The sequence below is a fragment of the Taurulus bubalis genome, assembly GCF_910589615.1.
Source record: "Taurulus bubalis genome assembly, chromosome: 8".
In the NCBI taxonomy this organism is placed as follows: domain Eukaryota; kingdom Metazoa; phylum Chordata; class Actinopteri; order Perciformes; family Cottidae; genus Taurulus; species Taurulus bubalis.
The window spans coordinates 11,051,806-11,122,138 of record NC_136596.1 but is presented as its reverse complement, the minus strand read 5'-3'; the positions used below and the strand labels follow the sequence as shown (position 1 = coordinate 11,122,138).

At 40.6% G+C, this 70,333-nt stretch overlaps 8 protein-coding genes across 9 annotated transcripts in view; 3 read left to right on the top strand and 5 right to left on the bottom strand.

Annotated features, from left to right (window-relative positions):
- Positions 1-8,973, top strand: part of tbx5b (T-box transcription factor 5b) — a gene marked incomplete at both ends in the record, with an annotated part of 10,152 nt that extends 1,179 nt beyond the window's left edge. The window contains 5 exons of the mRNA XM_079221651.1: positions 1,322-1,469; positions 3,465-3,617; positions 5,661-5,752; positions 6,814-7,067; positions 8,399-8,973. Coding sequence (XP_079077777.1) covers positions 1,322-1,469; positions 3,465-3,617; positions 5,661-5,752; positions 6,814-7,067; positions 8,399-8,973 — 1,222 coding nt within the window. The remainder of the gene's footprint in view (positions 1-1,321; positions 1,470-3,464; positions 3,618-5,660; positions 5,753-6,813; positions 7,068-8,398) is intronic.
- Positions 8,974-23,140: 14,167 nt separating this feature from the next.
- On the top strand, positions 23,141-25,442 carry cfap73 (cilia and flagella associated protein 73; the record flags this gene model as incomplete). Its single annotated transcript, XM_079222864.1, has 6 exons — positions 23,141-23,248; positions 23,845-23,934; positions 24,060-24,251; positions 24,733-24,954; positions 25,073-25,228; positions 25,314-25,442. 6 exons carry the CDS (start codon positions 23,141-23,143, stop codon positions 25,440-25,442), a joined length of 897 nt encoding a protein of 298 aa, XP_079078990.1.
- An 876-nt stretch (positions 25,443-26,318) lies between these two features.
- drc10 (dynein regulatory complex subunit 10) lies at positions 26,319-28,400 on the bottom strand (the record flags this gene model as incomplete). Its single annotated transcript, XM_079222862.1, has 4 exons — positions 26,319-26,606; positions 27,195-27,266; positions 27,371-27,589; positions 27,774-28,400. 4 exons carry the CDS (start codon positions 28,398-28,400, stop codon positions 26,319-26,321), a joined length of 1,206 nt encoding a protein of 401 aa, XP_079078988.1.
- A 4,145-nt stretch (positions 28,401-32,545) lies between these two features.
- Positions 32,546-39,874, top strand: tpcn1 (two pore segment channel 1). Of its 2 annotated transcripts, none has more exons than XM_079222820.1 (25): positions 32,546-32,593; positions 33,371-33,547; positions 33,629-33,742; positions 33,914-34,044; positions 34,200-34,288; positions 34,445-34,479; positions 34,592-34,650; positions 34,769-34,868; positions 35,000-35,116; positions 35,231-35,355; positions 35,437-35,485; positions 35,595-35,658; positions 35,753-35,797; positions 35,894-35,950; positions 36,038-36,091; positions 36,238-36,310; positions 37,064-37,171; positions 37,254-37,415; positions 37,566-37,681; positions 38,194-38,240; positions 38,348-38,416; positions 38,548-38,644; positions 38,804-38,943; positions 39,034-39,114; positions 39,205-39,874. In XM_079222820.1, the coding sequence occupies exons 1-25, from the start codon at positions 32,561-32,563 to the stop codon at positions 39,346-39,348; spliced, it is 2,286 nt and encodes a 761-aa protein (XP_079078946.1). In that variant the 5' UTR covers positions 32,546-32,560; the 3' UTR covers positions 39,349-39,874. The 2 variants fall into 2 exon arrangements, with proteins under 2 accessions (XP_079078946.1, XP_079078945.1); XM_079222819.1 differs by having other exon boundaries at positions 39,202-39,874.
- Positions 39,875-40,029: 155 nt separating this feature from the next.
- Positions 40,030-46,730, bottom strand: slc8b1 (solute carrier family 8 member B1). Its single transcript, XM_079222821.1, has 15 exons — positions 46,455-46,730; positions 45,018-45,170; positions 44,533-44,585; positions 44,007-44,064; positions 43,718-43,823; positions 43,430-43,597; positions 42,784-42,897; positions 42,620-42,697; positions 42,353-42,483; positions 42,076-42,217; positions 41,850-41,971; positions 41,420-41,573; positions 40,928-41,008; positions 40,759-40,823; positions 40,030-40,619 (listed from the first exon to the last, which is right to left on the bottom strand). Exons 1-15 carry the CDS (start codon positions 46,608-46,610, stop codon positions 40,428-40,430), a joined length of 1,773 nt encoding a protein of 590 aa, XP_079078947.1. The 5' UTR covers positions 46,611-46,730; the 3' UTR covers positions 40,030-40,427.
- An 839-nt stretch (positions 46,731-47,569) lies between these two features.
- Positions 47,570-51,740, bottom strand: LOC306740342 (acyl-CoA dehydrogenase family member 11; the record flags this gene model as incomplete). Its single annotated transcript, XM_079222478.1, has 14 exons — positions 47,570-47,758; positions 47,880-47,946; positions 48,447-48,618; positions 48,695-48,802; positions 48,880-48,972; positions 49,048-49,188; positions 49,278-49,377; positions 49,476-49,570; positions 49,891-50,043; positions 50,141-50,279; positions 50,570-50,691; positions 50,908-51,007; positions 51,128-51,351; positions 51,462-51,740. The coding sequence occupies 14 exons, from the start codon at positions 51,738-51,740 to the stop codon at positions 47,644-47,646; spliced, it is 1,908 nt and encodes a 635-aa protein (XP_079078604.1). The 3' UTR covers positions 47,570-47,643.
- Positions 51,741-56,385: 4,645 nt separating this feature from the next.
- Positions 56,386-66,471, bottom strand: morc2 (MORC family CW-type zinc finger 2). The gene is made up of 28 exons (XM_079222166.1): positions 66,405-66,471; positions 65,640-65,794; positions 65,252-65,305; positions 65,101-65,135; positions 64,939-65,007; positions 64,699-64,789; positions 64,498-64,606; positions 63,578-63,737; positions 63,118-63,229; positions 62,878-63,003; positions 62,715-62,794; positions 62,535-62,617; positions 62,263-62,348; positions 61,918-62,058; positions 61,676-61,830; positions 61,160-61,288; positions 60,972-61,077; positions 60,693-60,825; positions 60,532-60,615; positions 59,813-60,055; positions 59,405-59,710; positions 59,103-59,210; positions 58,720-58,777; positions 58,416-58,554; positions 58,155-58,322; positions 57,951-58,044; positions 57,445-57,633; positions 56,386-57,287 (listed from the first exon to the last, which is right to left on the bottom strand). The coding sequence occupies exons 2-28, from the start codon at positions 65,705-65,707 to the stop codon at positions 57,219-57,221; spliced, it is 3,195 nt and encodes a 1,064-aa protein (XP_079078292.1). The 5' UTR covers positions 65,708-65,794; positions 66,405-66,471; the 3' UTR covers positions 56,386-57,218.
- Positions 66,472-66,714: 243 nt separating this feature from the next.
- LOC306739813 (transmembrane protein 248) lies at positions 66,715-69,165 on the bottom strand (the record flags this gene model as incomplete). Its single annotated transcript, XM_079221874.1, has 6 exons — positions 66,715-67,863; positions 67,949-68,095; positions 68,192-68,333; positions 68,486-68,585; positions 68,668-68,923; positions 69,004-69,165. 6 exons carry the CDS (start codon positions 69,163-69,165, stop codon positions 67,843-67,845), a joined length of 828 nt encoding a protein of 275 aa, XP_079078000.1. The 3' UTR covers positions 66,715-67,842.
- Between the last annotated feature and the right edge of the window lie 1,168 nt (positions 69,166-70,333).

Genomic DNA, 70,333 nt, shown 5'->3' with positions numbered 1-70,333 from the left:
CTTCAAATTCTCCTCCCTACTTTTTTAGTTATGTGGGCCACTATATATCTTACATTAGAAACCTCAGCCTGAAACCTCTGTAAACCGATATCTGCGTAAAGCGTGTTGTTGTGGGTTTACTATTCACTCCACCCTTTGCCTCTAAAGGTCGGGTCCTTTTTGCAGACTATGGTGACCTAATTCCCGTGTTTCCCCCCGTAATTGCCCGCCGGTGAAATCAGAGTAGAGAGAGACTATGACGGGTTCACCGGGCGGACAGACGACGCAGACCGGATTAAAGTCTCTCATTCAGCTGCTTGTTGGGCTGAGGGGGGATATCCGAACACACCACTGAATCTGTGATCCGTCGATGCTCTGCCTCTTCCGAGCATCAGGCACTGCGTTCTTGTAACAGGAAACAGGAGTAGAGAAACGTAGTGCGACACACAGTCCTGCAGCTCAGAGCGAGATGTGTTTGTGAAGATAACTCTGTGCTGCTGGCCTTTAGAACTTTTTAGGAGACCAAGTTGTTCTTTTGCCGATTGCTCACCTCAAATACAACAGGCTTAAAATGTGTTTTAAAAATTATGTTATTTTTCTTTAGTTTCATTTGGCTTTTTTGTGTGTGTGAATTCATTTAAATGTTGCCATGCAGGTCACGTCATTGAGCGTCGAGACTCAAAACACATAGGCCAGCCTTCATGCAGCGCTTTTTATTCAGTGACATAGATGGTAACTCGTTTTTCGAGCTCTTTATTCTTGAGCTTCAGTTGATAATTAGATCACATGTCCCACTAATTATTTTCAGCCCTATTTTTTGTTTGTGACGTGTACAACGTCAGACGTCGGCCTTAACGTGCTAAGAAATTCGCCCTCACCCGTTTGACACGTGGATTCAAAATGAATGAATGAAAACCATCTCTCAAACTTTCGTAGGGCCTGCTTCTAAACTTCTTTGACAAACTGAATGACTGCACCGGTCTTGGATGTCTTTGGTTCTTGTTGTTTGAGTTTGGAGGGGATTCAACGTTGTTCACGGTTTCAGGCTTCTCGCTCGGCGCCTCAACATCTCTGTGGCACAAAATAACCGAGGAGGATACAGCCATTTAGAAAAGGACCGAGTTAATTTTGACTAAGCTGTGGTCCAGATGTGGATATTTGTGTAAAACTCAAGAAGGTGCATTTTGTATTAGTCTAATTAAAGCACCAGATAGGCCTTCTGCAGACGGCGGCTGCGCGGGCCTCCGCATGCGCTGTGTCATGGCGGTCAGAAACACCACTGTGACCCACTGTGTGTCAATGTCTGCCCGTTTCTCATCTGCTGCACTTTTCTCCTCTAAAGGTCGATAACGGGAAAGGCCGAGCCCGCGATGCCCGGGAGGCTCTATGTCCATCCGGACTCTCCCGCCACCGGAGCTCACTGGAGCCGCCAGCTCGTCTCTTTCCAGAAGCTCAAACTCACCAACAACCACCTGGACCCCTTTGGACATGTGAGCCCGTCTTCTTAAGAGTGTTGAGCTAATGTGATGTATGCATATTTATTCAGAACAAGACAAATCTTCTTGCTCTGTTATATATTTGTATTTGTTTTAGCTCGTTGTGGGTCTGTAATGTTTAGGCTTGGTTATGTCATAAACACGTTATTTAAAAGACACGGAAGAACACAAATCATAACATTCCCAGTGAAAATGCATGGTCTATTGGCCTGAACTTAGCAAATAGCCATAATATGCATTTTAAATAATCAACCTTAAGTGATTTTTGAATGATGACACATACAGTAGGCAGGTATAACCACACGTAGCTCACTCTCGTGAACATGTATCAGCAGACGTCACGTGCAGAGTAGATACACGACAGATCCACAGAGAGACTCATTTCCGCCATGTCCAGCTCTGATTGCTCCACTTACCCAGCAGTAACTCTCAGTTCATACACTTTATTTCGCGAGAGCAAGTATCCTTTTTTTCCCGCGTGCGTCTTGGTGCGTGTATTCGCAGGCAAAAACTAACTTTTGTTCAAGCTTGTTAGAGGTAATGATTTCAACGACTCTAAAGCCCATTAGCTAATGCATGTCACCGGCGGACACGTCACTGCGATTAAACGGTGCCCCCTTGGATAAACAAACGTGCTTGCGCCCATGCATGCGCATACACATCGGACCGTGAACCATTAAAACAAAACAAAAAGCACTTGTAGAGTTGCCGGTGTCATGTTAGTTACGAATGCACTGAGTTGTTATAGATTCACTTCCCTGGTAATTGCAAGTCAAATTCAACGATATACCTTTTTAATAAATAATAAAAGTTGTAGGTCCCCAAGCGCACACACTTTATACAACCTTCAACAACACTGAGAAGAGTAGTGGCTCTAAATGTAGCATAGTTAAATATGTGATGTTAACAATTTAAAAAAAAGTTTGTATCTAGTTTGAAGTTAATCTGCATTTGTTCAAAACAGAACAGAAATGTTTCCTTAACAAGATATATGTATGTAATCCAAGCCAATCTTCAGGACAAACAATGATCTTGTCATATCTACTCTGTTCCAATATAATAGCGAGATGGGAGGAGTCATGGCAAGTAAGCCATGAGTAACACCATGAATGTTGTGTGCATTGGACCACATAATCACTGGCTCCTTCTAAAACAAGTGTTTGCTTTAAGGTCGGTTTGAGTATCGGAGATAAGGGAAAAAATCTGCATCTGCATACAGAGTGAGAAGTGGAGAAGTGGTGGAATAGTAACAATGATACAAACATTGTGATAGAAGTAGAATGTTTGATAGGTACTTTGAAACCATTATCTTCTCACGCAATATGAAAACATGGCTTGAAATCATGGTGGAACTATAGTTTGGCTTGATCTTCATAATAAAATGAAGTTGACTTTACTTGCAAATGTATCTTTTACTTAAAACAAGAAAGTAAAGACCTCCTTGATCTATAATAATATGATACAAAAAGTTGCATTAATTTCTTAAAGTAGATCAAGTGGATATTTTTTTATCAGTATGAGTCTATATTTCACTGAAAATAAATTAAGCTCGTCTGCCAGGTGACTCATGATTACATCAAATGTATTTTGGAATTTAGGCCTTATTTCCAATAAGTCCGATCATGTCGAGTCTAGGTCTTGTTATAATCACTTATTATTTAGTTTTGAAAAGGAAATGGTGATAAATTAAATGAACTGCTTCACTAATCACTTTGCTGGCAGCATGGTTTTTGGTAACATTGACATGAATATATTACTTTTAGAAAAAAAGCCTCAACATAAGTCAGTTACCTGGCTATAACTGAATCAGAAAAATACTAGTCTTACATTCGGGACGAACATAATAACAAATATGAATGTCATCCAAGAAATCTGGGTACCTAAACTGGGTTCACCCTCCACCTGGCTCCAGTCAGGTCCCAGCATCTGCTGGTGGGAAACATGACAGCTCTGTCAATCTCACCTCCTCAATCTCTCCCCCCTGTGCAGATAATACTCAACTCCATGCACAAATACCAGCCTCGCCTTCACATTGTCAAGGCTGACGAGAACAACGGCTTTGGCTCCAAAAACACGGCTTTCTGCACCCACGTCTTCTCTGAGACTGCCTTCATCGGTGTGACGTCCTACCAGAACCACAAGGTACGCTTTACACAAGACACAGTGCGCCAACAACACTGTTACGATGTAGGAAGTACAAAAGTGATTGCCGGTTTAAAAAAATACAATACAATACAAAAAGAGCCTTTTTTTAGATGATCCTTTTGGCTTTATTGGTCAGATGAGGAGTGTGGTGGCAGACTGAATATGGGAGAGAGGCTATATGAAGTGCAACAAAGGTCCCACAGTTTGTAATGAACGAGGGGCAGTAACCATTCGCATAGGCGCTCCACAAAAAGTGACATTTCAACATCACTTGGTGCTTTTTTTACAGACTGAAGCTAAAGGCTACCTCATAATTATCCTAACAATTATGGAAATTGTTCTCAAATTCTTATGTGTGTAAATCAGATCTATTCTGCTGTCATATTTGTGACCACTTGGATAAGTGAAGATTTGCCTTTGCTTACTGACCACATTAAAAGTTCTGTCTCTCACACACAGAATATATTCACAAACGTTCTCACACACACACACACACACACACACACACACACACACACACACACACTCACACTTTTTCATTGTTTGTATTACTGTCCTTATTTTGTATCCAAAAATTCAATTTGCATCTTCTTTGTTTATGTGGGCTAACTCAGTATTTGTAAATATGTCCAAAAATAAGTTGTGTGTGTGTCTGTGTGTCTGTATGTGTGTGTGTGTGAGCATGTGTGAGAGAGTGTGTGAGTGTTGGTCTATAATGACCTGTTTCTTTCCCTTGATCTTTGCTGATCCAGTTTTCTCAACGTCTATTAGAAAGACAGATTGCTGAAGCTTTAAGCCGCTCTGCTGGTTAAGTTTTCACAAGACGATTTCAATGGGATTACATTTCATAACAAAACTTAAATAACATAAATAGATAAATTTCCACTATAATTTTCGTCTATAGCTTGTTAGCACTTTAATTCAATTACATTATTTTGTATAGCCCAAAATCACAAATCAAAGGCCTTTCAATAATAGAAGCCTAAATTCTGCACACTTGTATCTACAGCTTCAGTACGGTATTCTTTTATTTATTGTGTAATAAAAAGTGTAAAAAAGCAAACAAACGCATACAAGGCTCATACAATATATCTACAACAAGTATTTATGTGCATTAATTAATTTAGAATAGTAGTGACATTTTTTAGTTCTTTAAAAAGTTGTGCCATTTATACATGCCAGTTGTTAGTAGTTTGTAAAAATGTAATGATGATGACTTAAGTTGGAACTGCTATTTTATAAACATGTCATCATGTATTTAAATGCATAATTCTAATGTGAAATTCATATTTTCATTTGTTCTCATTTATATTATTTTTAATAATAACAATAATTAGTGGCAGTAGCAGAAGTTAGTAATTTAATTGAAATTTAAGTTGTTGGCGTTTTAAGTATTCTAAAAAATATTCTCACTTTTACATAATTTTACAAATTACATTTGTGTGATGAAATTTGGTTATTGTGTAAATACACATTATTGCTGTCATACAAGTGATAACAAATACTAATGGTATTACACTGCTAAATCTAACATTCATGTATAAAATTAGAACTATTTAGCCAGTAGTTTGGTGCCGGTATCAGTATTTTCGGCACTTCAAAGTTTATTTAGACCCGACCTGGTGTCAGATCTCATGGCCACTTGCCTGATGTGTGATGGTGGTTTTCCTCCATGACATCACTGAGAAAAGTTTGAAGACTTAAACATCAAAGCTCGCAGCTTTGGACCTCTAAAAGCTTTGGCCTGAAATCCTTAAACCTGGCGACTGTTTGGGTAAACAGTTTATTCTCTGTCAGCTGGCGAGGACACTGTCCGCTCCTAGAAACGTCAGCTGCTGAGGAATGTTGGCCGTGCAGAGCTGCTTTTAACATCTGTAGTGCCTCTCACTCGTAGTACTAAGTCGATGAAAAGAATAGTTAAAAAACTGGATGTGCCCTGGTGTGTCTGTCTGTACTTGCAGGAAAGTGTGTTTGTTTGGGCCTGTGCATGTGGTGTAATGCTAGTGTCTGAGCTAAAGATTTCCTATGTTTGGTGCTCAGATTACACAGCTGAAGATAGAGAATAATCCTTTTGCGAAGGGCTTCAGAGGCAGCGATGACAATGAGCTGCACCGCATGGCCAAGCTACAAAGGTGAGTACAGCTTTGTTCTGTGTGTGTGTGTGTGTGTGTGTGTGTGTGTGTGTGTGTGTGTGTGTGTGTGTGTATTTGCGCATATTAGCATTCAAAGGAAACAAAATCCTTAAACCTGGCGACTGTGTTGTTATGATGTGGTACATATGGTCTAAAACACGTGTGTGTGTGTGTGTGTGTGTGTGTGTGCGTGTGTGCGTGTGTGTGCGCGCACGTGTGTGTGCGTGTGTGTGCGTGTGTGTGCGCGTGTGTGCGTGCTTGTGTGCGCGCGCGTGTGTGTGTGCGTGCGTGCGTGCGCGTGTGCGTGCGTGTGTGTGAGCCATTGTCACCTGAAGGTTGATTTTAGCCGGAAATCTCGACCAGAGCGTGCAGCGCAGACATGACACACCAAGAGTCGGTTCCTGCATTGATAAATAGATAGATGATGATATCACGTTGCTGCTGGTTTCTTCGACTGTCACTGCTGATCAGCTGATGGCCCTCCATGGTGTCTGTTTGGACTAATCTCCATTCAAGCGCTGTTGTGGCAGGCAGTTTAGAGATTTTAATAAGCCAATGGGAGACGTCGTTGCAGAGGGCGGAGGACGAGAGGTTGGCATTGAATGCAGCACCCCTGTGTTACTGTGCTGCTGTGGTTGGTGGGGAGCAGAGCAGAGGAGAGCAGGGCAGAAGAGAGTCTATCTGAAGTGACACACGGATGGATGTTTATTTTTAGAGCAGCGTATTATCTCACAACAGGACTGGCTGTGTGTGTGTGCATGCATAAGTGTGTGTCACTATCTCAGCAAGGGTCATGGAGATGTGGCCCGCTGTCCCCTACATACCACAGAGTTCACCAAGAGGGGAATGTGTACAAAACGAGATCTGAGCTGAAAGGATGTCGTACGACTAAGTAGACTTGAAAGAAGGGGGGAACAAGACCACTAATAATACCCCCAGGTAGAATTAGATACATGTACAGAGTCAGTCGTTTTATGAAGCACATCTGAGGCCATAACAACATCAGATGCAAATTCTAGCTTCTGCTGTAATTTTCAACCTCCTCTCTTTTTCGGTTTCAGTAAGGACTACCCTGTGGTCCCTCGCAGTACTGTTCGTCAGAGAGCCTGTTCCACGGGCAGTCCCTTCAGTGGGGAGGGTCGGGGTCTGCATGGATCTCCCGAAGCTGTCGGATCTCCCTACAGCTGCGAGAACGGCTTGAGCAACGGCAGTCCACAGGAGCTGCTGAGGGCTCCTCCTGCACACTACACCCTTCCTCATCCTCAGCTGCAGCCCGGCCAACAGCCACAGGTCTACCACTGCACCAAGAGGAAAGGTAGGAGGAAGCTGTGTGTCTCCGCCTACAGTTAGTATATATGTGTGAAGACACATCTCAAGCTGTAAAAACACAAAGCAATGCCCAGGGTGCAGACATTACCTATTTATTTTCATTTAATTATTGTAGAGAAAATTGTAATAGTGGCAATAACTGTGCATTTTTCTTACTTTAAATATATATCACCGATATCACAATCCTACAATGTCTCTAACTTGTGGCTCTGTCCAAGAGTATTAATAAGCTATTCCCAAAAAATCTTGTGTAAATGTTATAATAATTTCATGTTTTTACATGTTTTTTCCAAATGTGTACAAATATACATTACTGGCATTGCTGCCAGTCTAAAGTTTAATATTGTTATACAACTGATTAAAGTGTACACATGTTTTAAGATTGATTTCCTTACTTTTCGGCAGCCAGTACAAAGATAGACTAGAGACTTGAAGTTTAACAGAGTTATTTGGTTATCTTTATTTATTTATCAGTGACAGCATATTCTTGGTAATGCAATTGCTGCCGGGACAATTTAGAAAACTCAGAGATGGTTCCCAAAAATCATTGCATTTAAGAGATTTAAAACATATCAAGTTAGTGATGCAAGTTAATGATGATCTGTATATAACATGGAACTAACAAAAATATTTTTTTTTACTGCAAAGGACCTCACATTTTAGGTATTTTCAGGTGGTATTTGTAAAGCCTACTGAAATTAATAGAAACCAATGGCTGCCTGGTCAAAAGCAAATCAACCTAAAGGCCAGGTTTACATTCACATGTGCTGTGACCGGCATTTAGTCTGTGTTTGCAAACTGTTTAATTAGCATCAGATTCACTTGAGGCAGCAGCTGACTGAATGAATATCATACACACACACACACACACACACACACACACACACACACACACACACACACACACACACACACACACACACACATACACTTGCATGGGTTCATTCAGACATATTAATCAAAAGCTAAAAGAAAGTCATTAACAATGACTGAGAGAAAAAAATGCAAAGAAGCTCAAAATATTTTGTACGGCTGCAATTTAACTCAAGCTGAGAAACATCACTTAATTAAGCATGGGAGACAAGTAATGTGTGCTTCAGGCTTGATTTTTCTTTTTTTTTTAATGTCTGAAAAAGGCCTTTTAAATCTGGACTGTGCTACTTGACAGAATGGTCTGCATTGATGATAAGTATAGCCTGTACACGTTGTAGTTAATTGGGCTGGCTATTGTTTTAATTACACTATTGCAGTACTGATATCTGTTTTACCATCAAGAACAAATTAATTCATTTTCAACTCGTCTTTTTATCTTTTTAGTGGAGAACTGCTCTTCAGGAAATCGGCAGCACCCGTACAAGAAACCCTTCACCGGTAGCTCTCCGAGTGAGGGCGAGTCTTACTATCGCCCCTCCTCCTATCCTCCTCATCCACCCGGTCTATCCAACAACCAACTCACTGACTCCCCCTTCAGCTCAGACATGGGACAGCGTCAGGCTTGCATGTTTGCCGGCGCCGAGCCCAGACTGGATGAACTCAACTGTACATCCTGGTCATACACCTGCCCGCTCCCCTCTGCCATGACCCCAATGGAAACCTACCCACCTTACACCCCTCATCCTCCCTACAGCTCCAGTCCTCAGGGCTCCCGACTCAGCGCTTTAGCCCATCAGAGTTCTCCGCCGCTTGGAGAACACATCACCACCAACCCCTATCAGAGCCAGAGCTCTGGACCTTCATCTCAGAGCTCCCAAAACATTCACAGCAGACAGCTGAGCCCTCCTCTCAGAGAGTATCCTCGCTTCACGCCCAACCTGTCTCCTCCTCTCTACCACACACTAGAAACACACACACACATCAGATGTGGCGTCCCCGAATGGAGTGCAGCCTCCTAACTGAACCAGAGGACACGTACGAAAGACTGACAGAGATTCCTCGTCTCAAATTCAGTGACCCTTCGTTTGGCTTCGCTGAAAATGCGGCACCATATACGGACTAAATATGATATGATATTTGTAAAAATATTTGTGAAAAGTGATTTTGTGCTGTGTGAAGAAATGTCACCTTTTCCTCATGTTTCTCTCCTGTGATGGATGGACCAGTGAATTGTTAAAGACTGGATTTGGACATCCATGAAGTGTTAAAAAAAAAAAAAAGAGTCCGAGCAGCACAATCAAAGTTGTACTTTATTGTCTTTCCATAACCCAAAGACTGATGTCATCCACATGTTTGCACTGTGAGCCCTGCTAAGGCCAGACTGTGAGCAGCACTAGGCTGTTTTCCTCTCAATGACTCCCACTCTCCATTGGGAAGGATGTAAATTGTGACCCACTGTCAGAAAGGCAGTAACGTTTACTGACCAAAATAATCTCAGCTCTCACAGCAGAGCCCGAGGGAGACACTGTTTCTCTTTAGTAGAGCAAAGCACAGCTCCATGCTCAGTCTCAGTGAAGGAGAAAAGGCATGGGTTGTCTGTGCGTGCGTGTTTGTATGTAAAGCCTATGTCAGTTCTGCTCAAGGATGCTATGAGTTAATTTCCAATGAGACAGGCAGTAGTAGCTGCAGGCACTGCACCATAGAAATAAACAGTTTGTTTAGACCACGCTACAGGCTGAAGGACCTGTAAACACTGCTTCCATTGCATTCTGGGTAAATGCACAACTCAGCGTCACGCAACTGTCACCGCTGTCCTCTCAGTCACCCCCAGCTGACCAATCAGCTTTCTCCATTGACTGAGAGCCAGCCAATGAACATACGCCTCTCTTTTATCCCCAGCTGACCAGTCAGAGCTGGAGCACAACATGTTTCATGTGTTTCTGTGTGCTCGCCCATTTTAGTTTGTTTCTGAATTATTCATGAGTTCATGAGTGTTGATCCTTGACAAGTGAGGATTGCTCAGCAAACGGAGAATTGCAGTGCTGTAAATGGGCTAATGTTGATGCTCCAACTCTTTAAAATATAATTTTTAGTCCCTTTACGTTGAATCTAAATGCTCCCTGGCACGTATGTCTCCATGAATTGCTGTGACAAGATTGGTTAAATACATTTCCCTGTAAAGAAACATGTGTGTCATCCACTGTGCAATCTGAGATTTCGGTTAATTGTGTAATGAAGCAGTTTTTATGTTTATGTCCAGGTGTTTTACATGCAGTAACATGTGAGAAGGTGCTCTAACATTTTAATCCATCAGTATGCAGATAGCAGATCCTCATCATTCCTTGATGTGTATTTGTGTGTGTGTGTGTGTGTGTGTGTGTGTGTGTGTGTGTGTGTGTGTGTGTGTGTGTGTGTGTGTGTGTGTGTGTGTGTGTGTGTGTGTGTGTGGGTTCGTTACAATGAGATTTTTTTATAGCGTTGCTCCTGCTAATAGTATTTATTACTCTAGATTTGTAAAGATTAGTTTGTTGTTAACTTGTGAAACAAGACGGTATTGTTCAAAGATATTTTTTTTCTCTTTGAAAGGTTGTTTCTGGTTTCACCCTCCATCTCCAAATGGTGATTAATAATTGTGATAAACAAACAAAATTTGCTGTTCAATGGGAATAAAGACAGATTTATATACAGAAATGGAATAAACTTTAGAGAATTTTGCCTAAGTCAAGTGGTTGTAGTGTTCTTCTTTGTGACTGGACAGCAAACGCAGCACAGACACTGTTAACATTCCCAGTGGGTTATTTAAAGTACGTTCAGCACCGTGGGTGTGGAAACTCTTTTAAGTGCGGTGCAGTTTATCAGTTTCAATGCATGTATTAATATGAAGGACCTGATAAAAACAGCAGCCTGCTACTTTTCTCAAATGCTGTGTGTGCAGCAACCTCATAAAGAAATGTAGAGAGTACTGTTTAAAGTGCAACAGTGCATGTGATGTGGTCTTATCACGTAAAAAGGACCCCAGTGTATGTCACTCTTCCACTCAGTAACAAACCCCTCAGAGTGTTGTGGGTGCTGTGCATACCTTGTCCGCCTCCTCTTATCTCTGACAGGTTGTTTGGCATCTGCAGTCTCCACCAGCTGGACCCCCTCACTGATGCCCAGAGAGGGTCGGGTCTGCTGGGATGCAGGACAAAGAAAGGTGGGAAATGAAATGTAAGGTGGGGGTGTGTTGGTGGTCCCTTTTCTTAGACTCCCCTCCCCTCTCTCCTCCTGACATCTCATGTTTCTGTGTCTCTCACAGCAAAGTTAACCTCTTACACCTTACACCTGCTCAGAGTTTACAGCACACTTGTTTTGAAAGAGCAAATGGACGTAACATGCAGAGATTTATTTAGAAAAGGCTGCTAAATCATTAAACGTCTAACCCGGTGTATTTACATTTAATTGCATAGTTATTTGTCAGTTGTCAGACCTCCCTTTCTCTCCTTCTATTTTTTCTCTTTCTTTCTTCCTTTCTCTCTCGCTCTCTCCTACACCATAAGGTCAGAGGTTAAGCAGGCAGCTCTTCAGAGGGTCTGTTCCTCCTTAACCCTTCGTCTCCAGACAAACTCGGGCCAGGATGAGGAAAGTGGGGGGGGGGGGGGGGGGGGGGTCCCATGCATGAGCCTCGGACCCTAAAGATGGATTGCATTGCTTCATGTTTGCGTGTACAGTAACAGAGCTCTGTGATGACTTCTGTGTGGCTGGAAGTTATAGCAGGGAGAACAAAGCTTTGGATAAAGTGGGAAAGGAACATTAAACACAGTGTGTGTTTGTGCGTATGTGAAGGACCTTAATCCGTCTGTGGAGGACTTTCTCAGACACACTGGTTAGACAGTAGATTGATGAACCTTTGTGATCAAAGAGCCTAAGTGGTGCTTATCATTATCTCCCAGACGAACCCCCCAACACACACACGCACACGCACACACACACACACACACGCACACGCACACGCACACACACACACACGCTCACACACACACACACACACACACACACACCACTAACCCCTCCGCCTGCCCTCAACATATTTTACTTTTCTCAGCAATATTCAAATTTACCATGATGGTTTGTAACAGACGAAGAGCACAAACAAACCCATACACATATTTTGTTTTCTCCGTTGTGTGTGAAGAGACACCGCATGTTAAACAGAAAAAGACTGACATTTTTAAATGTCACACATTTGGCCTGCAGACCTCAAATTCTGTATCGCAACTAAACTGGGAGGGTTCCTGAGAAACAGTTTATGCTTCTGCTGTATTGGATGTTATAGCTGCTGCCCGGCTACCAATGGCCATTTATCTAGCAAAGAAAGCCTTTTTAAAAGGCATCAAAGACTTATTTATGCTTATTTCATTACAGTCTAAACTATTGGTTCGAATCTATAAATGTGTATCAGGAGTCTCTTGCAGGACACTGAGAGACATTTGTGTGATGTCTAGCATTAGTGATGCCGTTTTGTGTGGAATAAGTGGTCTGAGATGGAGTGTAATTGCTAAAGTTGATTACGGTTCATCTCTATGGGTCTGATGGTGCTCCGTCTCTGTGGCAGGAAAGGGAAACAGCTCAGTCCTCCCTGACTAGCATGGCACTAGTTCAACAGCTGCTACACTGAGATGCCATAAAAAATAGAGAAAGCTTGAATCGATGGCCAGTGTCAAAAGTTTAATTAGTTTATTAGTTAAATATTAAAATTGTATTTGTATTATTATTCTTTTCCTAATGGCTTTCCAGAAACTTGAGAACAACAATCACACCAAAGATTGTTCAGAGGTTTTGGAAAAGGAATGAAAAGTTAAGAGGGCATTGTTGTAAAATGGGTTGATGGATACATCAAACATATTTCATTCAGCACAAGGTAATACACTGAGCCGTAAGTAAGTGTAATTCAAATCAGTAAGCACTGCATGGCACTAAGAGGCCAGCACAATGGCATTAGAATAATGTAAAACAATGAATGCTTGGCCATTACATGTGATGCAACAAAGTACGATGGTGGAGGTTTATTTAAATTATACTATCCATCCTTGTTGTTATTTAAAAGCCTCAAGAATGGTCTAATGCTGTTAAGCACAGTATGGAAACAAGACTGAGACTCAAAGCTAATTTCCCCCTAAATGAGAGTTTATGGTTGAAACGGCCCTGAAATCACTGAAGTAGATCTTAATATGAGCATAAGGGCTGTCAAGGATAAGAGGCCAAGTAGGAGTGTGCGTGTGGGGGTGTATGCGTGGGTTGTCCTGCGTGTTGCGTCTAAAAGACAAAGAGAGAGGTTAAGGTTCAAACTAACAGCAGACAGGCCAATCCAGGGTCAGAGGGCTCAGGCAAACCTGATCAGTGATGGTTGTTTATCTGGCCATCCTCGAACCATCACCCTGATGGAGCTGCCTGATCCTCTGCTGGACTCTCACTTTTAAACCAGATCAACTACTCAGTGCCACTTTAAAAAAGCTGCTGATCCCCGTGAAATATATAAACATGCAAACATAATAAAAAATTGGATTCAGGATATCTCATCATGTGGCCGCAACATAACTTTGCCTCCCCAATTTTCCTGTCACCCTCCGCAGTGGAAGCAAAGTTTTTTAAAAGGACACTGTGATGTGAGCAAGAATAATTGTTTTAACTCCTAACATACCGCCAAGGTCCAAGACCAGCAGCCAAACACACATGACAGGGTGAAAGGGATAGAGGCGCTCCCGCAGTGGCTAGTAAGGGGGGTTGGGCGACGTCATGGAGCCAATGTCTCGTCTGATTACAGCCAGAGGACTGGAGAGGCACGCTAATCCTCCACACACATATACACACAAATAAAGATACACAAAACACTCTCTTTGAGACAAAGACACACAACCAGCAAGACAGACAGACAGACAGACACACACACACACACACACACACACACACACACACACACACACACACACACACACACACACACACACACACACACACACACACACAAACCCATACAGTCAGTATTAACCCCATACCCCCTGACCTCACTCCGGCCCCCTTGTCCAGACAAGACACACATAATGATATCACTACCAGCAGGACTCCACTTTGCCGCTCCTTTTGTTTGCTCACTGTACAGACCGGTTGTGGCCCCTCACCGTCCCCCAATTTTGATTAAAGGAACGTTGTCAGGTCATTATTGTGCCCGGGACCGTGGCCAGGATTTCAAAAATACTCAACTCATGAGTCCAAGTTCTCGCAATGCAACCCCCCTTCTCAGAAATTCTATGTGACTTTCACAAAGAAAGTCTCAATTTGCTTCAATAATTATTTGGATGTTTCATAAATACATCTTGTCCACTGTGTTCAGAATCAAATCTGGTGGTGTAACACCCACCTGTATCTTTTTTCCTTTCTTTTGCTTTATTGACTCAAAAGCAGCTACAATCAATATTATAACTGTATAACATTGTATAACAGTGTTTCAAAAGACAACAAAAATAAACTAAACATATCTGTAGCACCCCTCGACTTTACAGACCTTTACAGTGAGTTTTTTGGTTCATTGTTTACCAGTCTGGCCCCAACATTACGGTTTTAGTCATATCACTCTCATGGTGAAAAAGCTCCAAAACCCCACAGTACACTAACTGCTCAGCACCAGCGACTTGCTGGTGAAGTTAGTAAAGCACAGCAGCTAACGAGACCCAGTCATGTCAAGTCAAGTCAACTTCATTTTTAGCACAATTAATACATAATAAATAAGTGTAAGTGCAGAAAAAAATCTGTGCAGAATATAGAGATGCCAAAATATACAAAGCACACACACACACACACACACACACACATTCACATACACACACCCTCAACCATGCACACGCTAAAGGAGTAGGGACTTACATCCACCATGTGGCCAACAATTGAAAGAAAACTTGCTCTGTATAAAAGAAAAGGATATGTCAATGCTGTGTTCAAAACTGGTTTCCGCTGCTGGCCAATGAAATCAGTTATTGAAAATGTAAGTAGTCAAACTTTAATGCCGAAGTCCAAAATACTGGATTTAGACTATAAAATACCCAAATAGCCTGAATTCCCATAAAACAAGGATCCATGTCTATAATGAATAGTATATCTTTGCAACTTCAAGGTCCGAGTATAAGTGAAGGTGTAACACAATATAAAAAATAAAAAAAGATCTGCAGAACAAAACTGTACAGTGTTGGAGTGAATATCCTTTTGAATACATCTGAACATCACCTGTGTAACGCAAAGCAGGGCAAAGTTGGAGAGTAAGTTTAAGTAGAGGCATGTTGAGGGGAATCTGCAAATAGCTTTTTGGGTACACCATCTGTGCCTTTGAAATTTGCTGTAGCGTCTGATCCCAAAACAGCAAAGGTAAGACATCATTTATAGTTATTGCTGTAAAAAGTGATTCTTCTTTTTTCTCTTCTCATAATGCTGATTCAATGTGTTTTGTACGTAGAGTGATACGATTTAACTGTTGGAATCTGTGGAATCTCAGCATAAAGTAGTTCAATCACTGTGATATTCTAGCCGAGCGTCTCCTTCCCGTCCTGTGGTTTGCAGGATGAATATGATGTTCCATGTTTAATTTGCTACCAGGTGGCTCGGCTCAAGAAATGCAAACAAACGGCATGATAACATTCTCTTAAAAACCAGCAGGTATATTATTTACTGTGCACTGAATACAAAGCTGAGGCTGATAGCGTTAAACCAAAATGAACAAATAGGCACTTTATCTTGGTGTTAGTGATAGATGGGAAGTCAGAAGGTCACCAAAGTTAGTATCATTCATCATCATTCATAACGTGTGTGTAGGCTACCAAATGTTTATCTGGACCAAAGTGAACCGACCAACAGATGGATTCCCATCCGTAGAGCCACACTGCCATCATGGCTAAAGGCTGAGGTCATGACCTCTGTGTCCTTAATTGTAGTGATGGTCGTACATGTGCCCTATAATGTCTCTGTCCTCCCCATAGTTTGCATGTCAAAGTGTCCTTGAGCAAGACACTGAAACCCCAGTTGCTCCCTGGGCGTTTTACGGCAGTACACTGCTTCTAAAATACTTGGGATGGGTAAAATGCAGAAAATAATTCCCCCACCGTGGGATTAATAAAGGATATAAAATAAAATAAATTAATTATTTATTTATTTCAGTAGTTTCCAACCTCATCACATGCTGTGGCCTGCTATTGTCAATATAAATTGTTAAGCAGTTCAACCAAACAAGAGATTTCCATTATTTAATTATTTAATTTGAAAGATGTTTAGTGGGTTGAAAAGGTGAAAGTATTCGGTATTTCACAAGAAAAATGCAAAACTTGGATGTAATCAGAAAGAATAGACATCATTATTTGTATCAGATGTATCAAGTAAATTGTTCACACACTAATCCAGTTTGTCTTTATTCGGTTAAATTCGGTGAAATTTGAAAATGCTATGCTTTCAGTTGCGTTTTGTAGAGGACCATGCATGGGCCTCAGCATCCCCTCCCAGGCCTCCCTCCCAGCATTTTGTTCGCTCGTGTTTTCCTGCAGATTTGTTGACACTTGTGTACAGGCATGTTTGCAAACAGGCCAGACAAGACCACTGCTGTGAGACAAACACAAAACACAAACATCAATAAACAAACAAATCCATTCACACACCCCACTGTGCACACACAGCCCAATTTCAAAGCTCTCTCTCAGCCTGCTGTCAGTAGCCATTGTTTGCCAGCAGCAGCATTGTTTGATTCACACTCAGTGCATTTCTGCGACCTTGTCTCATTATTAATAGATGGTGTCAGAGAGTCGCTGCCCTCTCTGTCTGACAAGGCATTAGCATAAACACAGACTTCCTCTCAATATCTGTTTGCACCACACTGTTGACCTTTAATTATGGATGTCTAAATGTTTGTTACCTGTCCACTCAAGTGTGCATGTATGTGTGTGTGTGTGTGTGTGTGTGTGTGTGTGTGTGTGTGTGTGTGTGTGTGTGTGTGTGTGTGTGTGTGCAAGCTTCAGCGAAAGTAGAAGCCTTTTAGTATTATGCTTTTTTATTTTATTTTGTATTTTAAGAACTTAAACCGAGGCTTGACAAGCGTAAAATAAAACATAATCTCCTAAAATACAATTTTTCCAAGCAAAAGAAAATTGTATAAAAACAGTCTTCTGACTCTGAGTAAGGTTCAAAAAGGTAATCAAAGAACAGTTAAGCAGAATGTTCAGAGCATAAACCAAACCCAGAAAAACAACTTGACGACACCCTCTGCTACTGAGTGGGAAGCTGCGGGTGGTGAGGTTAGACTCGTCCACCGTCTCCTGGATCACTGACTACCTCACAGGTAGACCACAGTTTGTCAGACTGGCCGTGTGCTGTCTAAAACGGTGGTGAGTGATGTTGGAGCCCCACAGGGAACTGTTCTGTCTCCCTTCCTGTTCACCTTATACACCACTGACTTCCAGTACAACACGGGGTCATGCCATCTGCAGAAGTTCTCTGATGACTCTGCAGTGGTCGGGTGCATAAGGGATGGACGGGAGGAGGAGTACAGGGCAGTGGTGAGCGACTTTGTGGAGTGGGCCGGTGAGAATCACCTGCTTCAGAACGTGGCCAAGACCAGAGAGATGGTGGTCGACTTCAGAAGGAAGACGCCGTCTCCATGACCTCTGAGTGTTCTGGGAGAGGACGTGGACATGTTGGTGGAATACAAGTACCTGGGTGTTTCCATCGACAGCCGACTGAACTGGAAGGCCAACATCAACACTGTCTACAAGATGGGGATGTTCTACCAGTCGGTTGTGGCCAGTGCTCTGTACTTCACCATAGTTTGCTGGGGGAGCAGCATTGGAGCCGGTGACACCTACAGACTTAACAAACTGGTTAAGAAGGCCGGCTCCATCATCGGCTGCAAGCAGGATTATCCGGAACAGGTGGTGGAGAGGAGGACACTGAAGAAATTATTGTCCATATTGGATAACCCTCTCCACCACCTACTGCAGGGACAGCGGAACACTTTCTCCAAAAAGACTCATCCAGCTCCGCTGTCACAAGGACCGTGACAGGAAAACATTACTGTAATGGCAATAAGACTTTACAATGAGTCACCTCTGTTTATATACACTTCATATACACTACACATACTTTGCATGTTTGCACTTTCTCTATTGTTTAAATGTAATTTCCGAAATTAATACTCTCTGCGCTGTATATATCTTTCATCCCTGTTATTTGTATTTTTGTGTCTGTAAGCTGCTACTTCGATAACAAATTTCCCCTTGGGGATAAATAAAGTATATGTCTATCCATCCATTCACAAAAAAAGAGAGCTATGTGAATTTTCAAAGCATCATGGGACAACTGAGAGTTTCAGAAAACAGCCAACACACGAAGCAGCATCAGTCACAAACACTGCAACAGTTAAAATGGTGAGGAGTCCAGAGAAATACACACCAAACATTAGTTCACAAATAGACACATTGCAATGGCCTCTTAAGATCACAGCATTTAATCAACAGTTTCATAGTATGTATGACTCATATCCAATACCTATTATGTTAAACATAACCTGGTGTCGAAAGCACAGACTTAAAGCTCTGGCAAATGATAAATAGTTAAGCACCTTATTGCATAGCAACAAGAACAAAGGATATTACCCAGATGTGTGTGTTACAATATCATGTGATTTAACATTCAACAAAAGAGGAAATGCTTAGGAAATGGCCTGATAAAGAATCAGATATATAAGTATATACTGTGACTCGAAAAATAAGAGACAGACAAGGAGTTCCAACCAAACCTGGATTTAGATATTACCTACCATTGGGCTCCAATTAGCTCAAATATGAACACTAAATCACAGAAAAATGTGGTTACATGCCTAAATAAAAAGAGTATCTCTGCAACTGTATATTTTTACAATAAAGGGAACACTAGTGAGATTTCTTCAGAGGTAAGCATCAGTATACATGTTACTGGGTATATGTAAGTGAAGATGTAACACAACATCAATATGTGTTACAATTTACATCTTTTGTTCTTAATTTGTTGTTTTTTCATGTTTATTGGAGCACTAATGGCATGCATACATTCATCAACACTGGAAAAGAAAGCTAAGTGCAGTGAACTTGAGATGACCAACCAACCAGCCAGACCTGCCAGACCAAACGCTACCGAACTGACCCAGGGAGGAGGCTCTGATGGAAGGCTACTCCACTACAGCCTACTGCTGACTGTCTGACGTCTGGTCGCAGATGGATGAAATAAGACTGTAGGAGAACCCGGTGACGGGTGGCCGGTAACTGTTGTGTCCTCGTCCTAACAGAGACCTGGCTGTGTTGTTTTTCTATTGTTTCAAATGGGCTACAACAGCATTTTGTTGTGCATCCCTGTATTGCATAATGACAATAAATTATTATTGAATCCTTAATACAGACAGATGTTATTATTTACCATTTAATGTGATGGAGCATTGATTTATGAAAGATACTGGATTCAGATTGAATATTTCACTATGTTAGATAGGGTAATTCAGCTTTTCTGACACACTTAAATGTATGTGAAAATGGGAATCATATGTTTTTTTTTTTTTTTTGTTTTTTTTTAAATGAGCAGTGCTACCAGTATTCTTTATTGTCTTGATGGGGCACATGTTTGACATTATAGATTCTGATATTTCTCTTCTTCTCCTCGTCCTCCTCAGGTGCTAAAAGGTCTGCTGGTGTTTACATGGGTGTTATGTCTCCATCTCCTCAGCCTCATACTGTGCCCATCACCTGACACAACATGCTTTTATTATAATAGCATCCTTCCATTAGTATTATTAAAGTAGTGTGCGTGTGTGTGTATGTAGCATGCCACCCATTCATCAAAAATGGATACAGCGGCATCTCTGCCGGCAGCTATCTGTGTTGTTGTTTTTCCTCTTCACTGCCTTTCAGTCATGCCTTTCTCTTTATCTCCCTTTTTGTGTGCGTGCGTATGCGTGTGTATGTGTGACACACGATTGACATCAGATGCATTTTTCTGGTTCTGCTGCTTTTACTGTAATCACATCTACGCCACACCTTGCAATTATTATGCAAAAATAACTGCACACAGCATTTCCATTAAGCGTGCTAATGCCACCTTCCTCTGTCACTACGTGGCAGTGTGCTCAGTATGAACATGTAGTGTCAAATTACCATTAACTCAATCCTTTATATGGGTCCTACTAAGGTGATAACAAGTCTTTGAAGATATTTTAGATGTACATTAAGCCATGAATGTCCTGGTAATATTCATCATTGGATGATGAAAAAGCTTTAGTAGCTGCTCTGGAGCTTTTCTTTGTGATCATTGAGCTGCTTTAGCTGATTTTTTCCAATGTTGGGCACACGCTTTGAACCTCATGATTTAAGATCAGTTCTCAATAACTGTGTCTTTTATTCAGGACTTATATTGACCATTCATCCAGATCATAATGTATATTCATTAATAATCAAATACTGTGGGCATACGATGGGATCTCTGCCACAGAGCACCTGATAAACACATACAGTTATTATCGAGCTTAGTGTGTCGCAAGGAAACACATTGGTTCATTTTAAAGCCTCTGATAACTTACACCTAAGAAGTAGGTGGCACTTAAAAGTTAAAACCCCTCAACATTCAGTTTCCCAATTGTATTTTCTCTCCGCTGGATTTAAGGTTGTTAAAATCCTTTAATTCCAAATGAGTCAATGCTTTATATCTTGCAACTTATTCCAGCCCGTCATTGAAGATGTATTAATACAAAGTGACTCTGAATGGGAATATTGTAGATGGGTTCTGCATCATTTGATACACATTTCTCAAGATGTCTGTCAGACTTATGGAAACTTTAGTCCAGGGTCTGGTGATTTATGAAGCACATGTTTTGCCACATCCCTGGTTCGATTTAAGGATATTTGCCTGTCTCTTCACCCTTCCACATTTCCAGTGTCTCATCAGACTTAAATACATCTTTCCGTAAATTAAGTCTACATCTTTTGATCCAGAGTAAGCTTAACAACTTCACACAACTGATCTTGTTTCTGACATGTTTTCAGTCAAGTGTCATCATGTGTGCCTGTGTCTGTCAGTATAGTGTATGGTGAGGAGATTAGTGTGCAACCACGTGCTTGCTTGAACTGTCCAGCATCATTCAAAACGTCAGCAGCAGAAAGGTGTGATATTAAGTGTGACTTTTTAGCTTAAAGTGAAAAAATCACACATCTCCCTTTGGTAACACCTGTCAATCAAGTGTCTGAAACTCGTGTTTCAGGGGTCACATCACTGAGGTCCATGCTGTGAGCAAATTTTTAGTTGTTTTTTAATATATACTTTTCAAAAGTTTGGAATCACTTGTCATATTGATAGTATTCTTTTTACCTTCAATAATAGCTATTTTCCACCAAATCATTTTTTTACATTTTAAATGATTTGGTTGCCCAAAAGAATAATTATAAAATTATTTTAAATTTCATTTTGTCAGTGTTGAATGGCAGGGGAGAATACTGCATTTCCCCCAAATACCATTTGATTTACCATTTTGATCAATTTTTTCCAGTCCAGAAAAGCATAAGTGATCCTTGATCAAACAATGTTTTGTGGAACCTATTTTTCTTTTTGGGGCACTCTGCAGACTACTCAGTGGTTAGATTGAGTACATTTGAACTGTGATTCGTCAGTCCATAGATGATATTTCCAGATCAAAGTTTATTTTGAAAAAACCTGATGCATATAGGGCATGTATTGGTTGTTGTTTAGTTTTTTGTTGTTGTTGTCGAGCACTGTCACCTCTCAGCCTGAGGGGCCTGGGTTCGAGTCCCGGGCTTGGTGGTCCTTCTGTGTAGTTTGCATGTTCTCCCGTGACAGCGTGGCTTCTCTCCGATTTCTCCGGCTTCCTCCCACAGTCTACGGACACGCAGCTTAAGTTAACGATGACTCTAAATTGCCCGTAGGTGTGAATGTGAGTGTGAATGTCTGTCTGTCTCTCTGTGTCAGCCCTGCAATAGTCTGACAACCTGTCCAGGGTGAACCCTGCATTCGTCCAATGTCAGCTGGCTCCAAACCCATGGGTCAATAACACGTTGCCTGTTTTGCCAGCTCGATAATAATAATAATAATCCATTGGTGATGGTGTATTGATATTAAGGCTCTAGCTAATGATTATTATACATTTGTTTATGTCTTAACACATCTCTGGAGTGGATCTTTTAAAAAAAAAACTAGAACCCTAAAATGTTTGGTGTGTTTGCTTGAAAAATACCTTAAATTATTAATTGGTTGTTAAAATAGTTGGCAATAGTTGATTAATTGATTTATAAACTATTATTATATAGTATCAATACCTCCTATTAGTAGACACCACACAAACATTGTGTCTAAATGTGTAAACCTCAGGGTACAGACCATAGGGTACAAACAATAGCGACACTACTGTATCTACGCCTATATGATGGTATTCTGAGTGTTGATGGAGCTGCTACAATGTTAGCTTGGCCGAGCACCAATCAATCGAATCTCCGTTGAGAAAACAAGTATTTTAAAAGTTCTTTATTTTTCAGGCAGCAAAACATGAATACAGACCTTTTGTATTTATTTCTGCATCTTTTTGATCCGTTTATTGCAATTAAATCAAAGCAAAAAATAGTTTTCTTTGGGTTCATACAGCGGCAGTGTACCAGTCGACTATAGTTACAGTGGATACACCTTGATGAACCCAGACAAGATGGCGTTTAGCTTCCTGTGATACGTGGGACTTCAAGCAGAAGGTGAAATATCTTTCTTCCACGTGCTGGATGGCGGGAACTAAACTCAGTTGATAGGTTTCCATGGAGACAGACAAGCCACATCTCCTCTCTGGCGGGTCAAAACGCGAAAGAACACAAACGATCCCGCGAGTCACGTGAACGCAGCATAACAAAGTTGTGAGTAAAAGCTTTTTCGCGAGAGTGGGGGAGGGGGGGTCTCCTACAAAGTTTGAAAACGTTCAACAAAGACAAGATGGACGGACTTGACGAGTCTGAAAATCTTCCAAGACAAGAACGAGTACCGGGCTCTGGGAGCGTCCGCGAGGAGTCGCGGTGAGTTCACGAGTCGACCTGAGCGGTCAGCGTTAATAACGCCCTGCTACTCTCGTGCGTGTGAACAGGGGATTGCTTGCGGGCGCGCGCCGTCATGGCAGGAGGAGGACCCTGGTGTGACAGCAGCCTGGCCCTCTTGGATGTGCAGAAGAAACGCCAGGAAGAGAAAGAGCTTGAAACAAAGATCAAGGAGCACAGTCAGGTACAGACATCAGCTGATAGTTTGTTCAATAGGTCGCCACGTTACTTATCCGGTAGCTAGTTAGTTAACTACGACTCAACTCATGACGTTATCACAGACGATGCAGTCTGGCCTCATGTGAGAAAGCTCCTCGCTTTTAAAAAGTGCATCTACCCTTAGAGGACTGCCCCCCTTTCTAAAACTGATATATAGTAATCATATTTTCCACTTTCACTGAGTTAATTTTTTTGACCAACTTCAGTCCTGATCACACTAATTGCAAGATTTTAAAGGTTTCAAAAGGATGTGTTTGTCCTTGAGGATCTGAGTGTCTATTTAGCTACTTTATCATATACTTATATGTAGCTGAGGTTGAACTTCTGAAAAAAAATTAAACTCACACCCTTGCAAAAATATATGCATCTACTTAGCTAAAATGAAGAAAAAATGTCCCTAGTGAGGCATATGGGTAAATGTCCAAGCGCTAATGATACTTCTCGAGATGTAACTTTCTGTCTTACAGAACGCTACATTGTGAGAAGTGACTTTAACTGACTCAGCATGCATCATACATATTCCTAAGTAATTTGTTTGCCTGCTGTGTGTGTTTTATGTAGATATTGGAGAGTTTGCAACAGCGCACAGATGAGTTGCAAGTGAAGATAAAGAAACAGAGAAATGAACACTTACGCTATATGTTTCTGAAGGTACAGTAGAAGACCATTTCACACATGACTCCTTCGTAAGACTGTGCGTAATGTTATTGGATTTCAGTTTCGATGTAACTGCACAGAAACGGCTAAACTAAGGCCTTCTATCTCCTTCCCTGCAGGAACAAGACGCTGATCAAGCTGCTGAGAAAGCAGAGAAGGAGAGGAAAGAGGTGCTTCATTGGGATGCAAAGCTAGAGAGTCTAAAGCTGGAGCATGCCAAGGTGATGGAGAGGAAACAGGAGAAGCAGCGTCAGATACAAAGACACAGTGCACATCAGGACTTACTGGAGCGGACGGTCAGGATGACTAAGGTACTGCAGGGACATTTTTTTTACATACAGAGAAACTAAATCTAAATTGGTTTATCATACAGTAATAGTCTATCATCAAAATATCCTTATTACTTAAACAGAGGCTCCCAGAATGTTAACATTGCACCATCATGTGTCAAGCCGTATTTTAAAATGGGACGGTAAATCCTAGACAGATGCAGCTAATTTTTGGAACCTTTTTCATTTAGTTAGAAGTGGTGCAAGAATGTTAAGTCATGGTGAAAATAAAATCTTGATGGGTCTCGTCTCTCGATGATGGCCTGAACAGTCGGCTTAAATACTTATATGTGGCATTGCTATGTGAATAACACCTCTGGTCCTGTCTCTTTACAGGTAAATGTCTTATTTCAGAAAAGTGCATTTCTAAGCTGTTTGCACAAGTGGTCATGGACTTTGTTTGACTAGATAATGATGTTGTATTGTTTTCTTGCTAGACCTTTAATGTTTGTGTGTTTTTCAGTTTAATGATGTGCTGGAGCACACAGTTCATATAGAGAATCTTCTCCACTTTCAAGACCATTTCTATGAGAGAGAAAATAAGGCGCATGAGCAGCTCGAGCAGCTGAAAAAGTCCCTGCTAACACTGAAGGACGATCATCATTTCCAGCGGCTGCAGGACAATAACCAGCTGTCCCAGCTCCAGACCAAGATGGAGAAGACGCGCTCTGAAACTCAATCACTGGTATCAGACATTATGACCCTGATTACAGGTCTGGCCTCAGAGCTGACACCGAATCAAATGTTGCCTAAATGTACAGCTACCACTTGTGTGAAATTCAGCTGTCCCTGTCTTCACACAGGAAGGGAAATGGAACCACATTAAGGAAATGGCAGCAAAAAAAACAATCTTGCTGGGCCAGATTAAGATGGCGACCTTTAACCTATATGAGATGGCAAATGACATAGAAGAAGAAAAACCTGTGGATATAAATGACACAGAGAAACAGCTTGATAAGGTTTGTACCCTGACAGAGCAGAGATGGTTAACCGCAGAGAGACAGAAAACAAACAACTTATGGATTTCTACTGTTTCCTCTTTAGGTCAAGATGTTCATCCAGACCTACGTGGGCATAGTAAAACAACATCCAACTGCCTCACAGAAACACGATGGACAGGAAAAAGACAAGACAAAGCCCATTGCATGCACATTGCAAGATGCTTCAATTTAGGCTTAAACGAATGTTTCCATGCTGCTTTAGGACTGAATTCACTGAACTAGCATTGAATAATTTAGTAGTTGTTCTAATGTGAAACTAAACTGAACGTGAAGACAATTAACTTAAATAAACTTAAGCAATCAACAACTTGTGTTCATTAAGCTCCTCTTTGTTATTAACATGGCTTGATTATAAAATATGAAATATTTCTGATAGTGGTAACTATACATTTGAGGTTGATTTGTTTAAACTTGAAAAATACTGTACATTTAGTAGAAATATCAGATGACTTATTCTTTTGGTGGTTCAATCCCCAGCTTGTTCACATGACAACATATTGTTCACATGACAAATTAATGATATATACTGTAGACAAGTGATCATTCTGAACATAAGGTCCTATACTGCCTTCCTGTGGCCGTTAAAGAACACACCCAATGCATTAGTCCTTGTTGATTCTCACTTTAGCTGATCTGATCTGATTTCAGTTTAAAGTTAAGAGCTATGCTGGAGATTTGCTGATTAAAATCCATCTACTTAAAATAAGTATAAAGGTATTCACTCAAAACAGGTGCAACAAATCCAAATGCCAGAACATGTGTGCGTGTCCAATAGTCTTATCTGCAAGTTTCAAAATGTATGATTAGTTTGATGTTGTCAGCAGCAAATCTGAATCTATATATTAAATGTTGATCACTAAAAATTAAAAAGTTCATAATGTGTTCTTTAAAAAAAAAGAGTAAATACTAGTTTCAAACATTAAGTACTTTATTAAACAGCACAGAAATGACACATACGGAATATGGACTATAATGTGTTTTTTGATAAAGGACTTTAATGTTTGACAGCGAGGGTGCTTATCTGTGTAGCACCAGAGTAAGACACTAGTCAGGTTTTTCTGGTCTTCCCGCCTTTTTTAGCCTTCTTGCTTTTGCTTTTGCCCTTCTTCTTTAAGGATTTGCGAGTACTGTAGCCTCTCCACCAGGCTTGGGCTATAGTAGCAGCTTTGGTCTTCAACTCCAGCACCCTCATCTCCTCCCTTCTCTTCTCATCTGCTAGCCGACGCTTCTCCTGGATCTGGTTGCACTCCACCTTAAGGGCAGAAAAGGATTTTTCCAGCATCCTCAACTCCCCCTCCTCTCTTTTATAATCCACTCCATTCAAGTCCAGGTTGGACTGAGACAGGTGATGGTGAGAGTTATGGTGTAGAGAACCAAAAGGAGAACAAGTCAGACATGGTGGGGGATAGAATGAGTAGTGAATATATATATTTTTTTATAAAAACAGTTAAGCATATAAGCCTACTTGGTCCTCTCATATTGAGCTGGTAAAATTAAATGCTCTAATGCCTTGCTATAATCTGATAGATGGACGGCATCTGTCCTGGATTTGAAAACAGTGGCAGTCTGAAGGCACTGTGTGAAATGACTGATGTAAATAAAACAACTGAGCTAGAAAACATATTTGTTAAATTGATAGTGATCAACAGGAAATCATTTGCCAACTATTGTGATAATACATCAATTGTTACAGTTGTTTAATTAAGTAAACAATTGCAAACATCAGCTTCTCTAACGTGAAGATTGTCTGAGTTTTTATTTATATTTCAGAGCAGGATGATACATAAACTCATATAGTTTTAAGAATCATGTATAGACGGGCCAAACAGACTGTTAAACACCCTGAATATCATCAACAGGCACTGGAAGTGTGCAGAGAATACACACTTCATTCTTTTTTTTACTGTGTGGGTGCTGAGTTTACCTGGGTTTCTTCTATTTCATTGTCAAAGATTTGGAGCAAGTATTCAATTTCTGACTCCAACTTTTCATTTTTCTGCCAAGAAAAAAAAGCAGTAACAGTGACATGAATGTGAATGAAAATTAAACATGATAGTACATTTATTGTGATATATTGATGAAACGATACACTAAACTTACCTCTTGGATTTCGCTCTCTACCTGCCTGTTTGTAAGGATCAAAGTGTTGAGCTGACTGTTCAGCTGCTCGATCTCTTGTTGTATACTGGTCTGCTTTATCTTCGACAACTTTATATGTGACTGGCTCTGCTTGTCGGCAAGAAGTGACATATCCGGTTCTTGTTGGTTCACTGTCGGAGAATGTTTTAATTTTTTTATTTTAGCATCATCCTGAGAAATCTGTGATACAAACAGAAAGAAGAGGGAGGTAAAATAGGGAAAAGGTCAAGAGTAGAAGATATAATGGCTTAAAAAAAAACAAAATCTTTGTTTTTTCTTATAGCTATATTGAAGCAAGTTATATGTGTGGTAGACTAGACTCTTGTAAGTGAGAGTCTTCTTGTTCAACATTGGTATACGTCACCATTGCATCTATTTCCTTTATCGCTATGGCTACTACTTCTTCCTGTGACTCCAGTTTCTCCAGATCGTGGGCGGAGAATGAAGACAGCTGCTTGTGGAGAACATGTAGCTCCTCATCTGGACTGGTCAGCAACTTTCCTACCACATGGCTGTGAAACTTCTCAAGACCTTTAATTAGCATGCATTCACTTTCCCCTACTTGCATACTTAGCTCTGCCCTCCAACCACAAATGACATCTGCATGGGCTCGGGCTACTCTGAGCAGATCCCTGACAGAGTTCTTGATGTCCTTCTCAAGCTGAGCCCTTGCTTTCCCAACTTCTCCCTCTCGTTCCCCATCTGACATCTGCTTGAGACCATCAAGTGTCTCCAGTCTTCCTTCCAATATTTGATGCTCTTTAATTGCCGGACTCAATTCCTTGTTCACAACACTGGACACACTGTTGAACCGGAGGACAGCAGGCAGAGTAGTTACAATCTCAACTTGATGGATGCAGTTTTCCAATATGCTTGAGATGCATTGTGCCTCATGAGAGAGCAGCTTCTTCTGTGACCACTCCTGTCTCTTTGGAGAATATTCTGATCGGTTCTTTGTCTTTGTCAGCACTGTGGCCCCTTTTGCAGACATAATGTCACTGAATGGTAGGAAAACAGTTAAACATAACAAAAGATTAATGTTGTAACATGTTAATAGGTTGTATTTACAGTGTATTTCTATATCGTCTGACAATATTATCCACTTAGCTACTTGGCTACTTTGTAAAGCTAGTTTAGTTCAATATAGATTCTGTTATCTGGGCCAGTGACCTTTTTCACTTGTGCCCATTTAACTAGCTGACGTCAATACATTGAATGACGCCTGAAGAAGTAACTCTCTCCAGTATTTTACATAAATAGCGAAGATAAAGGAAAAGCCTGAACTAACACAAACTCGTCATATAGGGTATTATTATAACCAACGGCTATTTTCAACCGCAGTTCTACACTGATGTGACATATAGCCTACTGTAGCTTCATGACCGTACTTTAGCTTGTGTTCACCTGTAAGTTATATAACGTTAGTAAGCTACGTACTTACCTGTCGAGTCGGAAGTGAACGGCAAGCAGAACATATGTTTACCTTTTTTTCTCCTCTGTTGCTAAGATACCACTACTGCGATTGAGGGTACCACACCACTGGCACATAATTCAGACAGCTTATAATGCATTATATAAATGGATGCGAATATGAGTATATTTATTGAATAATTTAATTAATTAATAAACGAATTCATCAATTAATGTTTTACAACATTATCTTAGAGCCATTGGCATTTATTTTGAAAATCTGTCAAAGTTCACTTAGCCTGCCGTAAACGGCTTCAGTGTCGTGAATGTTTGTTGATCCAGCTTTAACCACAGTAGTTATATGTAGAGCTTTTGTAGTATCTTTAGTAGGTGTCAGTTATTGTGGCGTACGGAACGAAGTACCAAAATATAACATTAGTGTATTTCGTTAAATGTTATCAGAACACGCATGACATAGTTATTCAGCAGAAAGCTTTGTGTGCGGCGATGCCATGATGGACACACACCGGCGGCAGTCTCGGCTCGTTAGCCTGAGCGACACTGAGCCAGTTGATTTGGGGATAAAGGCTGTTTGTGACCGGACTAAGACAAAATCTGCGACCGACAGACCTTGTCTGCTTCACGTAACTTGATAACTGTTAGTTCCTGTTTTGCATGTCTCACCAGAGCATCGTTAGTTAGCTCTCATCTCAGTTAGCACAGCCTCTAAACTATCCGGGTTGATTAAAGTGTTGGCGTTCCCTACACGCGCAGACAATGTGCAGTTATCTTGCACGTATTTAGCTAGTGAGTAGCTTAGATTAACTCTCATTGAACATTGTTAAATCAAGGCTGGTTGCAGCCTGTGTCTCTGCTATTATGGAGTCTGATGACGACGTGCCTCTCATCTTAACCTGGGATGAAGCAAACAGCGGTCTGCTCAACGAGGAGACTGAGAGGGGGGACGAAAGTAAGTCCTTCCTGTCATTCTCAGCTAGATGCACAATTGAAGCAAAAAACCATGTGAGCAAATGCCCTCAGTTGATCACAGCTAAAACTAATGCAGTCTAATATCAACAGCTTTGCAATATATTTAGCCTCATGAAGGTTATAATGTAAATATCTTTGTTTCAACGTTATACTCATTACGGACGATGTAGTTTGTGGTGCTTTTGCTTTGTGTTTTATTAATATATGTTTCTAATTGTTAGTATACAGTCGTTCTCATAGAGGTGGACAACAGCAAAGCAACTACAGTCTCCAAAATGTCACACATTTGAATCAAACCTTTTCTAAAACACTTTCCACCCAAGTTATGTACCAACTAAACATGTGTGTATAGGCTGGTTGGTTCTTCTGCATGAGGGATCCATTCTGTTTCTCTTTATATTACTTTATAGTGTTGTTTATTGATGAGTGTTCAGTATTTTTGTATGTGATATTATATCAATACATTTTGTGAGATGAAGTTAATGCGTGTCTACTTACCAGCACTGAAGATGTTGAATGTTGTTTACTGTAAGCTGCATACATGCTGCACGTCTAGGCCACACTGTATTAATGGAGAGCAGAGATTGTCCACGATCACGTGTGTGTGTGTGTGTGTGTGTGTGTGTGTGTGTGTGTGTGTGTGTGTGTGTGTGTGTGTGTGTGTGTGTGTGCGCGCGTGTGTGCGTGCGTGCGTGTGTTCTACGTATGGGTATCCATGCATCCACTAAACATAGGAATCCTGCTGCCTTTGTATATAAGCTACAAAATGACCCATCTGAGAAAATGCTGCCTCAGCAGACTGGTGCACCCCTGAGCCCCTCCCTGGTGCTCATGTGTGTGTACCGTGTGTGAATGTCTGCAGCCTGTGTGTAAGTGTGTCTGTGTTCGTGAGCGTACTGGATAATTTCCTCTGGCTGTTGAGATGAACTGGAAGAGGAGAGGAGTTTTTTTTCCACTGGATATTTGGGAATGGTGGACAAAGAGGAAGTATCACACTGTTCTTGCTGATTGCTGTTGGAGCGTTCTGGAAAGAGAGGGAGTTTGAATCTGGACCCCGGGAAAGAAGGTTGCATTGTATCACCTTAGTGACAAACTACTCGCCTGGATAGAAGTGTGGAGTTCAGTTTTAGTCAGAGTGGTCAGGACACTTCAGATCACCACAAAACTAGATTTCATTTTTCCTGGGAGAAACGGTCATGACTGCTGAGCCTGTTTGTGTTTCTGTGAGCCTGACCCCACCGTGTTTTTGACCGGGAGCTGCAAACATGTTATTGTTCTCAAACAAATGAGGGGTTGGAGTGGCACATGACAGACAAGGGGTGTACTCTTGTCAGGATAACAGCCAGGCTGCCGCTGGACTGGAATTTGATCTTCACACTTCAGCTTAATCTGCTGCCGTCATGGTGGACAGGAACAATCTGTGACTGACCTCTCCACAACGTTTCATTCCAAGGAGTCGTGCTTGAAGCAGAAACAGTTTGTGGGAAGAGCACCTAGACTCACACAGTACTACATTATGCAGCTGCTTATAGACACATAGTGTGTTTACTTATTCAAGAAATAAACTGTGACTTATATTTGAGAGATCCTGCTTGAATCTGTAATTCAAGGTTATTAGATAATACTGATTTTAATCTGGATTGATTCTTTTCAGTTTAATTTTGGAGCTAATTTTGCAGACAGTTCTTTATTTTTAAACCTACACAATGTGTCATTTAAAACAAAGTCGTTACCTAATTCTGAATTAGGTCTTACAATATCATACTGCTTTCTTAGTGTTCTTAGAGATCTAGATGTCTTCCCTGTAGCACATGATTGATTCCCCCTGTGGTTTATCTCTCTTGTGTCTGTATCCTGTCTGTAGAAGGAAGGGGACGTAATAGACAATGTGATATCAGTGCAAACACTGCATTTTCTTACTGGCCGGCTACATTGGATTCAAAGTTCAAATTCTGGCTAAGGCAGGAGGCTAATGTGCACACGTAACATTTCACTCTCACTGGTGACTATCTCTCTCATCTAGGCGACTTTAAGAGATGTTCTTTTCCAAAAGAAGAAACCAATTGTCAAAGAAGTACTGAGCTTCATAAGCATTGTCAATTGTTTTGAATGTTGTTCTGTCTCCAGTGTCACTTTGGTCTTGCAGCTTGACCTGAATATTTCTGAATCTGTAAGGACTCGCCTATGGACTGAGTTTCTGGAGTTTGCATCAGGCCGGAGTGGAATGTTTGGCCATCTGTATCTCCAGATGTGTGTCGATGTTGGAACAAGACAAGTGCACTGTGGATGACACCAACACACACACACACACACACTTGTGCTGTGGACTTCAGTGACCTTGATTCATTCACACAGCTGTTGCACAGAGACAAATCCAAACTGATCAATGGAGTGTATATGCGGACAGGCAGCTGGTTCACATGAAGATCAGACCCACAACGGGAGTCCAGTAGTGATCTCTTCCTTTGCCTTACAGTTAGAACTAGACTGCATTGGTAGGTGTGTGTGTGTGCGTGTGTGTGTGTGCGTGCGCATGCGCTTCTTTCTCTGTGTGTGTGTGGAAAGTGAAATTAAATGTGTTATTCCTTTCCACATATAAGCTGTATAAAAACATTGAAACTTTCGTGTTGAACGTGTTATCTTCCAGATGGGGGAGGAGGAAATTATGACATAGTGAACAACGCTGTGATCTCCACACCCGGGCCACGAAACCACAGAGCCCAGAATGTGTCCTTACGCCAAAGCTGGGAGATGAACTACCAAGAAGCAGCCATCTACCTGCAGGTATTTACAAGCAGTGGATTTTGGAATTTGTTAGTTACTGAGTGTACAGAGCAGCTTAGCATACATGGTCATAAAATGTTTGTTTTTTACACCCTCCACACTGTATTACCTGTAGATGGTTAAACTTTGTGGTCTTTTGATGTGTCTATACTTATGTCATAAACAGCTGCTAGAAGTAATACACCAATAAGGACACAAAGAACTTCAAAAAACAAAAGAAAGTAGGGAAGCACAAAAATTAAATAGTTTTTAATACAAAAATAAACAGGCCTTTTTATTATATTCTTAAAAGTTCCAAAGTTCATATTTGGAAGTTGTTTGTATTTTTTTTATATTCAGTGTTTTTGGCGTAGCATGAAACAGAAATGTTTATGGTGGCTGCATTTCTACACATGCGTCCTCGGGGACAATGACAACAAAACAGACTCATGTTAATAAAGATTGCTCTCTTGCACTACTGGTCAAAAACGCACATGATACCTAAACGAAAAGGTACAACTTCTTGAATAGATAGCATTTACCTCACTTGGGATTTGCACACATGGACATTGTGAACATGATTATGTGTATTTGGTCATGTGTTTCCCTGTGTGGGTTTTGGCAGCTTCCCACCACACAGCACATGGTGTCATTTTAGTTATGCTAACGCTTTGTGTTTCTCAAACCACACTGCTCCATCGTGGGAGGAGATTACTTAAATCAACATGTTTCGGAATCGATAAATAAACCAAAAAAGGGTTGTCTGATTTAAATTGGTTATTTCAATTTCACATACAGGAGGGAGAGAACAATGATAAGTTCTTCACCCATCCTCGAAACCCGAAGGCGCTGGCAGCATACCTGTTCGCCCACAACCACCTGTTCTACATGATGGAGCTGCTGACAGGCCTGCTGCTGATGATGCTGTCTCTGTGTGAAGCTCCAGCTGTGCCCTCACTGCGCCTGGACGTCTACGTGAGTCCACATATACACACAAACACAAGCTCATACGCACAGTTTGCTGTAAAAGTACCTGTGTATTTGATACCTCTGCAGGTCCACGCCACTCTGGAGCTGCTTGCTTTGGTTATGGTGGCATTTGAGCTATGCATGAAACTCCGCTGGTTAGGCTTCCACACCTTCATACGACACAAGAGGACCATGGTAAAGGTAACTGATACATGATGGGTACTTTCTGAAGGCTTGCCAGATGCTTGCTCTCATAGGGTCTGGTATAATGAGGAAAGGCAGTCCTCTTGCTGTCTGCAGGCTGCACTTCATAGGTTGGGATTCAGCTTTCGTTACTGCATATTGTTCATGTTGTTGCTTCTCCTTGTTCAGACGTGTGTGTTGCTGCTACAGTTCGTGGAGGCCATAGTGGTTCTGATCAGACAGACGTCTCACGTGAGAGTGACCAGAGCTCTCAGACCAATTTTCCTGGTGGATTGTAGATACTGTGGTGCTGTGCGCAGGTACGTACTGACTAGAACAAACACACAGACTCACAATCAGGTCAAAGTTTTGGTTTGGTTTTCCAAGATTTTTATCCCAACCCTTGAACATACAGACACCACTGCTTTTACTGCTAAACACATCATCCCTTATGAGGTTTCTTTCATCCAATCAGAAACTTGCGTCAGATCTTCCAGTCTCTTCCACCTTTTATTGACATCCTCCTACTGCTACTCTTCTTCATGGTTATATTTGCCATATTGGGTAAGAACACTTATTATTTTCAAGTATAATAAATGCTGTTGATTATTTTCTAGGAAAATTATAAAATAGTTCAGAGTCTACTGTCTACTATCTATCTACTGTTTTGAGAAGGAACAGGGTTTCCTGTTACTATGTGTGCTTGTTGTCTCGTCCCAGGTTTCTGCCTCTTCTCTCCAAACACTGCTGACCCGGTACGTTGAATCTTTACTGCCTGGCATTAGTTTGTGTGAGTTTCAAAAGTTTGGGGGATTTTTTTGTCTGGTGCTCAGACGTTGTGACATAAACCGTCTCCTCTCACCACAGTACTTCAGCACCCTGGAGAACAGCCTCGTCAGTCTGTTTGTCCTGGTGACCACAGCAAAGTAAGCACATCAGTAATGTTCAGTGTTCAGTACTTCCTACTTTCAGCTCTCATCATAAATGCATTTTGTACTTTGTATCTCATGACTCGTGTATGTCATGCTTCCCTCTTTCTTGTAGTTTCCCTGATGTGATGATGCCAGCGTACTCCAAGAACCGCTGGTCCTGTGTTTTCTTCATTGTTTACCTCTCCATAGAGCTCTACTTCATCATGAACCTGGTAAAAATAGGGTTAGGGTTTGCCTTGTTTTCACCACTTCTAACATTTCATTCCTATTAAAACTAGACATGGCATCCAGTAAGCCCTTTTATGTGATTACTCATCAGCTTCACTTCTCTGTCCCCTTCCAGCTCTTGGCAGTGGTGTTTGATACGTTTAATGGTGTTGAGAAGATGAAGTTTAAATCTCTTTTACTTCATAAACGCTCCGCTATTGACCATGCCTTTCAGTTGTTAGTTAGCCGTCAGGTAAGACCCCACTGTTCTATGTATCATGATGTATGTTTGGTCCCAATTATCTACTTTATATTAAGCGCTTACGGCCACAGCGTTTTATCTGGATTGCTGCTGTTTTTCTATCAGAGGCCGATGGGTGTGTCGCTGAAACAGTTTGATGGTCTGATGCGATTTTACCGACCACGAATGTCTGCAAGAGACCGCTTCCTCACATATAAAGCTCTCAACACCTCAGGGGCTCATATGCTCAGGTAATCCGCCTGACACACTTTTCTGTGAATATCCTTCTGCATTTAATTGCATTGTTACATTTTCTGTTTGTTCTGTTGCAGTCTACAGGACTTTTACAAGTTCTTTGAGGTCACTGGCCTTAAATGGAAGGTACGTAGCCTTACTGTATATTTGTACTAAGCGGTTATAATTTAGTCTACTGCCTCTTTATTCTAGTCCCTTTTAGTGTACATGTTCTGAATATGTGTGTGTTGTTTAGGCACGACGCAGTGGAGAACATTGGTTTGATGACCTTCCTCACACGACCTTCCTCATTTTTAAAGGCAAGTTCTTTTTTTTATCTTCCTGTGTTCATTAAACTAAACAAATCTGTTTCTTGAATCCATATTCTCAGCGCATTCCTTTCTACTTTAATAGGCATCAACCTGCTTGTGAAGTCAAAGGCCTTCCAATATGCTATGTGTAAGTGTAATCATCTACATTCTCCCTGCTTTACTCAGACATACCAAGCCAAAGTCTCTCATTGTAAACCCTTTAAACCTTTTCTCTTGGCTGCAGATGCGGTGGTGGCCATCAATGGTGTGTGGATTCTGGTGGAGACGTACACACTAAATAGTAAGATCTTTCCCATTGATGTAAAGGCATGAAATGGAAGGAAAGTGTTTTGCACTACAAATCTCTCACCTTTCTGTCCTCATGCAGGTGGATTTTCCTGGTCCCGATTTGTACCCTGGAGTTACATTGTTTTTCTGACCAGTGAGTAGGCTGCGTGCCGTCTCCCTCTCGCATAAACAAAAAAAAGTATCATATGGTGTAAAACTAGTCATAGAGGGTGTCAAGAATTAAAGTTGTTTTCATGCACTTTCACCAGTATTAACTCTGCCTCTGTCCTTCCTTTTTAGTTTATGGTGTAGAGGTGTTATTGAAAATAACTGGTTTGGGGCCGATGGCTTATTTCAGCTCTGGGTGGAATCTGTGAGTAATAACTTGGATACTGGGTTGATTGATTGACATATTGAATGAGTACTGAAATCAAAACTTCAGACTTGTAGCAGAGCATATATCCATAGACCCTGTTCCAGTCTCTGCATTTGGATTTAGTACTCTAACCCTAAAGGCAGGGTTGGTAATCTTCTAAAAACATTCATGATATTTTTGTTTAAATTCTTCTTACAGTCTGACAGCAATCAATGAATCAAATGCTCTGACATAAAAATAATCCAGTATCTGTGGCTGCTGCATGACTGTAATCAGCCCGTCATATCTTTGCATTTGTGATGATTGAATGGGTTTATTACAGTCCTACCAGCTTGCTAGTTTCCCTCCTGCCTGCACATATTTTGCCCGTTCACTGATTGCTCCTCATGGGGGTCTTTCACAAGCTGCTAGCTTAACAGCTGCGAGTACTAACAAAAGCCATGTTGCTTGTTTACGTTCATTCTGATCATTTTGGGCAAATTGCTTTGGAGGGAGGCCTGAAGAGACAGGCTATCATTGTTGCCGATTTAGCGAATTTCTCACTTGATTTAGCAACGTTTTGAGTTGGTACTGTTGGGTACTTTAATTGGAGAAGATTTGGCAACACTGGGCTTTTTCATTCTTTTCTTGCTTGTTTGTCAAGATTACCAACCCTAGCTTTAATGTGGCTATTTTGTGAAAAGTACAAACAAAATTGATTTCAACTGGTTCTGTTTTTCGTGTTAATGTTCACTGTGCTTGTCTGTCCAGATTCGATTTCTCAGTGACAGTGTTTGCCTTCATGGGCCTGATTGCTCTTGCCTTCGACATGGAGCCGTTTTACTTCATCGTAGTTCTACGACCACTTCAGCTTCTCCGGTACACTTTTATTTTTTACTCTTAAGAGCATAATGTTCATGAATGTCCATGTATTAAAAGTGTGATCTATTGTCTTTCACAGGTTGTTTAAGATAAAGCAGAGATATCGCAACGTGTTGGACACCATGTTTGAGCTCTTCCCCAGGATGGCAAGCCTGGGGTTGACTTTAATCATCTTCTACTACTCCTTTGCAATTGTTGGGATGGAGTTTTTTGCAGATGTGGTTTATCCCAACTGCTGCAAGTGAGTCAAGACATAACATTATCTTTTTGTATTCTCTTTATTGGTTGATTGGCAAGTATTGGCATTAACTCTGGTCTTCTGCAATTTCTTACACCTTGGGCACAAGATGATAAATCATGTTCTCTTCACTCGATTTATTTTCCTTCTCAGCACCAGCACAGTGGCAGACTCATACAGACAGATAAACATCACCATTGGCAACAGAACAGTGTTGGAAGAAGGCTACTATTATCTCAATAACTTCAACAACATTCTCAGCAGCTTTGGTAATTCCTCAAATTTCTTCTAATAAAAAAAAATAACGCTGGAAATATTTTTTATTATATTTTGTCAACCGATGCCATGAAAAGCCCCAAACCAAATATGTGTAAATTAGTATCTCAGTAACTTCCTGAGCTTGTGTGTGGTTCTCAGCAGCCTATTTGTTCTTGTGATTTTTTTTCAACAAACTAAACGGTGACCTTTTTCGACATACTTTTTTGTGAGTTTTTTTGATGTACTATTCCTTGACCTTACATACTGACCATTTCCAGTCCACCACATTGAGTTGTTGTGAGTCATTCGGGCAAAATGTGGCCCTGGAGACGCACTACTACGGTACATCTTCGATAGCAGGAACTACCACAGAGGCCCATGACCAGCTAGCTTAATAGCATTGTTGTTTAAAAAAAAATGTTGTTCAACCAGGAGTGGATGGTGTATTTGTTCAGAAAATGTACCCATCTAGAGAAATAATCACTGTTATTCAATTTGTGTGTATTTTCCTTTTTACCCCCAGTGACTCTGTTTGAACTGACTGTGGTCAATAACTGGTACATAACCATGGTAAGAGTAATTTATCGCTTGTCTTTTATTAGTCACTACTCTGCAGTCTTGCCATTTATCAGTGGCATGTTGCTGTTTTTCTGATGCTGTGTTTACTGTCTATTTAGGAAGGTGTAACGTCTATGACAACCCACTGGAGTCGGCTCTACTTCATGACCTTTTACATAGTTACCATGGTGAGTCCTGTGCCGTTGTATGTTTTTTTTTTTTTTATTGTCTGTTGAGGTATGCACTGCATTTCTGATTCAATCTGTGCGTTGATGTTGTTAATGTTATTGTGCGTGTGTGTGATATTGTATCTCTCCAGGTGGTGATGACCATCATTGTGGCGTTTATTCTGGATGCTTTTGTGTTCCGCATGAACTACAGCCGCAAGAACCGGGAACCAGTGGAAAACCCAGAAGGTGAGTTTGAGCGTGTGTATACATTGTATTGTGCATACATTTTAAAATGTATAGCTCTTTAGAACAAACGCCTTCATGTATTCTTGAATCTGCAGTATTTCTTGAACAAATTGGCCGTTGAGTGAGTCATTATAATGTCTGTGTGTGAACATGCTCTAGATGAGAACGGGATAGTGTTTGAAGTGGAGGTGAGTCGGGATGAAGCTCTGTCCACTCTGGAGCTGTACAAACAGACCTGCCCAGGACTGTCTTCGCTCAGCTCTTTACAGGGAGTCCTACAAACTATGGACAGAGGAGGGGTAAGACTAAACGGACAATCAACTCTTATTCCTCTGCTCTTCACGTGAAATCTCACTAATCCACTTTCCTTTGTGCTTCGGTTTGTACAGCACTCGTCTCTGGTTTATTTAGGTCGCAGGTCTAGGACGAAGAGTGACCTCAGCATGAAAATGTACGAGGAGGAGATACAGGTAATACACTGAATACATTATTCTAATACCATGTCAGTCGTTGGTCTGTCGTAACCTCCTCCTCACTTGCTCTACGTCTCGTTTCAGCACGAGTGGTATACAGAGTATTCAAGGGAAAACCTGCCTGAGGAAGAGCAAAGTCTGGAGCAGGATCTGGACAGTCCAGTCTCTGACCTGTCTTCCCACCCAGAGCCTCAGCTCAACTCACAGACTGGACCTCACAGTGTCAACTAATGCACAGAGTGCAAGCAGTACATACCCATCACCATCTCCGCATTTTTAAATGCAAATAAACCCCATTACTCCAGGTCTTCCCCAGTTCCCCACGCTCCAAGTTTACCATTGTGGAAAACTAGTCCGGGAGAAAGTGAGACGAGTTGATGATGACTCCCTCCTGGAACCTTTCCTACAGACAATAGGACAGCAGTGCACGTCTGTTGCTCGACCAGTGAAGCTAAGCTTTTTTGGGCCAATATTACCAGGGAGCCTATACTACTACGATATGTTGTGTATGTATACTGCTGTAGGCCTTTTGTGACCTCATGTAAAACGTGTAGTACTTTAACCTGATGCCTTAGTTGATTGGATTATTAGTATTAACAGACACTACATCTAAGTTATCTAAAAGTATAAACACTTACACTCCTTTTAGCTCAACCCAACAGAACTATTAAAGTGTATCTCTTAACTAATGTATCAACAGACAAACAAAAGTATTTCACTTTTGTATAATTTCTTATTCTGTAATGTATTTTCGGTGAGTTAAGAAGGGATTTTAATAAACTTTTTGAATTGTCAAGTGCATATACGTATGTATTTTTGCTGTATTATCATACTGCTGGTAACTGCTTATTTACTTACAATGTATCATTTAACACAGACCAGCATACCATTACCACAACCTGTAAAAACAAATACCAAACCAAAAAATATTTAATGCCCTAGAAGCAGCTTTGTACAAGGTAATTTTAACATGTTGTTTAACGGTACACATTTCTACAATCTGTGTTTTCCCTCTGGACTCACAAAGTGCCATCTCCCCTCCAGTCAGCACAAACAAGAAGTTGAATAAAGGCACAGTGTGAACGTTTCAGCTCTCTCTGAGCATAAAAGTCATAAAAGTCTGTTTGTCATTATTTTGCGTGCTTGGTTTCGGATGGCTTTTGCTAAAAGTCAAGTGCACAAAGTACTGTTGACTGTTGTATAAATAGTGCTTTAAAATGAAGTGTAGAAGAGGGTGAAGTTCTTTTCCAGTGTGTCATGTTGCTTCACGGGAGGACGTCCCTCATCTCAGACTGGCCTGAGATTAGAATCTACACAAGGTGGATCTGACCGAACTCCGTGAGAAGTGCAATGAGAAGGAAAACGGCATAGAAGACGAGGAGGAAGATCCCATAAGTCCGACCCAAGTGGAACCGGCTCAGTGGGATAATGACGAAGGACAGGACCATGGACAAACCCAGAGATCCTGCAAGAACCCACGTCAACAAACCCTCTGGCTCAAACTGAGGAGGGGAAAGAGACAAAGATGCATTAATGTTCATGGGTTTCAAAACAGTCATGTATTTTCCACTTTTATATTTCTCTGAACCTTTAACCAGAATATTAAACTCGAAACTTGATCTGTGTATTTGAGAAGACTACCTGCACATCGGAGTGAGTGTTAACCATCTGCACCAGACATCCTATACCCACTCCAAACAGCATGTCTAAAGAAAATACAGTCAAGGATAATTCATTAACTGCCACTGTTATACATGTGCATAAATAGTTTTTATATTGAAACACTGTCTCATATTAAAAATAAGGATACTGAAAATGATGCCTCCAAAGCAGGCAGCTATGGCCATTCGTGGGTAACCCTGCCGGGCTATAGTGATGTCGGAGAAACAGTCTGAAAAAGAGATTCATGCAGATTATGTGCTAAGGATTTCAGTTGCGTGCATTTATTTACCAGTAAATATATACTACTACATAAAAAATACTGCATTTTTAATGATTTTTTGACATGCAATACTAATAATATTTTGTTTTACATACCTAACTATGACTTACTTGACAAACTAACTAGGACTTTTTAATGACTTTCCGCTACACTACAATGTGCCCTATTACAACAGTACAATATGACTTTATACAGCATACTATTTTTTTGTATAACTTTGTTACATACCATACTTTGACCTTTTATGACATTCTATTACTTTTTTTATGACATACACATATGTATGCATAGTCTACCCATTGCAAAATGTTCTCTAGCTGTATATGTTTTGGAAAAAGAGTAATCGGGTTCAAATATCACCTCCAATGCTGTTGCCCCAGGCCAACAAAGTCAGCCCCAGCACAGTGTTGCTGAGACTCAGCACCACACCGAGCATGTGCAGAAGACTGACCACTTCAGAGGCCGCTGCGCTGATCAACACTGCACTCACCACAAAGCCCAATAGAGCAAACAGCTGGAGAGGGGAACATAAAAAGTTTCAAAACACTACATTACTCCAATCTGGTCGTAAAAAAAAATATTTGAGCAGCGATTATGATGAATATATACAGTATACATATTTTTAGGCTCATTGTATATATGTCAAACATCTCAATAACTATCAGGTGATTGCCATACAATGATTGGCCCCCAGAGAATCAATCCCACTTTGGTAATCCTTTGACTTTTCCTCCAGCACCCACATCAGTCACATTTTCTATTTGTCCAATACTTTAACAGAAATACTTACTGGATGATATTTGGGAGGACAGTCATTAGTGGTGGTGCAGAACCCAATAGCAGACAGGAAAAGTCCCAGCAGAAGCATCAGCAGCCAGAGGGGAAACTGCCCTTGGATCATATAATCTCCATCTAGATATTAGTTAAGGAAATAAAGATGGAGAATAAATGATGTGATGTTTCAACCATATATTTAATCTGATTATGGCTGCTGCAGTATGCAATGCTGCACTTACACATTCCAGACTGAAAGGTGAGCACACACACCAGAGGAGCGGTGATCAGATGAAAACAGTTCAGTGGGCGTCTCCAGTTCCTGTCTTCTTTATCAGGGTCGACCACAGGGATGCAGAGCAGCAGCAGGACCTCTAGGGGTGTCTGATGGGTTTCAGGAGAGCTTTAAAAAGCTTTTTATTCTTTTGGCTTGCTGTACTCAGCAGATTCATTCAGGCATTGAGCTTTTTCCACTGCCCTCTTGGATCTGTCTCACTTCACACAAACACACACACATACCTTCAGGACTTTGAGGACTCTCCAGCTCCATGATTTCCTCCTCCACTTCCTGTTGTCCACCGGGTTCAGAGAGCTTAGCAGGATCTGACATGTGGACTCAGAGTAAGGTAGAAGTGGCCTGTACTCTGACTCTGAAAACACACACAAACATATATATATATACAGACACACACACAAACACACGTGTGTTATGGTCCTAATTATACAGAAAAATCCTGCTGTTTATTAATTGATATAGTGGTTCATAAAAGGCTGCTGCATTCCCACCATACGCCTGTTGGATGCTCGCTCCAGTCAGACGGGGGACGTCTTCATCATCAGATGAGTCGGACGAGTGAAGATCTGCTGCAAAGACAAAAAACATCACCACTGGCAATTATGACATTTTTATTTTGTATTTTTCTGTGTGTATACGTATTTGTGTTTCTAACCTGGATTATGTGCAGCGCTTCGGACACTGGAGTGCATCACATTTTTCTGTCGGTTGTAGATGTACGCACTGATAATAACAGTCAATACATACACCACATAGAGACTTAAGTACCCTATAAAAAAGAAAAAAAAGCACAGTGAAGCAAAAATGTCTGTGTAAAATACTGAGAGCTCGGAGTAAAACTGCTAATGGAACTTTATACATACACAGTATGTCCTACAGTATATAGTACTGTTTGTGTGGAAATATCAAAAGAATTGCCAGAGAGTAGGTGATTTACAGAAAAGCATGGCTGTGACTCTTTGAACTGCATTCTGGGATTGTTTTTGGTCAGACAATAGATGAGATTGCAGCCTTACGCCATAGATGTTGGCAACAGAACAAGAAAGCACTCAGACATACACCACCCTGCTAGGCTGCAAAGTACTCTATAATCCTAAGTAAGTAAAAACAAATGGCATATCCGATTATTTAAGTTGTACAAAATCAAGGGATATATGCCACATTTATTATATAAATAAATGTAGGATCTCTCTCTCTCTCTCTCTCTCTCTCTCTCTCTCTCTCTCTCTCTCTCTCTCTCTCTCTCTCTCTCTCTCTCTCTCTCTCTCTCTCTAAATATATACACAGTATACTGTATATACCCAGTATTTCTCCCAGGCACGTGGTTCCTCTATACAACATGAGGAAAGTCCAAAATACTGCCACCATGTAGAAGATGACGTCACGCAGAAATGGACGGGAAGCCACAGCGAAAGGCTTCACCAGCGCCACGCTGCCTGCAACCACGGTGGTGACAAATATACCAGCTCCTGTGAACGGTGGGTGGGAGACAGAGATGGAGCATGATTAGGAGAAAGGGCAACCATATTTTTATATTAAAATGCTTGAGTTGTTTGTCTGTGTTTGTGTGTGTGCAAGCCTGTGACTACCAAACAAGGCTCCGACAGCCAGCCCAGCGGTGTGTGGGTGGGAGAAAGCTGCAATGGCGCTGAAGATGTCAGGAGCTCCATTACCAAGAGCCAGAAACGTCACACCCTCAACACAAACTCCAGTCAAGGAAAAATGTTCTTCACAAAAACATAATCTAACATTATCGAAAAGGGAAATGACAAAAATCAATCACTCAGAGAGGAACGTGTTAGTGAATCAACATTCTGATTGCTTCATGTACACAAATATCCCAAAGAGCGAAGTACAGTGAATGTAGACAAAGGATACGGCCACATTGTGAGTGAGGTGCAGACTGGTAGAGATGGCTGACAGGTTGGGACAGAAACTGGTGAGAAAAGTGACAAAAAAGTGAGTATGCTCATGAAAAAAGCAAAGAGTAATGAAAACCTCCTCTGATTCATTTTATATAACATATACACATATACCAGTATACAGACATATAAAATACAGCAGCTTCTTTACCATTCACCTACTGTAGTAGCTTGGTTAGTAGTTGGGGGTAAAAGATCAGAACAAACTGTCCTTCATTTGAGGAAATCGCACAACTCAAGTGAAACAAAAATGTAAAACTCAAACGTCATGTGACTCTTCTTCATGTGACTATTAAGCTGACCACACTGAGGGCATGAATGTGCGTGTAGTCTGCACATGTGGGCTTATTAAAGTAGCGTAACACAGTCACTAGCTGAATCGAATCAATGAAAATGTGTGATTTAGGCTTGCTGGCATGACGCACATAAAGAGGAACTTGTGTGAAGCACATATTCACACTGGCAACATGAGAGACACTTACAACTTAGATGCAATGAGTCCGAGAATGAGAAACAGGAAGAGCAGCCATATGATCTATGGAGAAGCAGAATTAAGTTACGGTGAGATAAATTTTCTGAACACACACTCAGAGAAGACAAAAGTTCTGCCTTAGTAGTACACAGATAAATGTTCTATAAACGTACTTGGTTGAACAAGTTGACCCTGGTAAACATGGCCTTGTTTGACCACACTGATCCTATTGTTCCTAATCTGTAACGTAAACCCTTTATATTCTACACCGGCAGATTTTCATGGTAGGTTTTTACTAAATCTCACTGGCATTCCCCCCCAATGTGTTTAATTCTTGTTTATGTTGCATGAGGACAATTCAGGAAGTTGTACATTCTTACAAAAAGCGGTCATTAAGCAAAAAGTGAAATAACTAAGTGGTAAAGCATCTTCCTCAAAAGATAAACAGGTGCTGAGCCGCAGCTCTCTCTCACACACACACCACACAGGTCTTACACAGAGAGTGATGGTGAGAGGCGTGAGGTTGGGAGGAAGCAGACAGAAGGCCATGTGAAGGTAGTTGATGAAGCCATTTTCCATGTTACAGTCTGGTGTGTTCTTCACAAACGCACAGCGGTCTGCAGCGCTGAGATTCATCACAAGTTCACACTGAACACACACACACACACAAAGAAAGAAAGAAAGAAAGAAAAAAAGACAAGGCAAAAATCAAGAGGAATATAAAAAATACTTTGTTGTTAAAGATTCTAAAATTCAAAGTATTGTGAAAGAGCAGGGCCAGAATACAGCTTTAGTGTGCAGCAGACAAAACTTCATCACTGGATTCCAGCTTTCCCCTCTGTGTCTATCTTGTTGCGTCAAGTACCCATAGCGTACAATACACACTCCAGACTTCATGTGGCAACTTTGTAATATTTTGCCCAGAAGCTGTTGCAGTAACTTAATCAAAAATTAAAAGGTATTGAGGGATATCCAATATTGCTATAGAACATTCCTACCATATTGCTTACCTTATATACCAAGGTATAGTGAAGAAAATTGCCACAATGACAAATACATATGGTCTCAGAGTGTAAACATTCAGCAGCCACTTCATTATTGGTAACAGCTTAGTCATAAATTCTACCTTTACAAAGATAATAATGTTCAATGTTGATTCAGGCGGTCAGAGAGGTATTCATTTGTTTATTATTGAGTTTGTAGTTTGCGGTGGTGTTGAACTGGACTGCTGTCTAATGTTTTACATAATCAGAATCACATTTACCAATATAATACACCATCAATAACTGTTACCTCAGTAATAAACACATCGTTGAGAACCCATCTCTTAGAAACCTTTAACAAAAACTGTCTTTAAAATAGGATAGGATGCATATTCCCAACATTTGCCACAAACTAAGTGCTGCACGGTTCACCTGGGACAAATGTCTGCATTGCCTGGTTTGTAGTCCAGTGTTGTTGATGTCTCTTAAACTGTGATAGGAATTTATTTTCTTCTTCTTTTTGTTGATTTAAAAAAAATAATCGATTGTTCTTAATAGATTCTTTTCTTTATTGATAATGGATTTGTTTTTGTTTTGTTTTTAAACAGGAGGAAATAGATACATTATCTTCGGTCGCACTATCACACTGAGCATCTCCCTCAGTATAACAATACTCATATCTATCCACCTGGATCTAGTGGGTTTCGACATCTGCCCTGATGTGAACATGCACGCGACGCATTTAATAGAGCAGAAAGATTGAATTTATGACTTTGCTGTAATCATGTGACAGCCGGAAAAACCTGCTGACAACCTGTCAGCTTCAAACCAAGCTACGCACAAATATGAATCCAGTAAAGAGCTCGCACACATATACACACATAACACATGACAACCACATTTCACTCAAATGACAGTTAACATGTAAATGTGGTAGTTGATCACCGACCTGGTCGTTGCTGTCTCGTAACATCTTTGTGTTGTTTACAGAAGACCGCCCGGCTAATGCGACAACAGGCTGGTTCATGAGGACATGGGAGCCCGAGGCGACCTGCTGGTGAGACGATAGCACCAGCAGGAGAGGCAGGTAAACAGCAGGAGACATGTTCACTTTATCCCGGAGACGCGTTCATTCTGGTGGACAGGACTGTGGTGGCTTGTCTTACTCCTGCAACCCGGGACCTCTCACTTTAAATGAAACCGTAAAAAAAACTAAAACGGAATAAAAATCCTTAAAATCCACGCCGTTATTGTGACTGTAGCTTCACGTAAACATTTAAGATTTGTTTCTTTAAGTGTGGTTTAAAGACTGCTCGCCTAGTTTCAATGTCCGTGTACATGGTGTACGTTCTCGCCTGAAACCCCACCTACTGTTTTTCCAACCAACGCGCGCCGCATTCACGGACTCCTCGTAAAAAAGAGGATGCTGAAATATAATCTAGAAAAACAATCGAGAATAGATTCTTTATTAATTTATTTCCCCAAAAGCTGCTATACACCACTACGAAGCATTGTTAGCCTGCTTTGCGCTTTTTTAATTTCAGATATAGTTTGGCACAATACAACAATAATAAAGTGAACTAACAATATAATTAATCATAGTGCCGTTTAAAAGAATTAGCTGGTGTATATATTTTGTAAAACTGCAAAGGTCATATATCTATTAAAAGATAGTAGTATACTCCTATTGAACAGATAGGAGTTCACGCGGCAATTTTTCCAACCGTAGAGAAGGCAGCATGTACTGTATGTAAAACTCCCTCTTGCTGCTCTTACTTCTGACCTGTGCTCTAGTTTATTATTAGTGGTTTGTTGATCTTTGCTTAATCTTGTCCTAAAAGTGTAATTTATGCAAGACTAGTCATGACTTTGAACGTGAAAAGCCTGGAGCCATGTTTATTTTATCCACTTCACACTGTATAAATGGTAAATCTATACTTCCTTATTTATAAGACAAAAATAGATATTGCAGGTACTTCATATACAGAAGTAAATATACAAAATACCAAAATCACATTATGTTAGATACACATTTCTCAGTTTGATTTCTGTGCTTTTTATTTGCCCTTATTATTTCTAAATATAATGAGGGAGACAGTGACTAGATCTGGTGAGGTTAATCAGCTATCAGTGAACCTTCAGCCTTGGATGGGCCAGTCATACACAAGTGCAGCATCAAGTGCCGCTGTTCTGAGATCATAGCAGCCTCTCGCCTGTTTAGTTGCCACAGGGCACAAGTCGTGTTCACACCACCTGATAAAGGAAAACAAAAATTGAGTTTTTTTTAATTATTTTTTATTATCAGAATTAGTTTTTGTTTTTTTTTTACCAGAAAGAAGCGCAAATGTGACTTTCCTTTGATGATTTGTTTTACCTGAGAGCGGCATATGTGTCAGATGAAGAGGCTCCCTCCCAACAGGCATGGTCAATGAGAAGGGCACCTGAAAACAGCCATAATGTTAAAGGAGAACTCTCAGATTTTACATATATCAAAGTCTGTTGACAGGGCCTGGGTGCATATGTGCAAAAAAAGATGGAGGAATACTAACTTTTAAGGCTCCAGTGGGAGCTGCGTGAAGTCTTATAAATGGCCTTAAGTAATGTCACTTGAGTCAGAAAGAAGTGAGTGTACTCGCTCACAGTGCGATGTGAACTAGTGTAGCAGACGCATCTCAGCACGAGGCAAGCAGTTCAAGGATAAATTAGCCGCTACTAGCATAATGTGACCAAACTGTTAGTGATGGAGTTGCATTGTGGATAATGTAAGTGCCAGGTTTTGGCGAGGAAGAAGAGTGAATGGAATACTTTCTGGTTCTGCTCCATCGATTTCACATTCAATTTAATTTTGCTGTTTATGTAGAGTCTGACAATGTGACAACAGTACAATGCTAAATGGGGGATGTATTCTTTTGAAGGAGAAGAGTGTATGTGATCCTAGCACCTGTGTAGATGCGAGCCAGGCTGTAGGCCAAGTCTCTGGCTGCGAGTTCCAGGTAGTCAGGTGCTCTTGTAGCTGCTACCTGAACAAAGTCCTCCAGTTCAGAGAGGGCACTATCTACTGCTTTCACCACCGGCACCAATGAGGAAACACTTGATGCACCTGCAAGCAGGGCCTACAAGGAGAACAAAACAAGGGCATGACACATTCTTGCTCAAATCGTTTGACAGGATCTTTCCCTGACTCTGTACCTTGGCATGCGTGAAGTAAGCGTGAAGAACCATTCCTGAGCTACGAGCCACACAGCGCAGCACGTCCAGAGACAGAACATTTGTGGTTCCTTCCCATATACTCAAAACCTGAGAGAAAGACACAGGGAAGTTTAAAAATGGCAAGAACTGTAAAACACTGTTGCTTTTTCATGTAATGACCTTACCTGTGCATCACGAAGTAGTCCAGGCAACCCTGTATCCTCAATGTAGCCCTGTCCACCGAAGCTTTCCAAACCCTCCGACACCACAGCCACCGCCTGACACAAAACAAAACAGACAGTAAGGTTACTGTCAAAACAGAGAGTGTTTGCACATGTGCACAAGCTGGTCACCTGCTTCCCAGTGTACAGTTTGGCCACAGGAGTGAGCAAACGCAGCAGGTGTGCGTCATGCTGGTTCGCCATGCCGCTTTCTTCTCGGCCCAACAGACGACACACATCCATCACCAGAAGGAAAGCTCCACGGGTTTCCACCTGTCCATTTTAGAAGCAAGCATGAGTGAGGCATGATGGGAAACTTGGCATAGAGTTTGGTTAGTTTGTTCAGCCCCTCACCAGCTCACCTCCATCCTAGCGAGAGTCTGCATGTGCAGCGGGTGGTCTTTAAGAAGCTTTCCAAAGGCAGTGCGGCGAGTGGCATAGTCACGAGCTAACTGGACCACCCTGTGAACACACACAAACGCACATATAGTTAATCAGCTTATAGCGTGTTTTTAGAAATGAGTGCAGGGTTCAGTGCGGCAGTACGAGCAGTATCCTGCCTTCTCATGGCGGCTGCTGCAGATATGCTGTTGTGTATCCGGGTGATAGTCAGCATGTTTGCTATGGAAGCCACCCCTCTCCCTTTCTCTGAGAGCTGTACATGTAGAGAGGGGGGGAAAAGATACTGACATTCACTTAATGCCAAAACAAATCAGCTGGCATTGCCTCAATAAAAGGATTAAATCGCAAGTAAAAGGCATTTCGATGGTGTCCAGTTTCCTTAATTTGTAGTATTGTATTTCCAAATATAAATAATATTTGTAATGGAGCATGGAAAAAGAACGTGCATTATTATAAAAAAAGTGAGCTGTAGCTGACCCGGTGTGGCTTCACAGGCATCAATCTTATCTGCATCGACCATAGATGAAATCTACAGTTTTTCATTACTTCAATAACTGATGATGTGTAACTGACCCTGTGTGCCGGCAGGCCGTCCAGCAGTAACTCAGCCGTTGGCATCTGTCTCGTGCCCAGCTTGTCCTTCAGTCTCTGAACCTCTATACCTTTCAGCCGGTCATCCTCATCTCTACTCACCTCTGCATAGAACAAAGACAAACCCCTGCTGCCCTGTGGGAGAGAAACAAGCACACATTCAGTGTATTTAAATCACTTTCCAAGTCATTCAAGACGAGTGATGACTGATGTCATTGGATGTTTGCAGCACCGTTATGGTTGCTCCTGTTCCGTCCTGCACTCTGGCCAGGGTAAGAGTCATGTCTGCGTCCGTAGCAGAGGTGAACCACTTGAAGCCGTGTAGTTTGTATGAACCGTCCGACTGGGGAACAGCCACCGTCTCTGTGCCACTGGCTGAGGGGGGGTGCAAGACAGGGAGAGGAAACTCATGATGCGATAGTTAAGTCTTGTAATTAATTTAAGTATTTCATCACATTTCCTCAACAGATAATTCAAGTAAAAATAATGAAGTATCACTGGAACAAAAATAACAATTTCAGAAGTTTTTCTTGAAGACACCTAAACAACTTTCACAAGCTCTTTCAAATACAAACAGTGATCAATTATGTACTAATGTAGTCTTTAATCTGTTGACTAATGTTGATACTGGTTACTGCAAGACAACTGGGGGTGTCACTACTGACCCACATCAGATCCACCCTGTCTTTCGGTCATCCACTGCCCAGATGTCCAGAAATGCTCAGGCTGCCGGGTGGTCAAACGTTTAAAGGCTTTATCTACTGGCCATGAAACACCTGTGGACTTCACATGTACAGCCAAATAATTAAACACTATGTTAATAAGCTAAAAATAAAACAGTCAAACATACCAAACCAATTTGCGATATCATTTCAGATATAGCTACAAGAAAGGAACTTTCACTTCATCCTGCTGCACCCTTTACTGTCAAACACATGATCTTGTAAAAACATGAAAAACAGGCTTCCTGTGATTGTCTTTTTTAATTTTCTGACACACCTGTATGACCTTAGCAGCTCCGTCTGTCATGGCCAAAGGACAGGTGTAGAGACCAGAGGAGGGAGAGAAGATGTACAACTTGCTCATTTGATACACACGACTGAAAAAAAAGCACACACACACAATTACACTTAGTTTCTCCTTTAGAACAATTTATCCTATTAGAAACTCCCCCAAATGTTATTGAACCGTAAAAGGAAGTACGACTCCAACTCCTAACCTCCACTCCCCAAAGGACCTCTCATAGCCAATGGCAACCAACCCTTCCTGTGCAGACAGGTCTTTCATGCGTTTCCAGGCAGAGGAGGTTATGATGTGGTCCACTCTGCGACCCCACGGGTCAAAATGCACCAACCGTGGAGGAGTAACCTCACACTCTCGACCCCAGACGTCCACCTCATTTGCCACACGCTCTCCAAATGCACACAAGTCAGATGAAGCTGCCTGTGAACAAGTGTAAAAACATACAGTTTCACAGATTATGAACAAGTCCTCAGTTTATGTGTAGTTTATTTCCAACAGCAGCTGATGGCACAGCTGTGCTCCCTCCTCACCTCCTGGGGCAGGTGTCTCCTCAGGTAACCTCTTAGCAAGGCATCCTCTAGAAAGGGGTTCTTCAGAACTGGTCTTTCCTGAAAGAAAGATCCTATTTTGGCTGTAGAGAACGGCAAGAACCAGTCTGCCTCCCAGAGTGGTTTTTCATCGGTTCCTCTTGTGCCTGGCTCAGCGACACTGGCTAATCTGATGTGGACCGGCGGTGGAGGAACACCACACAACACCCTGCAGCAGCCTCCAGCTACATGGCGGGTCAGTAGGGCGGAGCACACAGACATGGCTCAAGACCTGCAGGGGGACGATCAGCACATGAAGTAGCTGTGTGAAGGCCGTAGGGGGAGAAACATATTACTGGGTGTCATTCATTGAGCAATTCACAGGATTATCTATCATCCAAAAACATAACATTTAACACTAAATATGAATACCACCACATGATTGAGGTTAGTTTATGTTCAACTACAAGTAATGTTACTTTGAAGCAGGTTATATTTACAATATAATATAAACAGACATTTCTTCTGATGACAATACTTTGTTGAAACTATTCCTAGAAGTCGGTCAGTAAACATAAACAACATAAACACATAAAAAACACTCACAAACCGACAACAAGAGATTGAAATGCCTTTCTTCTGAACGAGGCCCTGTCAGGGAGAGCACAGTGCTTTGCTTCCACATTTTGTGTAACGTTATTCAAAAAAGAAGTGCTGGAATGTCCCCTAATATAACAATATATTTTAAAATACGTAGCTGACGTCAACTAACGTTACTACACTATTGCATAGAGTAACGTAACGTTATCTTTGATAAAGAAAAAACCCAGTTCAAGTAAGAACTACTCGTCCCACATACACGTAATTATATGTGTAGTAAACACTGCGGTCAAGTGAGCCCACATTCGCCGAGTGAGCCGCAGTTGCAATTCTAAATGCACCTCTATTCAAGGTGTTACGGTACGGGGGCCAGCTCAATGTCACAATATTCAAACAGCTATAAAAACAGATCCATAGACTTGTACATAAATATTCCACTGCAGTCTTGTTTAGGGTGACCTTTGCTATGCCCATGTGCATGGCCTCAAAAGATTACTGTACAGTTTTTGAGAAAAGTGAATTCAAAGTCTGCCTAAATTTCATGATGATATTCATAATTTCACAATATTCAAACAGCTATAAAAACAGTTCCATAGACTTGTATATCAAAAATCCACTGCAGTCTTGTTCATGGCCTCCAAATGGCCTCCAAATATTATTGTACAGTTTTGGAGAAAATTTAATTCAAAGCCTGCTTAAATTTCATAATGATATTCATAATTCCCCAATATTCAAACAGCTATAGAAACTGATCCTTAGATTGTATATTGAAATTCCACTGCAGTACTGTTCAGGGGGACCTCTGCTATGCCCATTAAGACGTCGTATAATATTACGTAGACATTATCGAATTGATCGTCGAAATTGAGAATCAACACTTAATGGAAGCGTTTGTCTTTTTAGTCATTTTGTATAAAGATACATTAATATTAATAGTTATATTGTTAGGGTAGGGCCCAAGCGCAGACACAGGGACGTCAAGGTAGGGTGACGAAATGGACTTTATTTACTAAACACAGGTGATTTGGGTGTAGCAGGAGTTGAATGCATGTTGAGCGGTGAAGTGACGGGGCGGCTGGGCAGGAATGCAGGCATGGAATCCTGGGCACAGGGAACAGGAGTTAGTAACAGTCAAAAACAATGTAAAGCATAAGAGTAGTCTAAATCATTGCAAGGACTAAAAGAGGCCCAAAGTCAACATACTCATTGAAATGGTGAAATAATCTGGCAACTGGAGAGATGGAAGCCAGGGGTATTTAACAGGAAGGATTTGATGAGATGACAGGTGCTGAAGATGATGTGCAGGTGTGGAGATGAGCCCAGGTGCTGTAAGCCCCGCCCACGGCACGCACAAACACACACGTAACAGAGACCAACAGGAGACACGAGACATATGGAAAAACCCCAAAAGGACCGGACTGTATATAAAAAGAGCCCCAAAACCACAATAAACAATGTTTGTTGATTTATTTGCACAAAATGTATTTCCAATAAAAAAATTTGATCAGTTCTAGTTTTGTTTTGTTTATCTGCAGGCAGTCGGCATGAAACCACCTGTTACATGCATCACACTGAATCTGAAAAAGAAAAAATTAAACAATTGAATTTGAGAATTTCATTAAAACATGAATTCACCCCAAACGCAAATAGCATCTATTTGCAATTTTTCCTTTTCTAAACAAATATTTAATTTTATTGTCATGTTCATCGCTTGTAAAATGTTATTTTGATTGACTGACAATCAACTATAGCACAGGTACTATTTTAATTTTACAGCTGCCATGGTAGAAATGCAAATAAAATAGCAAGGCAGAGTACATGGACATATCCGAGTGGCTCGGATGGACAATAAAGTCTATTTGTCCAATGTTTTCTTTATTTTTTTAATACACACATTCCTCAAAGTTTTTAACAAAATAAACCATTTTGTTTGCATTGCCGAGATTAAAACAAGGGGTGTCCCAATGGCGGAGGGGTGAACCGCGATTATTTATATGGCTCTGGATGGTGACTTTTGTTACATAACGTTCCAATTCTCTCTCTACCCCCTCATTTCCTGTCCACTGTCAATTAAATCTTCAAAATGCCAAAACTAAAACTTAGGTCCACAAATCAAATGAATTAAAACAACACATTACCCATTCAGTGACTGGAGGCCTCGGAGTGGGTGGCTTTTTTGCCGAACACATGGCACACTGTGTTTCGATGTCAAAAACTAATGAAAAGAATTATAGACATGTTACATCTTTTGTAGTACAATATCACAGTATAAATTAATATGAAGAAAAGCTGTCACACACCTGATGCGCGGAGTAATTCAAGTGCCATGTTTTGTCGTTCCTCAACAATGTTGTTCAATTGTGTCCCAAAGGCCATGGACATAGCAGAGGTCCCAATGAACAAAACTGCAGTAGAATTTCAATATACAAATCTAAAGATCTGTTTCTCTAGCTGTTTGAATATTGTGAAATTTCGAATACCATTATGGAATTTAAGCAGACTTTGAATTCACCTTTCTCCAAAACTGTACAGTAATATCTACAGGCCATGCACATGGACATAGCAGAGGTCCCTCTGAACAAGACTGTAGTTGAATATCGATATACAAACCTTAGGATCTGTTTTTTTATAGCTGTTTGAATATTGAGATATTGTGAAACTGTGAATATTATTATGAAATTCAAGCTGACTTTGAATTCACTTTTCTCCAAAACAGTACAGTAATATTTTGAGGCCATGTACATGGGCATAGTAGAGGTCATCCTGAACAAGCCTGCAGTGGAATATTTATGTACAAACCTAAGGATCTGATTTTATAGCTGTTTGAATATTGAGATATTTTGAAATTATGAATATCATTATGAAATTCAAGCTGACTTTGAATTAAATTTTCTCAAAAACTGTACAGTAATATTTTGAGGCCATGTACATGGGCATAGTAGAGGTCATCCTGAACAAGCCTGCAGTGGAATATTTATGTACAAACCTAAGGATCTGATTTTATAGCTGTTTGAATATTGAGATATTGTGAAATTATGAATATCATTATGAAATTCAAGCTGACTTTGAATTAAATTTTCTCAAAAACTGTACAGTAATATTTTGAGGCCATGTACATGGGCATAGTAGAGGTCATCCTGAACAAGCCTGCAGTGGAATATTTATGTACAAACCTAAGGATCTGATTTTATAGCTGTTTGAATATTGAGATATTGTGAAATTATGAATATCATTATGAAATTCAAGCTGACTTTGAATTCAATTTTCTCAAAAACTGTACAGTAATATTTTGAGGCCATGCACATGGGCATAGTAGAGGTCATCCTGAACAAGCCTGCAGTGGAATATTTATGTACAAGTCGATGGATCTGTTTTTATAGCTGTTTGAATATTGTGACATTGAGCTGGCCCCCGTACCGTAACACCTTGAATAGAGGTGCATTTAGAATTGCAACTGCGGCTCACTCGGCGAATGTGGCCTCACTTGACCGCAGTGTAGTAAACTACGAATGATTTAATGTGCATGCAGCATTGAAATGAAAGCTAACTTAGCTCAGAAGTAATCTCACGATGGGGATCGCCGAAGTGGGTCAAAGTTCATTACACTACTCAGTCCTTTTGTATCGTTTGATTTATTTGTAGTCTAGTATTTAATACAGGTAACAAGTAGCCAACCTGACCAGCTCAAGCTGTTAACTTGGCCCCTTTTCAAACTGCGGAGTATAGCGACAATCTCAACCGTGAACGAGCTGAGCTGGCGTCAACGATGTTCTTGAATGACTACCACTTTAAGACAGTTTACATCGATATTGCTTTAATAACATTGAATTATCATGTCAAACGTTTGCCTTTCATAGATGTAAGAGAAGATTACCGTTCGCAATTTTACCTGAAGTTAGCCCAAACACCGTTTACGTTCAAGACAGCTGCAGACTCTTGCCTTCAAAATAAAAGCTCAGTTCTTTGCAAAAGGGTCCACTCAAATAACATTAACAGAACATGGCAAATAAAAGTTTGCCGGAGATAATTTTGATCCCACTCTCCTAGATGTTAAGATATATATATTTATGCCTTCATAATTTAGATAAATGGAAATTAGATTATACATTAAAAAGATAAATATCTCATTCAGAAGCAGTGTCTCTATTACTCTGGATCATCCCTACAGTGCACTGCAACAGTTTTCATAAAAGAAACATTAGTGTTGTATTGAACAATTCAAATTATATTTTTCAATGCTCAAACAAAACTCTGTAAATCTTCCACAACCAATATTTTGATATTTAACATATACAGGCAATGACAGACGTTCATCAAAAGGTGTTGCTGAACCTGTTTTATTGTTTTAAGTAAAGATTTGTCAAAAATACAGAATCCTTTGCTCTAATCAGAACAAACAGACTGAATGCATGCACCGTTTCATAAAACATTTCCATGACATGTTAAAAACCTGTTCAAAAGGAAGGACACAGGCACTGAATACTTATAAACACATAACCTTTGCATCTGAATGACACATTTTTTTCCTTCCAAAAATAAACACAAAACAGTCATATCTTAAATGCAGGAGGGATATATGGGAATAATCATACTGATAAAACCCAGTAAATAGTTCTCGTTCGTGGCACACAGCCCAACCGTAAAATATGAACCTGGTTTGCTCGTCAGACCAGAATGGAGGAAGGTAAGAGGCAACACTGACATGTTTTTAGTGTATAAAAATAAAAGTGAATGTTTTAGTACAGGCTGCAATGCAGAGCACAGACCAGTCACTTAGTGTGTCCAATTCCCACCAGACAATGGACCAAAATAAGGGAACAAATATAGTTTGTCACAGCATTAGCTGGCTATATAAAGAGACCGTCACAAATTATTTAAAAGAAACATAGATTAACATATATAAGCAGGTGTATAAACAGAACTAATGAGAACACCATCAACTACCCAACAATGTAGAAACCCCAGAGAACCTGCCAAAACTTAAAGAGCGCACTAGTGATGATTAAATGCTGGAAAAATCAAAGATCACACCCATTACATTCTGATTAAACCACCTCTGCACACAAAGATGAGTCATTTGGGAGACATCAACAAAAGATGGCTGGAATGAAAATTGCCAGTCTGTTTCATGTGCACGTACTCTTCTCTCGTTGGCCTTCTTTAATCACCCTTGGTAAGGAGGTCCTCTATGTATGCGTCAAGCTCGTCATCGGTGTTTATGTCAATGTCCTAAAAGTGGAAAAAATGAAACATTACTTACTGCAAACAATGACAATTACATAACAAATATTCTATTTGATAGACAGGTAAGAGGGGTATCTACTATTTTGTCTGTGTGATCTCCTTTGTCTTGGACCACCAATAAGTACAGATAGAGAAATCTTACCTCTTGTACTTTTTGTAGGAGTGCTACAATGTTTGTTCGTAGTTTCTGTAGTTTCTCGTCTGCCTCCTTCAGTTTGACCTCATTGCTGTTGCTCTTCTCTTCCACAGCTTTGGCCCTGGCATCAGCTCTGCTTTGGTACGAGTTACACAAAGACTGGAGACCTGATTCATACTGCTGGAAATACTCTTTCTAAAAAGGAGGAGGAAAAGCACAATACACTGGCACTCAATACTCTGGACAAGCACAACACAATAGTTAACAAGATAACACAGTATTACTCCAATGTGTAGTATTGCTCGACACAACCAATTTCCCGGTAGATACAGTCGTTCACTCTCTAATCATTATATTGCTTTCAATGCCTTCAATGCTCAGCTATCATGCGATCATGCTAATGTTTCTGTCCTTCGTCACAAGTGTTTTTTGTTTGCTTGTCATATTTGTTTTTTCCAATATGTATTCTAACCTAAGGATCAGTCTATTGAGCCATCTCTTTTTTATCTCACCAAAGGAAAGGCCACCAACTCCTCAGCCGTCATGCTGTTAACATCGTCCTTTGGGATTCGAAAAGCGGGAGGGAAAAAGTAACGCAACATTGTCCTGGAAACACAAATTGCACAGTGAACACACCACAGTATTATGAAACAATGTGCATTGGCTGTCATAATTTACAGTGATTTAACAACACAAGTTCATTGAAATTAGCTCACCTCAACATGGTGACGAGACTATCAGTCACTTCTCGACTGGTTCCTGGTTGAGTAGTGTCGGGCTCCATGGGTGGCGGGCCCTTCTCAGTCTCCTGTTGGGTGTCAGGTGTCTGAGAGATTGGAGATGGCGGCCGCATCAACCGGACATCATCACTACCCTTGAACACCCTTCACAAACACACATACAAGTATAGGATATTAATTATCTGTGAAGTCAACTAAATGTGCCCTGAATGCAGCAAAACAGAAGCAGTATCTTACCACATGTCTTTAGGGGTGGATATAGGCACATAGTCAAACTTCACTTTCCAGCAAAGTTGTTGTTTATTCACCTTAACAGCAATGACTTTGCCTGTATACCACTCCTTGCTGACACGTACTTCAACCAGCTGACCCTTATCTGAGGAAAAAAAATACAAAAAAGGTAGACATTTTTATATATATATATATATATATATATATATATATATATATATATATATATATATATATATATATACATACAGCTTTTGATTTCCAGTTGCATGTGCGAGACATGTTAGTGTAGAGCTGTCCATCATCTCACCTTTCTGAGCATTTTTAGTGTCGTTCTCCGATTCCTCCGGAGGGGGCTTCTCAGATGCCTGCAAAAACAAAACAACCATTACTCCCACTGCAGTGAGAAACAGTTTACTGGAAAGAGTAAGGTTAAAAGAAATGATTTGCATCCCTGTTAATCAAAGAAGTGAAAGTCCCAATGTGATCTCAGGCATTGGGTGGGATTGCCAAGTTTGATTGCAGCTGTTAGAAGAATACGAAAACCTTAGTTTCAAGAGAGGATTGTTAGAGGAAAGAAAATACACCCAGATCACAAAAAAGGTTAAATTGTCCTGATTGTTAGAGGTTGTGAGAGCAGATGCAGCCCGGCTTTCTTTGAGGGTAGTAGAGAGAGGGACTAAGTAAAGCTACCTTTGCTTTAGCCCCATGCTGTTGCATGGAAAGGGATTTAGGGATAGAAGTTGGTGTAGTTGGTGTTTGCCGTGTAGGAGTAGAAACTCCTTTCTTCTGGGTCTTTACCTGCAAAGTCAAAAGCAGAGGGGCTCTGATTGGAGGTTCAGTAACCTACTTAGCCAACCTGGAATGCCTGCACTTGCTTCTTTTCCTCAATATATAAAGCTAACACTAAAGTCAGCATCTTGCCATCCCATCATTTGAGCTACAATCTCTCTGACCTGATGAAGGAAAGTCTACTTTAACTCGTGTGTGTTTACCTCGTCCAACTTGCCACGTTTGGCAGGTAAGGCTTTCTCTATCGCTTTCCCACGGTTACCAGCTGCTGCGGCCATCTTGGATTTCTTTGTCTGTGGTTCTTCCTCCTCACTCTCCTCCTCCTCTTGTTGTTGTTGTTGTTGTTGTTGTTGTTCCTCCTCCTCCCCCGCCTCCTCCTCCTCGTTGTCGTCATCCTCCTCCTCCTCCTCCTCCTCCTCCTCCTCGCTGTCGTCCTGGACTATAATTCTCTTGCGTTGTGCAGCTGATTTGGCCGGTGATGATTTGGCCATTGATGCTTTGGTAGGTTTCTATGTCAAGAGAAAGATATCACTATTAAAGATTTTCACAACAAAGCCTTCCATTGGTACTTTGTAATATCAGTAAAGTATTTCCTAAAACTCGTAGCTTACCCGAGAGCTGCGGCTGGACGGGGGAGTTTTGGCTGTAGCCTTTGGTACAGGCTTTGCTGGAGGTGAGGGATGCTTTGCTGCACCTCTGGACCTGGATGGTTCGACTTTGGATGGTGGTGCCAGAGGGACAGGTGTTCGGGTGGGGCGCTGAGAAGCTGCACGAGATGAAGGGGTGCTTTTTAGGTGAGCTGGGAGCGGTGGGGAGCGGGGACGTGTGATGGACCTTTCAGAAGACCTAGTTGCCTGAACCAACGACATGAGAAATCCACAACAAACAAATGAAAAACAAGATCACCAGTCATTATGAAGTACAGGAACTTTTTTAAATCTGTATTGAATAGCATTTACAGCACAATCAAATGTTGGCCAGCAGGTTACTGGTTATATACAACTTCAAAAATCTGTTAAATTAGCTCTGATCAACTTTCACTTCACTTTCAGAAGATGACAACATATTTTGAGGTGTGCCTTTTTATAAGTAGACATTATTTCCAGTTCAACAGTAAAATATGTTCCAAAGTGTGGGGACATAAAATTGGAACACATCACTTCAAACTGTTTTCACCTGCATTGTATTACCAACGTTCCTGTTAACGCTCATATTTCCATTGATATTACCAGCATCAACAATAAAATGAGTTTAGTAGCTGAACAGCAACTGAGAATAAAGGAGTATTTACAAAAAATGACCCAGAATTAGAAACCACCAAGGGTTTTACCTGAGAGGAGCTCTCTGTTGGTTTCATGCTGACATCAAGTGGTAGCTTTTTCACATCTGCTGCCGATTTGACAGTGTTGGTTTTCTAACAAGAGAAAATACAATGAATCATGTGCTATTACACATAAGAGTGACAGAAAGAGAGAGCGGAGGATGAGGTACCTGCAAAGCCTCTAGTTTCCCCTGCTGCTGTTTGATTTTCTCTGCCAGTTCTTTCCGTTTATCTTCAGCTGTCTGCTTGTCTTTCTTCAGAACACCACATGGCAAATTTTGTTTCTGTACAGGAGCGTCACACCTAAAACACAAAATACACACAATATATAGCATGTAGGAACATTACATAGGCATGCAGTATATGTGTTACACAACACATTTAACTAACACCATAGCACAGATAGCTACTTTAAAGACATATCCTATAAAACAATATTCTGTGTGTACCTGTCCTGGGAGCTGTCAGGGTTCATGAGACACACCCAACTGTCTGGGTAGCGTTTGTCCACAGCATCCATCTGGAATGGCAGTGTTCTCCACTTTAAACATTTATCTGAAAATACATCGCAGAATGAGAGTCAGTGTAAGTTAGTTTCTCGAGATACAGTTTGTGTGTGTATGGATCTGTAACTTACCACACTGAATAGTAAGTGGTATCTCCATGGCACGACGTCTCTTGTATGTCGGCTCTGATGAAGGAGGTGCAGACCAGCTGGCAGACAGATATCCAAACTCATCCCAGAACTTCACTATGCCTTTCTGAGCTGCAAAACACACACAGTCAGCATTTCATACGGCAATACTGTATTCATTTAAATAAAGTTATTCAAGCAAAATGTTTAAAGTGGCCTTTTTTTTTTTTTAGGTGAGCACTTCCCTCCTTGTTTCTTACTGCAACTTTGCAAATGTGTGCACACTGGAGGGAGATTGGTAAGGCAGTGTAATGCAACCAGGACGAGGCTTTGACTTTCAACCATTTTATAAATAAAATGCTGTCACATTATTTATTACATCTTTACTGGCCTTACTGAGAATGGTTTCAATTTGAAACTTTGTACCGCAAGAGGAACAGATGGAGAAAAACAAAATGTTGAATCGAGCAGGATACGTGTTGGCAACAAATGGAAATCTGGCAATCCAGAGAAACTCACCAATGTTAGAGTCCTTCCAGTACTGAACTAAATATTCCCCCATGGATTTCAGTAAATGCCGATACTCCTTAGCATCAGCAAAGTCCTGTTTGTTGTGAGTAGGCTCTAGAATGACATATGGGACATCCACTACTCCAACCACACCTCCACAGGCCCTGAAACACAAATTCCATAACTGTAAAATAGTTATCTTAATCATTCAGACATTGTCAGCTTCCAATCTCTATGTTCATATTACTCACATGCCTCCCTCCAGCTGGGGCCCTGTTTTCTCGTACATCTTGATGAGGCGAGAACAGTTGTACACAAACATCCCATCCAAGTCCCTCTGTCCTATGTTCACTCCGAATATAAAACTCAACTCCTTTGGCTCCTTTAATGCTCTGAGAAACAAGAAAGTGTTGGGAGACTGACGGGATATACACAAGGCCCAGCAAAACAATGCGATTAAAAGCGTTGTGTAAAGCTTTTTCTTTTCAAGTTACTAGTCTGTATTTTTTCCATGGGGTTGAAATCAAAACTGTACTTTAACAGTTTGTAAATCCATGAATAGGAGAAATAAGGTTTTATAATGTTGTCGATCATACTTCTGTTTAGCTTCGAGAATCCTTTTCTTCATCTCACAATCCTGCCGAAGCATCATGGCTGAATCTTGAACCTTTCTCAGAATTGCCTAGAGGAAGAGAGGGCAGAGGGAGACATCAGTTGAGATACTATAACAACCTTAAATCAAAGTAGGAGATTTGAATAATCACATTTTTTGACAAAAATGGTGTGATTGTTTCAGATTAGAAGCTTGTTTACATAGACAAAACCATATTTGCAATTAAAGATTAACCAAATATCCTCTTTGACATACCCGTGAATCTTTTGACAGATCATCTCCTAATCTGGCCTCCAAAGCCATTTGCTTACTCTCCGCCTCTCTGAGTTTCTCTTCCGCTGAAATAAACAACCAAATTGTTAACTGATGAGCATGAGGGAGTCACAACACAAAAGCAAAATATAAATGAAAACACCCATTTCCTCACTGACTCACCAAGCTTAGCAAGGTGATCTGCTTTCTTCACTTCTTGCTCAGCACGGGTTTTGAAACGAGTTGATGTGTATTTATAAACCCTATTAACAAAACAAGTATGCTTATGAAAATGTCACTGGACTACAGTAGTTACAGACACAGTATAAGTGAGTAATCACAATACCTTGGTTTATATAAACAGCAGGACAGTCTCTTGGTCCTGACTTTATGTCCCTGGATAAAAATCCTCATGCGTGGATCGATGTACAAAACAGCAGCGTACGCCCTGAACGACCTCTTCTCTGGCTTCCTATGAGAGAAGGAAGTGCACAGACATCATTTAAAAAAAAAAAAAGACTTATCAATACAATCAACAGCCTTTCACCTAGGGTTAGTGATCCCATGGTTAAATGGAGTCACTCACAATCCTTCAACAGGTGTCCCAGCCATCAGTATGTCCTGGTGATCTGTGTCTACATCCAGCTCTGGTTCCCTGTTGTCCATCAGCTTCAGATTATAGATGATCACAAGAGTGCCTTTTAATAAAAGACAACACACAAGTAAGCATTGCAATCATTATCAATCATCTCATTCCATAAAACTAAACAGTAACTAGAATTACTGCCACGTGGTTGTATGCCTTCGCCAACCAGTCAAGTTGCAATTTTCATTTATGTCTGTTGAAGATGTCATCACGTCACAAATATTCTATTAAGGATTTGTGTGAAATTGTAATAATCTAAATATAAAGATTAAAAATATATATTTTAAAAAAAAGTTTTTTAAGAGACAGTGATATGTATGTTTCAAAGTAGTGGCTATTAACTTGTATTGCCATTGTAAAATTAATCTCTTCACATGAAGACAAACATTCATATGCTTACCACTGCTACTTTCTATTTTGTTGAACTGCTCCATCAACTGCTGTTCATTTTTAAAAGGTGAGTATTTGAAGATCAGCTCTGTCTCTATGGCATACTTCTCTGGGTCAGAGGTCAGTGGCTCCTTGGTTGACAGATCCCAGGAGGGAATGGGAACTATCACCTGAGGAGAGAGGATCAAAATCCTTAAGAGTTCTTTGAGACATTAAACATAATAAAATTAGTTGTTTTTTTTAAATCTAGTTTTAGAATGCCTTGTTGGCTGTGTAGCAGAAAAATGTACGTACACGAAACAATAAACATTAATACACATTTTTTGTATCTATTACAATAAAGTGTCACAAAAATGTAAAACAAGAAGAAGAAGAAAACATCTTGCTGCTTGTAAAAGGATAAGAAAATGGCAACCAGTAACTATCTCTTATAGCTACACAACCAAGCAAGCAGCCTTGGAACTGAAGCAAAACTAATCTCATCAAATGGCCCACTTATTGCAATTTTCTTCAACAAAGCAACATGTTCTGGGTGTAAACACATATAGCAGCATTTTCCTCCACAATGTACAGCAATATAGCTTCTTACTGAACTGGCCATCTGCATCTTGTAGAACAACACAGTGCGCATTGTTATTTATCTTGATGTTCACATAGTTGAAACGGCATGCAGCTAAATCCAATGCCTGTCAGCTGACATTTGCATTGTTATGTAGCATATACACCACTTGCTTTTGTGCATTCACAATAAATTGCTATTAACTATTAAAAAAAGTGAGCCTGATGAAGCAGATGTGAAACTGCATTGCTCACTCTTCCTACTGCACTTCCACACTATAAATTAGGCACAAATAGTAACCAAGTAACTTTTACACATCCCTAACAATGATGACCTCTATTCAAAAGCTCTATCCAGCAGTTGACTCTGACCTCATCCAGTCCCTCTTCTTCATGGAAAGTCCTTGACATAAAAAGGCAAGTGAGCGTGTTGCCCTTTTTTGTAAACAAGATGAAGTCTTTCCCAATACGCATTGAGCCGCTGTGAAAACAAAAATATTTTTGAGGATGAAAAATTATTCAAACACTAGTGTAGGTGAGGGTCATCATACACAAGGTAGGTGAGAGTCTTACGATTTCAGTCCGTTTCCATACTGGCCAATCTGAGTGGACTCGGGGGACCGTTTGTTTGACTTTCCAAACTGAATCACATGCATTGCCTCATCTAGTAAAAGAAAGGTGGTCATCATCATGTTTCACACTCGAAACAAATGTATCAGAAAACTTAAAAAATGGACTTACAACAGTACCTTTAATCACGAAATACAAAAACTAAAAACTAGCTTGAAGTGATTTAATAAAAGTAGCACTTACTAGGGTCCATTCCAATACCATCATCCAGAAAAGAGAGCATGTAGCCACCCCGCAGCTCTGGCCTTTTTTCTGTCAGCAAAGCAGGAAGGTGAAAAAGTTATGTTAGGAGAAATTAATGAATGTTTTATTGGGTGAAATTGGGTGAGTTATTGTGAGTTGTACCTGTGTAGATGTCTATCCGTGTGGCATTAGCATCTCTGTGAAAGAAATAAACCAACTGTGAGACAACAAGATATATATCAGGCTAATGAAGGTTTCCAGCCTGCACAATTTCTCATCAATTGTATGAACTGTTGCAAATTATTATGAGTACCTTGAATTGTCCACAAGCTCCGCCAAGGCTCCAAATAAGAACTCATGGGTTGTCCTGAAAGCAGACCACTCATTTAATTTAGTAAATTAATGTAAAAAGGATTTAACAGGGCAAGCTAATCATTGAAAGATGATTTAAACGACATACTTGTTGCCAGCATCGGATCATAACATTGCTATTCTGCGTGGGATTGTTATTCAGTTATACAACTTGTATTTCCTCAAGTCTATTGCAAGCTATGTGTCGATGAAAAAAGAACACTAGATTGTCATTTCCAATGTATTAACTCATTTACTATCAAGCATGCATTCTTACATTTACCTATAAAGCAATTATGTGTAGTACCAAGTTTATAAGCAAATTGAAATACCAGCAAGCGGGTACTTACGAATTTGTGTGCAGGTACTCAAAGGTAAGCTGTGCCCTGCTCAGATTTCTGTAGTTGGAGTAGGCCATTGCCACACACAACTATTTCCAGTTTTGTTTCTGGTCGTTTTATGGTCTTCTTCCTTTCCAACCCAGCTCTAGAAGAGAATTCTCATCCTGAAAGGGAAAAGAAAACGATCACAGATCTTGTATAATTCAACGTTACCTACAAGGTGCCTTACTCCATTAATTAAGACCATATACATGATGTGACAGCAGTTGATGTAGACGCTTTGTTTACATCAAGTGATAGAAGACAAGTTAACACCCACACCTTGATAAGTATGCCCCTACGTGAAGGGTACCACGTGTGAGGCCTGATTGTGAACAACACACTTTAATGGCATAGAACGCCTCTGGTCAAAGTATTAGCTAAGAAGACATTCACGTTCATGTATTTATGCACAAGTCAGTTACTGGTCGAGGCCTAATCATGTTTGGTGACCATCATATATGATATAAACATTTCAGACGTTATGCAGCAAATGGTATTAATGTTTAACGTTCGGCTAACATACGTTAGGTTAGCTCGCACACGTTTGCGTCTTTAAAGTGTTTATTAGCTAACGTTAGCTCGCTAGCTAGCTTCACACTGTGGATACACGTAACCTAGCTGATGTTAGCCTCATCAAGTCATGTCCACCGACTTTGCAGATAGCTTGACATGCCGGCAACTCTGTCGTGGCTTCGCGCTAGTGTAATATTCCGTCCAAGGAAGAATACATACTTTATATCGTTAGGTTTTAGTTTTCCTTTTAACATAAAACAATCCGGCAGGCCTCGAATAATCCAACCACTTCGACGGCGGTTACTTGGTTTTCCTCTAGTCTGGAGAAATCCCGCCTCTATTTTTCTACAATCAACAAATAGGAAAGAAGCCTGCAGAGATTCGTCACAATGATTGGAGCAGAAACTTACTACGTAGTCAAGTGGACATACCGGTACATATCAGTCTGTGGTGGCTCTTCTAATCAATGACAATGTACATTACATTTATACATGTATTTTCATACGTAAAACACCGATTTACAGGAAACATTTATTTTTATTGTGTGTTTGACAACTGATCATAATTGACAATACAGACAATTTTGGCAATGGGTCATAATATAATATTAACAAACGTAAAGCAAATTTCAAGTCTCTGTTGGTTGATTTTTATACTGCATTAAAAAGAAACCAGTGCCTTCCAGAACAAAACACCCTACATTTGGAAATGCTAATGGTAATGTCAGGTATGCTATATTTGAACTTTTCTGGTCTTTTTAAAGAAACATTAAAACCATGAATCAAATTCATAGCCTATTCACATTTTGATGTAAAGTACCTTAACTTCTCAATCATATTTGCAACCTGGTAATATGTTGTTTTACTATTAACGTTTCACTTTTGCTAAAACTAGGAAAATAATGTTTTAAAACAGGATATCTTCTGGACCATTTATCTGTTTCTGAGTGAGTTCCTCAGAATCTACATGACATGTCAGTTCATAATACTGGTAATTTACATGCACACACTGTAAGTGTCCTATTAACTCTTTGTTATTAAACAAATAATACAAATGGCCTGTATTGCCCATTTCCCACAAGTTACTGATAGTCATTCTGGCAAATTAGGGAAATGAAGTAAACATAGCACGCACTGCACATAATAGATTGCATAGTAAATGTATGTGTGTAGGCATTTCCAGTTGAAAAAATATTTCCCTCACACCATGGTCCCATTACTTAATATACACCTCCTCTATCACAACAATGTTTCTCTGTTTTGGATATTCTATAATACAACAGTGTCTTATAACAGGGATCCACCACTGATTAAGCATTGCACTTTCATAAAGTTGAGAAACTTGTGAGAGATGTATTAGAAACGTTCAGAATTGATTCTACAAAATCTGAATTATCTTCACTTAATTGGATGCTACATAAATATCTAGTCTTCAAACCCAAATGGATAACCCTAATGATATTAACAGAGTTCATTTCTCAGGCTATAACAAGCTTCCTCCAGAGCTACAGAAGCCGTTAGGTACTTACTCCCCATGACGTGTAAACTTCTTTTTTTATGTAAAATAGGTGGGGTGCCCCTTTAAAAGGAATGACACAACTTGCCCTTCTCTTTCCACCACCAACAAATTTCTTTTGGAAGCAGCGGATGAAAAATGTTCAGGTGTCCATCAAGGGCTCCTGCAAATAATGTGAAACATTAAGGTTAGGTTAAAACAGTATTTGCAGAAATATTCATACCATATTCAGATATAAAAGAAATTACTTTAACATTTTGTGGATCCATTCCATTCCAATGGTAGCGCCGTATTAGTGAAGGTGTCATACTAGCAGCTAAACAGAGTATCACGCAAATTCCGAGGAGACACACACTGACTTCCAACAGATGTCGCACTGCCACCCTTTGCTCCTCCTAAAGAATGAAAGCAGAGGATGACAGACATATGATAAGATGGTGTCTGTATATTAAGGCTGAGCAAGTTACGTGTGCATGTGTGACATGCTGTACCTGTGTTAACATGACAGTGAGTGTAGGGTCATTCCTTGAGTGTAGACTGTAGCAGGTTTGTGATGCTGTAGGCAGCGTATTGCCCGCTTCCACATGGATGAGTGAAACGCTGTTCTCAAATACAGGGCACTCTGGCGGAAGACTTCATTTAGGAAAACAGTTTTTGCATGAAAAGACAAAAAAAAAAAATACAGATTCATAAGTTGACAAATGTTATGTTTATGTACCTTAGTAGTTGGTGATGTAAATTATGGAATCTTAGAAACACACACTTAAGAATTTGAACAAACTTACAGACTCATGGGCAGCAGGTGCACTGGAGCAGTTATGGTGAGACAGGTGTAGGCATCATTTCCAGGTAAAAACTCTAGAGTCATGTTAACAATCTCATTGCCTGGGGAGTACAATGATTGATCATGGATTATACAAACACTATACTTTATTTTACAACCAAACCAAAACACCCCAATACCAACCTCCAAGATGTAATTGACAAGCTCTAAAGGCAGTGGCTAAACCAAGGTATTTCAGGGAGCCACTGTTTGAGTTAGAAATCACTGCCAGAGGAACCTTGACCTGCAGAGTGGTGAGAGAGGGAGTCTTTGTGGAGTCAACTGAAGTGTCTCTATCCATCATAGCAGTGGGGACTGGCAATACAGGCTCAGATGAACTTGCATTGGCTTTAACACACAGCTTGAACTGAGATAATGAGGACAGTAGAAGGTTCCAGTCCTAAAAGAAGAATACAATGTATGATTTGCACAGAAACACACCTCCTATAAGGACTAAGAACAATTGAATAAGTTCATTACCTCTGCTGTGTCAGGGTTAGGCAGAGTGTGTGTGTAGCTGTAAGAGCTGAGGCAGATAAAAGAGATGGCCAGAGTCAAAAGACACAGGAAAAATGTAACCCCTGGAGGATTCTGGGATACATAATCTCGAAGGTTGGTCACCGGCTGCCAGAAACCCATCATCAGACTCCGCATACACCTGCCCCAAGCTGTAAACAGAAGTCAGCCACTTCAGTTACTAACATTTTCACAGCTTTTGTCCACAGTAACTTTGGTAGTGCTGATGCAAGATAGTCAGGATGGTTTCATTGATTTAATTTGTCAGAGATATCTTTGGATGATTGCACACGTCACCTCTTTTTCATCATAGTGGCATTCAAAACATGATAAAACGAACTGTTTATTTTGTCATTACGTTATGCCTCGTGAATATAGATCAACAAAAACAAAAGGCACTGACGTTTTATTTATATTATTCTTATTGACGCGGAAAACCATCTTTCCACTGATGTATGCAGTACGACGGATACGATACATTGAGTCCAGACTACAGAGCAACAGGAGCTGTGAAACTTGTCTCCATGTGTAACCAAACGTGTCTCCATGTGTAACCAAACGTGTCTCCATGTGTAACCAAACGTGTCTCCATGTGTAACTAAACGTGTCTCCATATGTAACCAAACGTGTCTCCATGTGTAACTAAACGTGTCTCCATGTGTAACCAAACGTGTCTCCATATGTAACCAAACGTGTCTCCATGTGTAACCAAACGTGTCTCCATGTGTAACCAAACGTGTCTCCATGTGTAACCAAACGTGTCTCCATGTGTAACCAAACGTGTCTCCATGTGTAACCAAACGTGTCTCCATGTGTAACTAAACGTGTCTCCATATGTAACCAAACGTGTCTCCATGTGTAACTAAACGTGTCTCCATGTGTAACCAAACGTGTCTCCATATGTAACCAAACGTGTCACCATGTGTAACTAAACGTGTCTCCATGTGTAACTAAACGTGTCTCCATGTGTAACCAAACGTGTCTCCATGTGTAACCAAACGTGTCTCCATATGTAACCAAACGTGTCTCCATATGTAACCAAACGTGTCTCCATGTGTAACCAAACTTGTCTCCATTTGTAACAAAACTTGTCTCCATTTGTAACAAAACTTACCTCCATATGTAACCAACCATCTCTATTGACAAAGTAACGTTAGCCTACTTTCAATGGTATGTTGCTAACATCTAGCTGAAACATAAATTCATACCTTGAATTTGAACAATCTTCTCTATTCACGTCGCGACTCTTAGTAAATGTCAGAGTCTCTTGACGGTAAGTACACCGAAGCTCAAC

What these genes read in the sequence shown, in the direction of transcription:
- tpcn1 (XM_079222819.1), top strand. Translation starts at nt 32,561, where the DNA reads ATGAACTACCAAGAAGCAGCCATCTACCTGCAG. An exon ending in AGTTGTTAGTTAGCCGTCAG is followed by an intron (nt 35,117 to 35,230) that starts GTAAGACCCCAC and finishes TTTTTCTATCAG; the next exon opens with AGGCCGATGGGTGTGTCGCT. An exon ending in CCTTTTACATAGTTACCATG is followed by an intron (nt 38,417 to 38,547) that starts GTGAGTCCTGTG and finishes GTATCTCTCCAG; the next exon opens with GTGGTGATGACCATCATTGT.
- slc8b1 (XM_079222821.1), bottom strand. Translation starts at nt 46,610, where the DNA reads ATGTCTCCTGCTGTTTACCTGCCTCTCCTGCTGGTGCTATCGTCTCAC. An exon ending in ACCTCACTCACAATGTGGCC is followed by an intron (nt 43,824 to 44,006) that starts GTATCCTTTGTC and finishes GTTTGTGTTGAG; the next exon opens with GGTGTGACGTTTCTGGCTCT. An exon ending in GGCTGTCGGAGCCTTGTTTG is followed by an intron (nt 43,598 to 43,717) that starts GTAGTCACAGGC and finishes CACCGTTCACAG; the next exon opens with GAGCTGGTATATTTGTCACC.
- morc2 (XM_079222166.1), bottom strand. Translation starts at nt 65,707, where the DNA reads ATGGCCTACTCCAACTACAGAAATCTGAGCAGGGCACAGCTTACCTTT. An exon ending in CAAAATAGAAAGTAGCAGTG is followed by an intron (nt 63,230 to 63,577) that starts GTAAGCATATGA and finishes TTTTATTAAAAG; the next exon opens with GCACTCTTGTGATCATCTAT. An exon ending in AGTTGGTGGCCTTTCCTTTG is followed by an intron (nt 57,634 to 57,950) that starts GTGAGATAAAAA and finishes CCTCCTTTTTAG; the next exon opens with AAAGAGTATTTCCAGCAGTA.